The sequence below is a fragment of the Eutrigla gurnardus genome (genome assembly GCF_963514095.1).
Source record: "Eutrigla gurnardus genome assembly, chromosome: 1".
NCBI classification, from domain to species: Eukaryota; Metazoa; Chordata; class Actinopteri; order Perciformes; family Triglidae; genus Eutrigla; species Eutrigla gurnardus.
The window spans coordinates 26,512,537-26,583,008 of record NC_139915.1 but is presented as its reverse complement, the minus strand read 5'-3'; the positions used below and the strand labels follow the sequence as shown (position 1 = coordinate 26,583,008).

Sequence of the window (70,472 nt, the reverse complement as noted above, 5' to 3'; positions counted from 1 at the left end):
GGGTCCACAGATTCTGTATTTGTCAGTCTGTCTCTGCACCCATACAGGATTTCTTCTTTCTTGCCGTCATATCTGTTGCAATTAATGGGCTTTTGACTTTGATGTGGATTAACCTCGTCTGCCAGTGCTGAATCCTCTTAAAGTGAAATGCTTCAGATGCAGCTGTCTCTTATGTTTGACTGGCAGGAAACGTCCATTTTTTTATGCGTCTATTTTAGAGAGAGCCTGCTATCAGTCAGTGTTATTTATTATGTTCATAGCAGCTGTAGGAATTGCTGATGTGTTTTTTTTTTCATACTGATTTAAAGGTTGTCTAGACAATATTCAGAGCAAGCAGCAAATATTTGCTTTGTAAAGATACAGTGGAGTAATCTTCCTGAGCAGAGGATGAAGTTGCTCTCCTTCTGTGTGGGTTGTAATCCGAGCTTCTCTGTGCTACGTTTGCCAAGCCGGGCGTTTCAGTGCATATTAGTGCATGTGAGCGAGCCGTGTACAGCACTCATACGGTGTTTATAGCTAATAAAGCCGACCTGACTCTGTCAGCACTGTTGCCATTGTTTGCACTGTTAGCTGCTAGCGGCCGGCTCAGCCATCACCATGTTGAGTGCCATGTGGAGACAATAGATACGCTCTGAATTTCAGCCTTTTTTACCTTTTTAACAGAAACTTTCAGCGTTCGGAAACTAAATTGCCCTTGAAATGTTTCAGAATGAAAGGTTTTATCAAAAAGTATATCACAGAAACATGGTTTCATTTTCGGTTTCATTATTTTATAGATTGACTGTAAACATATTAGCCATGCTAGCGTCATGGCTCTGGCATCACAATGTTGGTCGGTGTCTGCAAAATCTACATCTCAGGAGCTATTGGATGGATTGCCATGAAATTTGTACATTCACATTGGAGAGATGCATTATAGACACATCACAAAGGTGCTATTATCATAGACAAAAAGGCATGGAGTAGTGTGCAGTCGTTATCCTTTTTCTCACAGACATTCATGATCCCCAGAGGATGAATCCTGTTGACTGTTGATACTCTAGTGCCACGATTTCTATCAGGTACAACATTTTAATTTCTCTAACATACACAAAACGAATCACATACACATCCGCTGTTATTTGTATTGTTAATTAGCAAATGTAAGCATGCCATCACACTAAATTACCAACATTATCAAACGTTATACCTGCTTCTCACCAGCATGTTAGCAGTGATATTGTGAGCCTGCTGACGTTAGCCTCAAAGAGCCCGTGGAAATAATGAATTCTACTTTTATGTGAATTCTTTATAGACAAACAGTCTTTTGATCAACATGGTTTCCTCCCTGTTGCAAAATGAAGTAAAATATTAGCTATTAATCCAGGAATGGGAGCCCCACCTTTAAAGTAAACATTAATTCCAATTAATTCCATTCACGGCATAACTTATTATACTATAAAGCAGCATGAATCAAAGTATAAAGAGAAGAGTAATGAAGCATCACCACTTTAAATGCATAGCTGACACTACAATGAGTTAAGCGCATAGTTCACTAACAATACACTCAGCAGCCTGAAGTCTGCAGATGAGGGATGTGTCCATAAATCTCTGGTTTTGAGTCAGAGCAGCATAAAATGTCTGGGTGTCAGCTGCTGTTTCACTTTTAGCTCTGCCAGATTCCTCTCCTCCCCACGCCCAGCTGGGGATCCTAAAGTCACTCAAGAGTTGTGTAATTAGCTGGAGTTTAATTAAAGGACAATTTGAAAAAAAAGGCAGACAAAAAGGGCAAATTAAAGAGACTCGTAAAATGGAAAATGAAATGCTTAACAAGCTGGGTATCGCCGCTCGGAGACCTTATTTGCATGGCAAACCTTCAGAGTGAGCATGTTAACAATTTTGTGGGTCCGGTGTTATGCGGCTATAAAGTTGAGATTCTATAATTGAAAATTAACAAAACAAACATTTGACAGCATGTCAAAATCTTGCTGTAGCACACTATATTTAAGCTCGTGGCCTACTCTGCGAATTGTGTCACGTTTTAAACATTTCATCTAAAACAAATGTCTCCGGTTGTTTGCATTCGTGTGTGATTTCTGCTGCTGTGGGTTTGACCCTGCGTGCATATCATGATCTTTATGGTGTGTTGTGAACTGCAAATGAAATGTATTATTTATTACAAAAAACGTGGTGAGTTATTGTAGTTTGCTTAAGTGTTGTCCAAGACGTCAACGTTTCTCAGGCTGTGACTGCAGCTCCGGCACTATACTGTTAACTCGGTGATAATTAATAGAAGTAAGAAACAGGAGCCTGTGTAGCCTCAGTGCAGCTAATTGCCCCGGAGGGAGTCCAAACAGCCACAAGCTGTTCTGCCCCTTGTCATCACCGGACCGACTGCAAACTGGTGGCTCAGTCCACATTAAACCCCAACTGTATCGAGTTGTCTTAATAAAAGGGAATAAAATAAAATGAATGCCATAGAAGCAAAAAATGTATATATAATTACATGTGTACATGAATTAACCTGAAATAACTTGATAAACTGATTTATTTTGAATTTGCAAAAAGTCTTAGATAGATAGATAGATAGATAGATAGATAGATAGATAGATAGATAGATAGATAGATAGATAGATAGATAGAAACATGATAGATCAACATATATCACATAGTAATAATAATAAAATTAAAAAGTGCACATTAGTGAAAAGATAACTGAAATGTATAATGAGCTTCAGAGAATCACCAGGGATTTAAAGTGTAATGTAAAGACGTAGGTGACATTTTGGAAAACGGAAAAAGAAAAAAAAAAGAAACTCAATGACTTTGTGATTGACGGGTTAAATGAAGACTTGTGACCGTTCACTGAAGATCCCAACGATTGTCATGCAGCTCCAGACCAGGAATCTCTCAACTCATTAAAAAAGTGGCGAAAATGTGAGACAGAACCACCCAACCATGAAAACGTGTGCCAGGGGGACAAATATCGAGCTAAAAACAACCCCAGAGTATATAATATGTGACCTGTTAAAAATCAGCTTGGCGGACGTTTAAAGTCGATTAAACAAATTTAGAGGATCACAACTTTTCAGCAAATGATAAAAACACGATTACCATCTGTGCGTTTGAGGAGCTCGTTCTCCACCGAGCCTTTTGATGAGGCTGCGGAGTTATCCAACGGCTTCAGCAGATGTTGTGGTACACTGAGTTGAAAAGCAGTTCTCAGACATTTTACCCTCCCGTTGAGGGATTTTTATTTTCATTTTTTTTTCTAACTGGTACACATTGACTCTAAGAGATGGTTAACTGGGATCTGTGGACGTTCGAGAGCACCGCTGTTCAGATCTGTTACAATCCCAGCACCTTGTTCTCTTGCTCTCTGAAACTGAACTACTGATGACAAAATAACATGTCAATATGCCAACAATTCACAAGTCACAATCAACGGCACAATTTTCCTGCTCTTTAGATTTTGTTTGAGGGAAATTATGAAACTGATTAAAGACAAAACTGAAAAAAAAAATCAATGTCATTTCCAGTAATGTGCAGCACAGTACATGTGAAAGTGACACGCACTCAGCGGGGTGCCTGCACGTTGAATGAAGCGACCCCATCAGCCTTTTCTCAAACAATGACACTTGCTTTCTTCTGTGTTAAAATAAGAGAGGGAGCCGTTGATTCGGGAACGGCTGCTCCTTCAAAGCAGCCTCCTTTTTTTTATAGAGAAGCTGGCATGACCTTGTTTCCTTGGGAGTGAAAGCTACAGAAAGCTGGAGGGGCTGGGCGAGGGAGAGGAGGGGTGGAGGAAGGAGGATGTGGGGGGGCATAGTGGAAGAGGTGGGGTAACTTCAAAACCCACATCAAAAGGAATAAATAATTGTTTCTGCTGGTTTTGTTGTTGTGATACGGATCGGCGAAGCAGCAAGTGGCGAGCAGGAAGCTTTGATTTGAGGCAGTCTTCCTGGAGAGGGCTCCTTCTGTCGGCGGCGGAGCTGAGAGAAGCAGAGCCCGCTGATTAAAGTCCTGTTTGTTTTAATCTTCTCTTTTGGCCCAGGGGAGGGCCCACGGAGAGGGAGAGATCCTGCTGGGGGGTGGGACAGCACTCTCATCTGGGGACCAATTCCTTCTCTTTCTGTGTGCTGAAACGCCGGCGACGTGTGCAGCATCCAGACGCAGGGCGAGGGGAGCTGATGAGGAGTCAGGGTGGAGTTGGGAGCGGATGGGGGGGTTCACGATGGGGGCCGAAGTGTTTTGGGAAATTGCAGATTATTGGGATGATAATGACATATTCAGTGAACCCGCAACTCAATTTTCCTTAAAACTGGATTAGTGGTTAGTTCAGGAGCATGCGTTAAATTCCATCGCTGTCGTTTTAACAGTATTCTCCATGCTTCCTTGTTTCCCCCTGAGATCGCTGTGCCTCTGGTTTATACCACAATGACCGACCCCTAATCCTATATCCGACCTCTAATTAAGTCCAATTACAAAAGCAAGGTACTTCCTCTCGACTTTAAACCTGTGTTAGTTGATTTATTTACATCATGAAACTTGCTGATGTACACATCCAACAGAAACAGAGCAACATTAGGATTCATTTGAAGTCGTGTCTCTATCAAGCTGTAGAATATGCCACTCCTTTTTTACGTTTTTAGTCGTTTCTCTTTAGCTGCTAAATGGACTCCTCCAACTGCAAACAACATCAAGCTTCAATCCGTGAAGTTTTTATGTTTTCCCCCTCAGCCGATGTAACGTCTCTGGGCTGAGCAGGAATGTGCGGATGAGAAGAAAACACTAATGCACACGTGCAGTTCAGCTCTCCGCCCTTCAGGTTTCTCCATCCTTACCCTCGTGAGCGTTGAAGTCCCCCAGCAGCACTTTATTTTCGGTCCGGTGTGTGAGCCCCTATAGAGTCCCCAGTTGGAGCCCTTCCCCAGTCTAACTCCAGAAGGGGGACCTGCTTTCCCTTTTTCCAAGCGAGTTACAACTCTTTTCTGGCCAATTCAGGCCAGTGAATCACTTTTGGTCTCCTTGGGAGACCCTACCTGGAGCTATTGCCCCTGGCAACACACCTCCCAGGGTCACCGGGGCACAGAAACCCCTCCACCACATTAGGATGGTGACTCGTTGGGTTGACTGTAATTAAAATGAAATAGTGCATGAACTAAGTGCCCACTAAAAAAAGTGATGTGTAAATCTGTGTAAGTTGAAACAGGGGAAAAACTGCCAAATACCTACATTGGTTTCTGTTCATGGCCTAGGGGCCCACTGAAAAGATTTCGATGCAAATTTAAATGTAAGATCTAATATTTAGATTTGACAGAAAGAACAGGCAGAAATGGTAAAATATTGGTTTCTGTGGCAAGAGATATAATTTCCCTAAATCCAGTCGTCATCGAGTGTTTGAACAAGGATGTGTCATGTACAGTGCAGCTCATTCTATTATTTGTAGTAGTTTGGCCACCTCAGCTGGAATTAATGAATAAAAAATATTTATTTGCAGTTTTTTCAATTTCCCTTATTTGTTTTTGCATCTTTCCACCCTCGACATCTTAGCAAAAAAATGTTTCCTTTCTAAAGATCCTGTGCTGCAGTCCAAACACAGCGGGGGTTAGCAACAACTGGGGCCGCTTATATAAAAAATGTATGCGCTCACGCTGTTATACAGCTGTTAAGATTAAAATGATAGCCACATGACATGTGATATGTTAATAGACGGCTGTTTGGAGAAAAGTAGACATCAAATGGCATACGATTGCTGTGTATTAACAGTTTGTGTAACGATGCAGGCCTGCAAACATCTCCTGTAAGGATCTCCTTATTTTTCTCGTTATTTCTCCGAGAGCTGCAGGGAGCTCATGGGGCAGTGAGGTGTAGATGGTGACCCCCCGCTGACGGCTTCTGTGGGAAATTGCAGATTTTTAAAGGTTCGCGTCGGCACGGGGTCAAAGGTCGTATAGTGTAAGACAGCAGACCGGTGGGGGGTTACATGTTAACCGTCAGAGTTCAGGGGGAACGGAGGCCGCTCATCTCATCAAATGAGCATGTGCACGCACATGCAGCCCCGAGCCGCACGAATCCTCCACTCGCACGATGGCAACGTGATGAGAGGTGACACGTGACACGAGGGGAACAGTCGCCCCACAGAGTGCACAGTAGTTTATATTTATTTTTTTGCGATCAGTTAATTGCATTCAAGTCGGAATAAAGTTGTTCTCCCTCACATTTCCATCTATTTAATAGTTACTATCTATCAAAGACTGAGTTAAAACAATGGTGATTGATCATGTGACCACTAATGAAAGTGCTTGTACTTGCTGCTTTGCCCAGAAATAGGATCTCCGTGTCTGTGGCGACATTCCTGCGCAAAATTCAAAATGAGTGAGGCTTTTTTACGTCAGTCAACAGGTTGGTCTGCCCAGGTGGAGCTACTCACGGAAGTATGCTGCGTTTACTTGTATTCGGAAATCGGTAACTTCCAACTGCTGAGTCAGGCTCCCTTCAGTCTAAAGTGAAGAAGGAAAGTGACCGCCAGCGAGGGAAAACCACGGACCTCCTTTCAGTGTGGAGCATTTGAAGGCATCAAGAAGATGAGAGACAGTCAACACTGTTGGGTGAGGGAGGCGAGGTCCCAGAGGCTCGCCTGCAGTTCCATCTACCGCCAAAGAGGCCGCTAGAAGCAACGTCATATTGCAGGAAATGGCATTAGTGTGTAAATTGCACTTTATTCCTCCAGTACGCACGCCAAGTGTTTGACTGAATTGAGATCACGCCAGACTTTTACCTTCAAGGCCTGTTTAATAATTCCCAGTTACCTGCAACGGGGTTACGTTAATCTGAATGTGGCTATGCCAACGTGGAAATATTTCCTTCCAACAGACCTCTCGCCTTGAGTAAACTGAATATTTTCTCTGTGATATAATCTGATAGGTTCCCGCTGATTTGCATCGACTTGATATACGCGACACCGACTCTTTGATTCTGACAGAAATCCAGTATTGGCAAAAGTGTCATCAGAATTGCTGAAAGAATGAAATAGACTCGCTGAAGCGCACATTGCTGGAGGCCCCCCTTTTTTTATGCAGTTATTTTAAACAAAGTCATCTCATTGGATCTTATCGACACATGACGAAACAACGGAAGGCAGCGTTTTTTCCGACCCTGACAGTAAACAGCCGCTCCGTCCACGGGCCTGTCACTGTCGCAGATGGGGCTCCTTAAGAGCTGACATCAAACGCTTATGGAAACTGATGATTTAAATATTGAATCGACTAGCGGCGGCACGCAGACAGAGGAGCGCTGGTATGTGCTGACACTAAGACAGATGTATATTTTAGCAGCCGTTTCCCAGCTAAATTGCCTAATGGCCTTGGGAATGAAGCAGATGAAAGTCAGACCTGCAGATCTGCTGGGACGTCTCTGGGGTTTGTTGTACTGTAAGTGGCAAAGACCCCCATCACCCCCCTACAACCCTCCCCTGTTCATGCGTCCCGGTCCCCCTTACATGCTGCTTGACTCTCAGTCGGATCAGAGGAGAGGTTCCCCAAACGGAGGCCCCCTCGCCGGGCCCCGGGGCAGCGGGGACACTAACGAGCTCTAATGATCTCCAGCCAGGCCCCGTCTCTCTGCTCTTCCTCCACTCACTCACTCACACCACAACCTGCAGGAACAGGCCTCTCTGAGCAGACAGACAGCCCTACTGAACCCACTGCCACCAGTACAGTACATGTGCCGTCTCCCCGTCCAGCTACTTTCGGTTTAGCATCAAGAGGAGACAACCTCTGCCGGGACTGTATGGTTTCTTTTATGGAGCGCTCCACAAGAATGTGCACTGATAAATGCATATGGATGAGGGTAAACGAATGTTTGGTATGATTAAAAAAAAACTCAATGACCCCGGTTTCTTTCTGCACTTCTGGTGTGCAGGCTTTTGTCGGTATGAAAGCTCTCCCGGGGGGGAGACCAGATGTGAGGCACAGTGAGAGATTGAAGATAATTGCAAACTTGTTTTGGCCTCCTTCCTATCTTAATGGATCCAAGTGTATCTGTCTAAGAGAGAATGAATGCCGCTCTCCCACATCAGCGTGACTGAAGGCCAGCAGCTATACGGGCAGGTTAGTGGCTGCACGGATCCGACTGTGGGCAATGCAATTGAGATGTTGTCAGGGCAGCTTTACAATAGGGCTTAATAGCTCATACGTTTTGAGTTATCTACAAAGACACGGTGAGAAATAATCAGAACTGTTAAGTTGTGGGTCGAGATGAGGAGGAGTTGTGTGATGATTCTCTGTGGGACCTTTTCCACGTTACATATAATCTTTTAAACATTTTTTTTAAGCTTTAAATATCCGTGACAACTTTAGTCAACACAAAAAATACTAGAAATATACATACATAGGTGTGAATCTTCAATGGCCTCATGATTCGATGCGTCTTACTGTATCCCATCCTCAATTTTCTACATTACTGCACACGACTACCTTTTCATCAGTTAATACAAGCTTTCAGACAAATCTCAATTCAATTTAATCTTAACAATATAATATAAAAGCACATTTTCAACACCATTATCTGTGTGACCCACCTCACTCATACATTACAAACACAACATAAACCCCTCCAGCAACGTGCTTCACAGGTGTGCTGTATCGACACAGCTGCTCAGGACAGGCTACATTTGTACACTGCATGAATTAGCCTAGCGGCTAGCAGAGCGTTCCTTAGCGTCGGAGCGGTTCATCTCTCGACAGAACAACGCCGTTGACTTTCAGGCTGCATGCAGGTTTCTTTCCAGTCCAACATTGTTGAATCAGAGCAGCTAATATCGCTAGCGAGAGCAACGTGTTAGTGTTTGAATGCTGTCTTTCTGCTCCGTATACACAGCACGTGTGTGTGTGTGTGTGTGTGCAAAGCCCCGCCCTCAGTGAATCAGGATCAAAGGAGAGGAAAAAAAGAGTGTGACAGTAAATGACAGCAAAACACAGTAAAGACTCTCAGACACTGAGCTGAAATGAAACCAAACTCCCGATTATGTTCGTTCACCGCGTGGAAATATCCACACCTCCAGTCTTGTGGGCCTCTAAGCATTTCTCCGAGATACCTTTGGACCGGTTGTGGGAAAATGTGGGAAAAACGGCAAGAGAAGGAAAAGTGGATAATAACAATATAAATCATAAAGCCGCTTTTGGATTCCACTGAACATCATAAACTGTAAAAGTGAGTGTTCGGGGCTTATGTTTTATATTTGATGTATTTGTGAAGGGCATGGCCAACGAAAGTGGAAATTATTACCATCTCCACTGCAACAAATCACCACCAGCTACGTCCTTTGTAGTCGTTTCTCTGCCGTGCGAAACGAGCTCAGCTCCTCCAGATCAGTTTCATGTTGTTCTAGAAGAAGTGGGATATTTAGTCACGAGCAGCCACTTCTGAGAGGAACTGGATTTGTAGCGTAAAAAAATGTAATTGTTGTGATTGAACTAATAACCTGGTGCCATTGAGATGTCTGTTCTCACGAGAGGAAAAAAACTATCACTTTCCTAAACGAGATCAAATCCAGTCCCTTAAAAACCATCAAAAGGACCACGCGGATGTTGGCATGCAAGTCTGGCCTGAATGGACCCACTTAAAAAAAAAAAGTTGTTCATGTGCCTCTAGCAGTCCAAGATTATAAATGAGTTTAGATTTAGTCTCTCAGGGCAGGACTGCTTCTCATCATGTCTCGTCTGTGTAGTCCGGCAGAGTTGACCTCAAGAGACAGAATGCAAAAATTGTTCTTTCTGAAACAAGTGGAAGATGACCACATTTTCTTGTAGTTTTATGAATTAAGTGTCACGATTTCATAGTTCAACAATGCGCTTGTTTCTTTTGTGTTTTTTTTAAACAAATGAGATTCAGATCTTTTACTTGTTTTAAGATTATTGTTATTTTAAGGCCCTCGGACAACAACAAAAAAACCTGACTTCTTGCAGTGTGCTGCCTGCTCCAAGTCAGCGCGCTCTTTCTGTTGTGTCGTGCATTCTCCTCGGGGAGTAATGAGTGTGAGGCGATCAGACAGCAAAGCTGCTTCTCGCTCTCTGAAGTTTGTGCCAGAAAACGCACATCCTCGTTAGACTGGTCTGCTGCTACTGGGAACAGAAAGTTCCCAACGTTGGCTTTTTTTTTTCTGAGCCATTGTGTGTTTCGCGTCGCTCTCTAACCCCCCTAAAAAACCCTTTGAGTGTATAATTGAGTGGTTACAGAATATTTTCATTAAGTCGGTGTCCGGACTCCGGCGAGCGGCGCATCTCTGCTCTCGGCTTAACGCACTTCAAAGTTTCTCTTGAAACTTAGCTCGGTGTTTATTCCTGTCAGTCTGGAAGCCCGTGTAATCAACGGGGGGAATTGACTTGAAGGTCTTAAAGGTCCACTTTGAAATAGATCAGTACCCGCTTACACCCCCCTCCCCCTCCCCCCATCACCCTGGATCTGAGAGGTGTGGACATACATTTTGCCTTGGACAGCTCCAGAAATGAATATGAATTTTCAATATTTTGATCTAAGCATCGAGAGCGGATAAAAGGCACAGTCCGAGGCGCATCTGAAAAAAGGAGCTTACATTTTCTATAATATTAAACCTAAGTCAGCCTTTGATCTTTTAATCCCGTGCTCATAAGGTTGCGAGATAAGCAGGCATGACTAACGTCTCTTTCTAATAGTCAAGAAAGAGCAGAGCCCACATAATGAGCTCTTTTACCCCTTTTGAAGACAAATTGGACTGAAATTCCATATTTAATGGATCTTACTTTCAATAGAATTCTGTTTAAAGTCGACACTGAGATGGCCGGTCCCGTTAACGGGCACTGATAAAACGCAGTGTGGGCGCCACGGCCTTGTTCCCCCCCCTCAGCCTGCCAAATGTCTATCTGAGCTGTCTGCTGCCGCCTTTGTGGTATCATCCTTGTCGTTGCTTTATTTAGCCGACGCTGTCACTTCGACTGACTCGGGGAGGTTATGTAAATACGAGAGAGGAACTGAAGTCCTGGGCGGCTCACAGGCTGCGAGTTATCCTTGTAATCGCATCCGCAGGTCGGCCGATGCCAGCTGTGGTCACCTTTCTGTCCTCAGTCGACATCCCCCCTGTTCATTAGAGCACTGAGGCTGCTGGACGAGACCCAGACCAAAATTATAGCCACACATCCGCTAATATTGGGTAATATAGAGACAAAATATGTTGCTTGGTATTGAAACTTGACTTTGGCCGACCAAAAGGGTTCAGTTGCCACATCAAAGTGGCTGGTAAGATTTACGGTACTTAGGAAGGCAACTTCCCAACTGGAGTGCCAAGATCGCCCCCTTTGGTCAGAGTTTGAACTGTTATCCATCAGGTCATCTTTTTAAAGTGCTTATTAGGAGGACCAACCCACAGGTTTGCTTTGTTCCTGCTGCCATTCAAGTGTTAAAAGGGCAGATAGAAGTCTCTTAAACGTATTAAGCTTATTTGCAGAGATTACTTAGATCCTGAATGTCTGTTTGTTGTTGCTGTCCATTGGTGTTAAACTTATTTCTTCTTTAGCATCCAGGTGTAGCGACTTCCCCTGGTTCCTGTGATGTTGCCAGGCAACAAGTGAACTGTAGGCTAGTACAGCTAGCAACTATTTCTGAAACCATAAACGGTTGGTTATACAGTTAAACAAATGAGACACAATGTGTGTACGGGAAGTAGAAAACAACTGAGAGCAATGAAGAACAATATTACAAACCACATATAAAACATGGAATAAAGAGCTTGGTATGGTGGAAAAAGTTGGCTGTGGTCAAGTTAAAAAGACTTGGGCCTAGAATTTTCACAGACGACTTGTCTCTTTCAAAATATTGGGAAAATAAAATAAAAATAATTACTTTTATGGGATTTGTGGATGAGCCGTTCAAACGGATACATCATGACATTTCTTCTTCTCGTGTTGACCCCTAATCACTCAATACAAAATAAAACAAATAATGTAAAATAATATCATATAAAGAGAGTGGTATCCATCAACTCATTAACCTCTTCACAAGAACATCGATAAGTGTAGTATTGAAATGTTGATCTATTCATTTGTTCCATTACTAATATTGCCAGCCAATTAAACCTTCTGAGTGCAGCTTGGTCAGTACTTCCTGTGGTTTATGTTGATGTCTCGAAGCGTCTCACGAGTAAAACTTGTCATCTGGCGTCCAAACTTGAATTTTATTATGCATGACACGGCACTGCCATGAAAACCAAATTGTAATTGTGATCTTTGACCTTTGAAAACACACAAATTGTAGTTGACACGATTAGCCTTCGCAGGGCATCTAATCACTTTTAAAGATTAGAGCTGTCTGCTCAGGCTTTGTAACCACAGCTGGGTAATAGTTTTTCTCTGGCTCTCCCACAGAACCTTTTAATTGGGTGACGTTCATTCCTGTTGCTCTCTCTCTCTCTCTCTCTCTCTCTCTCTCTCTCTCTGTGTGTGTGTATGTCTCTCTCTCTGTATGTCTCTCTCTCTCTCTCTCTGTATGTCTCTCTCTCTCTCTCTCTCTCTCTCTCTCTCTCTCTCTCTCTCTCTCCTCTCTCTCTCTCTCTCTCTCTTTGTTTCACAAGCAAGTTATTTGAATCGTTCTAATACTTTCATCTCATATTCTCTTTGTCCCATTGTCATGCAACCACACGGACTCAGATGTAAAAAAAGACACTAACAGAACAAAGAGAGGATTTTTTTCTTCTGATTTTTATGCATTACTTCTCCTCACATATCTCACATTCTTTCCAGACATATTACAGTCCAGATATGAAGTGGGGGGGGAGGCTGAACAAGGCCAATTTGTTTAAAGGCCGGTCTTCAGTACGAGGCGCACCACAGAGCTATATTCATAAATTACATTTGCGTTTTTTAACACTTCTGACGGGGCGCTCCATCGTGTGGCCGTTTTCATCTCCCCTTTTGATGCTGGTTAAAGGAGAAGGCAGCCATTGTCCTCCGTGGCCCTAAGGCATGTTTTGAGCTAAGCGAGAGTGAGTCAATGGAGAGTTTGGGGGCCGGCTAAATGTCAGGCGCACATGGCCACGCTCGCATAGCTTAATGCAGGCCTGTGTCTGGGCCCTTGTCCCTGTCCCCCCTCCAACTCTGTGTGTCTTTATCCCTCTGTCTCCAGCCTCTCCCTCTGTCTCAGATCTACATGCCATCTGGTCTGGCTCCACATCTGTGGATATCCTGTCTACAAAAGCCCCGGACAGCAGCGCTCTTTGTGCAGTGACTCTTTTGCGCTCTGAGGCACCTGCCACGGGCTTAAATCACTTTCCTCCCCCCCAATGCAAAACGAGGCAAGCCCCATTAATTGTGTCCACTAGCGAGACATGTTGTGTATAGCACTTGCCGGAGGATCGTTTATAGGCCCACAAGGCTGAGATGCTGCGAATAGCGAAGGAGGCTCCATGGAGGAAGGAGCATTTGCAGAGCTGTCAGCGACCTGTACGGTCACAGAACTCCCAGTCATTACGACGGCAAGCCTTTGCCAGAGAGGGAAATGTGCCAGCAGCTATAGAGAGGGAGACAAATCGTGTTTGCAGAAAAAAATAAACAGAGTTCAATCGTTATTATTATTTCTTTTTACCAAATGAGCTGAAATCCGTTTGCTTTCTTTCCCCAGCTTTTCACCTCCCCCCCTCCACCTCTCTCTCTTGCTGGCTTCAAACAATGATATGAATGCAAAGCATAATTACCCCTCTTCCCCGTGTTTGGCCTTGGTATCAGCTCCGCAGATGTGTTCAATATGGGAGCAGTCGCAGCACGTTTGCGTGCACCAGGAACCAAAAGCCACGGCTGCTTCCCACCGGGACCAGCGAGTAGACGTTTGATTCATTATACAATACATCCAACGTGGACTGTCTTATATAAGTCTGTTTATGAAATGTGTCTTAGTCAGGGTGAATGCTTTAAAACCTTTTGTCAGGATTGAAATGAATTCCACAGGAACATATTTTTAGTTTCCACGTTCCTGTTTTAAGCCGGGCATCAAAAGAAGGAGACTCTCGCGGGGATGTTTAAATCATTAAATGTGTACAAATCACCGCGGATACCGAATCCCATTGTTTTTCAAATCTCATCAAAGGCTCCAATCAGTATTTATTGTCTTGGAATTACAGCGCTGCTCGCACACATGGCGGAAGATGATCATTTCCTTGGAAACGGTGATGCAAAAAAACAAGCTAATATCATAAATTGGTTAAACAATAAGTAAGCATACTTATATAAGATGATTATTAGCCTCCATCCTTTAGCAGTGATGATGTGCTTGTCTTCCTCAAAATGACACCCGATTTCCCATAAACCCTGTTGCTTCCTGTTGCCGTTGCTTCGCGCCCCCCGGTGATGGTAATCCACATGCATGTTTTCACTTTCCCAGCAGCTTTTTGACTTCATCCATCTGCAATCGCCAGTAAAGACATTTTTGCTCTATTTCTGCTGCAGGACCGGTGCCCACCTCCTGTTTGTGCTGTAAAGCATGATGTCGATTTCCTTCTAAGTCAAACACAATAGAGGGTGCAGAGCAGAAGTCTCATGACAACAGTGTTACATTCATATCCGTATGTGTCAAAACTAGTGATTTATGAATGTTAAAAGGCTTCATGTAGCACCTTTTATACGGGTGCTGTGAGGCAGATAGTTCCACGAGATGAGCAGTAAGTGGAACATTTCAGTACCTTGAACACATAGTGTGAGGAAGGCGATACAGTGGCGGATAATCAAACCAGTGAAGAAGGTTCTGCTTGGTGAGGCCATGAAACATTCATAGCGCTCCAACTGACGTACACCAAGGCAGCCCAGAGAAAGATGAAAAGACCTTTATTAAATTGCTGGTTCATAATAGAACAATAGAAACTTTCGAAGTTTCTGGCCCCTCATTTGGGGGGTAGCTTTTCCCAGCATGCAATGCACAAAAGTCAGGAACACGCTGAAGAAAAGTCAAATATGACCCCAACCGTGTAGACGGATTTAACAGTTCAATAGTTTTGTTTCTTTTGAGATTTGTGAAGGATGTCTTGGTATCAGGCAAATCAATGAAATCAAAGGAGGATCCATTTTAAGAACTTTAGAGAGAGACAGAGAGACAGAGAGAGAGAGAGAGAGAGAGAGAGAGAGAGAGAGAGAGAGAGAGAGAGAGAGAGAGAGAGAGAGAGAGAGAGAGAGAGAGAGAGAGAGAGAGAGAGAGAGAGAGAGAGAGAGAGAGAGAGAGAGAGAGAGAGAGAGAGAGAGAGAGAGAGATGCCAGAGCAACTGACAAGCAGAGTCAGCAGAGCAGAAGGAGGAGAGTCGAGATCTCTGTCAAACACTGAGCCTGCTGGGCAGTCGCCCTGAACAACACCGGCTCAGGTCAGACCTGCCCTGTCAAAACACGAGAACCTGCCGACAGCAGCATGTCTGGTGATGGAGCGGGGTTGGCGGTCGTGTCTTTTCAACTCCAAAATATTCAAATTAAACTGGTGTCAACAGCAGAACAATAACCATACTGAAGAACAACGACCACCAACACAAAGAAAGGCTTTGAGATATGAATAATTTCCCATTTGCATATAATTGTGCTATTTTGCCGATCAATTATTGATCAGCGATGCTTGTTGCTTTTAGCGATGCCCGTCCATTCTGTCCCATTACTTTCCTCCACATGCCGTCGCCGTGGTCCAGTCCCACGTCTCTTTGAGCCTCCGCCGCCCACTCGTCTGAGTGAATCCATACTTTGGTTTACAGCTTAGCAGCTCAAACACGTCAGTAAGACAGAGTTGCCGGTTGTGAACCCATATTTCAGGGAATTAAGGGAGTGTATTAGTTGGCTGGTAATCTAAAAGCATCACCGTCCAAGCCAGCATGTTGATCTGCTTGCCTTTTTTGGTTCCCGTCTGTCTGCTTTACGGAGATATAAGTTTGCCAGGGTTTTATTCCAAAGTTGGAGTGGTGGTGGTGGTGGTGGTGGTGGTGGTGGTGTGTGTGTGTGTGTGTGTGTGTGTGTGTGTGTGTGTGTGTGTGTGTGTGTGTGTGTGTGTGTGTGTGTGTGTGTGTGTGTGTGTGTGTGTGTGGGGGGGGGGTATTTATATTATCTGCTAATATAAATACCACAGGACACACCCAACTCTTATGTGCCTTTAAAAACAAAAACTACTCCCACGTTTTCAATCAACACATCCTTTTTTGGCAGAATAATCTGCTGATGCTCACGGTTTCAACTCTCATATTATGGAGGTTACGTTTTTATCTTGTAGGTTTAGACAAACATCTTGGATCAGAGCACCAGAGAGACAGCACTGGGGCTCTTTCAATGCCCTGGTGGTGGTACTGAGGTCCCTGGGGGGGGGAGTGACAGAGTGGTAATACCACCCGGCTACAAAGCTGACATGCTGAATGTGATTGCCCAGTAAATTGGAGCTGTGAATATATATATATATATATATATATATATATATATATATATATATATATATATATATATATATATACACATACATGTATGTGTGCATTTCTTTCGCCCCTGCATCCCCATGAAACGGTCCAAGTCGGGAGAGACTCTGATCACAGTGAGCTGTGTACTCTCTGATAATGCCGTTTCAGGCCCTCTGCGGGTCTCGCATGGGCCTTTCATATGTGTTATTTATGTAATTATTATGCTCATGAATTGCGGATTGTCAACAGTAGTTTGAAGATGAAGCACTGTGTCAATTAAAGTGATCTGCATTTGAAGTTGGCATCATCCACCACTACAGAGGGAGCAGCTCCTCTGATGTGCAGGCATGAATACAAGCAAATGCATGTGATTAAATATTGTTCCCTATTATTGTTTACTTGGAGATTTCTCTGAAGTTAATTCAGAAAGTCTTTCACATTGAATCACTTTGAGCCGCACATCAGAGGCAGAACTTGAAATCAAATCCTTTTGGTTTTTCGGCTTTCTCATGGAAAGTTATTTGAGAGATTTATTTCAAACAGTTACTCTTGTCAGGCTGATCTAAAGCTTTGGAATTTCAGAAATGTGTGATTCTCTCCAGAGCCATCATCAAACCAGACTGAACCCAAACTTTTCCACAACATGTGCTCAGTCAAACACATGTTGGCTTCTCAAGATCCCTCTCCGGAGTGGACATCTAGTACTGTCTTGTTGTACTATGACTGGTTTTTCATCTAACAACACAATACACCTCTGAACCGGGGTTTATGACTGGGGGGTCTTCGACATCTTGACCCTATTTCCACCTGGTACCTGAAATCAGTATCTGAACATTTATTAAGATTATTCATCAATTCAATTATGCATGTATTAATACTCATTGTCACTATCTGGGATATGTCTGCATTGGTTGGGCATTGATGATAAAAGCAATAATTTATGTTAGTATATCGAGTGAATTGATGCTGCTGTATGGTCTCTGATTGTTTTTGTATTGCCAAGCCTTTTTTGAAAAGTAGTTAAAGGTGAAATTAAATGACCTCTCAACTGATTTGGCTGATTAATTTTTTGTTAAAGGAATGGTAGAAGGTAGATGACAATATCCCGACCGCTCTAATATCAGCTGTAGAGAAGATATCAAGATGCAGATTGCATGTAAATACAGGTCGTCAACGGGGTCCTTAACTTAAATAATGTAGTTCCTACTGGAGATCGGATCATGGTATTGTTTTGAAAGTGCCAAAGTCAATCCCAAGGTCCAAACAAGTCATACTGCACTCTTCACCGAATGCAACACCATTGACATCTACTGCATCTCATTTTTAAGCCACACATTGTACATTACCATTAGTTTTGAAGTCAACCACCATTTTTGTCCGCTAACACAAATTTTTTCCTGCAATTTGAAGTTTTAAGTGTTGACATGCTGGGAATGAATACATGTAAACATTTTAATCATTAGGTCTTTCATATCTCTCACGTCTGTTGCAAGAGACAAGTGTTTACAGTTTGCAGGCGACTCGCTGACCATGTGTTCCAACAAAACCAAGTCTCAGGCCTTAAAGAGCTCAGACACACAATGCAATCCTAGTGCAAAGCTCGCCATCCCTGCAAGCCAAAGTAATTAACAATTAACACTGTACAAATTCTCCCTGCTCGCTTGCTTTAAGTAGAAGGAGGGGAGGGGGAGTACTGAAGATCTTTGAGGTTTCAGAAAACAAACTTTGCCAGGCATTCTTTAGACTTCGTTTGGCCAAGTCTGAATCAAAGCGAGCGGACAATCTTCCCTTTCATCTCTCTGAGGCTGTGAAGGAACAGACTGTGTCCTGCCATGGCTGTGAACTTGTACAGCTTAGCACTGTGAAGGCCACGGTTTTTTTTCTTCCAGAGGGTCGTCCTTTGAGTGCATTTTTTTTCTCCTTCTCTAACCTTTTGATCTAAATCTTCTTAACTTTAAAACGAAGTGCTTCGGCCTCTTGAGGAATCCGAGCTTTCATGTCACTGTTTGTCTTGAGATGTAAATCCTCTTGGCGACATGACGACTTGACCACGTTGATCAAGTTGGAGCTGATGAATAGATATTCAGCCCGTCTGTCATTGTGGTATTTGGTAAGAATAACATGTCTGAGAAAAAGAGAATTCAACTTTACCTTTTACTGAAGATAAGATCTCCAGATGTGACATTGGTTGAATGATTTATTTGATCTTTAGTTACTGTATTAAGTGTGAATACATTCTGGGAATAAATGTAAATCCCTAATCTTGTTACTCATAATACTCAATACATTTTGAGTTATTTACAGTTTATGGTCACAAAACACTGCCATGACACTTTCTCAGTTATTGATTTCTAATGTTTTAATCTATATTGTACTGTAACAGCTGGGACTAATTCCTTTTCAATGAACTAGATCATAATGTAAGTTAAAACTAGACTTCTTATATATATTGGGTCGCCCATAAAGTTGGAAAAATGTGCAAATGTCTTTTATAGCGCCAAATGAATGTTATGAATTCACTAATTTCACCTGGGTAATTGTGACACATAATGTAATCATTGCACCTGGTCAAAAATGATTGCTGATGCATTTAAATAGGAATAAACAGAGGATTGTGTCTGAAAACAAAATATTCCAACTTTATGGGCAACAGTGTATATATATATATGACCTTGAACCACAACGTTAGCTCCGTTCGCTGTAGTTTGTATTGTGAGCCCTACTGTTAGCATGGTTAGTAACGATCCGCCGGCTCAAACGTCACCCTGTTGATTCATTGAGAGGCAATGGAAATGCTCCCAATCTCATATATGCACCTTTACCTGTATCCTGTCTTATATGGTGTTCGGTTGTTGTCCACTTACCTCTCTGTGCTATCACTTATGCTTACAAAAAGCTAATATGGTGATATAATATGGTGATATAGCTATAATATGGTGATATATCTATAATATGGCATCCACACTCAATGGGTGTCTTTCTTATATACAGTCTATAAGCTTGTAAGCTTTCTTGTTATTTTCAGGTATGCCATGATCTGCTTGATCACTCAAATCCCTCCAGACTCACAGGGTTTTGAGGGGTACAAAGCGGTGCACCTGCTCACATGGTGGTAAGGAATCTCGGAAAGGGGCCATAAGAACACACAGAACTCACCCTTCTATCTTTTCGCCGTACACGATGTACAGCACAGTGAAGAATACACATTCCTGCACCCGAGCCTACCCTGACCCAGCTGTGCCAGTGTCGGGCCAGCCGGCCAGAGGAATAAGAGGAATCCCTGGTGCTCTGTGCTTAGTGCTGCTAAACAGGCTTTTGTATGTGCTCTACACAATGCTCCATCACTGGCACTTTGGACGGCGCAAGGACTCTGCTGCCAAGGGAGCTCCTAGCTGTTGTTCTTTTCATCTAAGTTAAGCCACTTGGCCAGCAGCAGAATGGACACGGAGAAGAAAGGGCGAGCAGAGAGGCTTGTGGGAGATGGCAGGAATCCTCCCCGTCTCCCTCTGGGACACGTTTTCCCCTGCATTTCATCCTCACACCCTTGGTCTGATTCACCATGAATTCTTTGGAACACTTTGGTACCGCTTAATTTACATGTATGCCAACAGGCTTTTAATGTATTTAAAACTTGGATGATGTTCAAAGGATGCTATAATTCCTCTGAAATAGGCCTTTTGAAGGCTTTATCTTGCTCTTTCTCTTCTGGCTAATCTTGGAGGCCCTCCGTATGCCAGAGCAATTTTTCTAATGCCAATTAAGCTTGACATTAGCATAAAAAAGCTTTTAAAGTTTTTTTTTTTCTTTTTGAATGAAGGAGTGATGTTAAACGGACACTTTTTTTTAACACTCCAATCGGTCTTTGGAGCTTCAACATTGAGCAACCTTGGTAAAGGAAAGGACTCTGGTCTTTGTTCCTTTTTTTGTCTTGATATTAGCAGATGGAATTATAAAGGCCAAAAAAAGAGAGAAAATCCCATAATAACAACTCAACACTTTTTTTTTTTTTTTTTTTTTGCAAATTAGCAGTCCCTGTGGTACAACATCACACATTCTGCTTTGTGTCCAAATGAAGGTTATGCTTTTAATGCAGAACATGTTGGCAGTCTCTTTCATTTCTCCCAAGAACTGTAGTAATTGCCACAGAGTGCTAGGAATCAATTAATTACCATTAGGGCTTCCTTCCAGAGCACAGTGAAACACACAGCAAATGGTTTTGCATTAGCCACAAATGTGCAAATGTTACCCAGGGGAGAAACAAAAAGTCTTCAGCAGATTTCTTGCATTTTTTTTTTTTAGCCTTGTTCTTTCTCCACACGGAGAGCTGGGACACATTCCACTCCCAAGGAAAAAGTACAGGTCCCACTCAAGCTGTTGTTGTACTGGGTTTTTGTTTGTCAGAGCTGAGAGGACTGGGACCGAATACATCAGCACTATAACAGCTTCATTAACCAAATCTTTTGAAGTGTAATCAGTTATTTAGTCGAGTATAAGAAAGTATTCTCAGAAGAAATCGAAAGGCAGTTGTGGTGATGAGGAACTTCGAGACAGAAAACAATATTGGCTAATATACATACATGGAATAGCAACAAGCTGCAGGTTTATCTTAGAAGAGGTCATCGGAATCAGATGTATTTGCCGAGTATGTACATATCACATGTAAATCAGTTGTTTTTGAATTTGGCATACATAGCATTGGACATAGTGTGCATACGGTTGTTCTTCAAACCCCTACAGAGCTATCGTCCACACGTTTTCACTTTTATGGCCTGATTACCCCTCCCCCGACTTACTCTAAGTGTGTTTCACTCTTAATGGCGACATACAAATCTATAGCCGATCCCGGGAATCACTCCCTCGTTCACTCATTACAGACTGCAGTTGTGTTAAAAGAGCTTTTAGACACTTTAATCAAGTCTAGTGTTGCATTACTGTAATTTTTGCATCTATTCAATGTGATTTATTTGCATTGTGGGCTTGTTAGCGGAATGTGCTGTGCTTTGCATATACACAACTTTTTCAATCCTGTAGACCATTTTCACAGCAAGTGTAGTGTCACAGCAGGACAAGTACATTGGCTAAATGTCAAACTCGAATAAATGGCACTCAGTGCACTATATAATAATGAAATAAACATGGTTTGTGTCAAGATTCTCCTACTGTTGATGGCTCAGTGGTAGAGTTGGTGCCCTCACTGCAGCGGCCCCGGGTTTGAATCCCACCGGTGAGCCTTTCTGCAATGTCATCCCCATCTCTCTCTATCCCCCTTTCACTCTCACGCTCTCTCTCCATAAAAAAAATCCCCCCAAAATAACTTTAGAGATTCTCCTACTGTCGTCACTAGATTAGAAATGGAGACCAAACATTTTGTCGTGGTCTGTGGTCTGAGCTACGGTAGAACTGTAGAAACTGAATGAAACTATGAGTATAAACCAGAGACCATATGAATGGACCTAACAAACCATGACTTCAAACTTGTTATCATTAATCATCATTATGTGGTTATTCCTAATGCGCCCTTCCAGTATTTTGTTTTCTAGATAATAAACAAGTCAAAATTGCGTGATAATTCCACATATGGCTAGCAGAGCACATTTGTTTTCTTCTTCATGCTACAACATTTTTTTATACTTGGTCATTACTGTACAATTAGCTGCCTGTAATTTAAAGCACTGCATGCAATTATAAACCTTTTGAGATTAACTACTTATGGTAGATTATGGGCTGCACGTCCTGTAACTTCCCTTCCCCAGCAAACATCTCACTCCTCACTGAGGTATATGTATAGACTGGGGAAAGAAATCGTACACTTCAAACGTATAGCTGTGATATATTATTAGTATACTTCTATGTCAGATTCTTTTGGAAAAAACACCATTTTACTTGTAAAATGGTATATTGTGGTAGAGATTAAACTGGACAAAAAGTTGCTGTACCCTTGCTAAAATGTTTCCATGTAATTAGTGGGGACCAGTCACGTCATAAATAAATGTCACGTTATTTTCTGTAGAATGTTCTTTCACAAAAACCTAGGTATGTTATTAAAATGCCAATATAGTCCTTTCTTTAGGTGTGGCAAAAAAAAAAGTATTAATTTCATGGATAACAGAAGAAATGCAGCTGAAAGCGTTAAACGATTGAGCCAGAATATTAGAAATTAGTTTGTTAATTAGAAGTGAGCTTGTGACTGCAGTCTCTAACATCAGGGTTCCCACTTGAAGTCAAATGTCAAATTGACTTTCAATGATTGAAAAGCTGAATTTCCATGACCTATAATGAACAGACAAACATTTCTAAACCCATTAATTTTTGAGCTTTGAGTACAAAAGTTTTCACTGACTTGAACAGTGCACATTTATTGCGTTATTTGTTGTTGACAGGTGGTATATTGTTACTGAATAACCAAGTAACCATAACAGCCACTCACGAAATAGGTGAAATAACCAGATAAAGAAAAATACAGCGTGGGAAATATTATATTTTGATGAATGGCAACTAAAATGTAAATATGCTACAAACAAAATTCCCTGATATTCCACGACATGGCCAAATCCCATGACTTTCCCTGTCTGTAATATATATATATATTTTAATTCCCTGATATTTCAGGAATCCCCTTCTCCCGTGGCGTAACCTGTAAAATGTCCTGTTACCGTGGAGTTCGACCACCACAATGAATTCTGGGTGTGGGGGAAACCCCGCCTGTTCTGCCCATCATAAGCCTGATCTTGTAAAGTAACCTGTCTTTCAACTCCACAGTGTGCAGCCCGAACAGGTACCTGAGTGATATCGGCTAAGTGGCATCAACAATGAGCGATGACAACATACAAGCGCGTGCGGTGTGAAGCTGTACAGCTTTTTGCTCTTCTGGCGCAAAAAGCTGTTTTTCTGAGTTAAGTAAACTCAGACAGAGTGCTGCTCACACATTCCTGACGAAAAGGAAAAAAAAGTTGGATTGGAGAGCAGTGCTGACAGGGAACAGGTCTCCAAGTAAAAAAGGCTTTGAGATCACTTCAAGAGTCCGTGAACACTTTTCTCTCCGCGCTCTCTTGTGTTTCTGTCTCGTTATCTGATTCTTTAATCACATTTCTGTTCCTCGGCGACGCCGCCGCCGTGACAGTGCTTTTGCTGCTGTCACCCCCACAGCTACCGCCGAGTGCCGTCGCAAATCCGAGCCGATTCGCCGCCTCAAACAAGAACAGCCAGAATCACAGCGAGAGAGAGGGAGGCTTTTAAAAAGGAGCGCCACATATAGTCTTGACAAAAAAAAGCCAGATGAATACAAGAGCAAACAGGATCATTTGAAAACTTCATCATTTTCTTGAAGAGGAAATAAAGAACTGTTCCTGTCCCCCCCCCCCACCTTCTCCCCTCAAAAAAAAGTGGGAGTGCAACCCATTAGCAGCAAGTCACTCGCACTGATCGTCAGCATTAGAAAGTGCTTTCAACTCCACTGGCTGTCAGCAACCCTGGCAGCTTGGAAGAGCTTTAGCTTCGACTCTGAATCCTAGCAGAGAGGCTGTGGTCGGCAACGACAAAATCAGTTTGAACTCTTGCGTGGAGGATCTGTTAAAAGGGGTTTCGGATCAAAGCAGCCTAAGTGGGTCAAAATTACCTTGACCATCTGAGAACAGTCACATTTTCAAGGGGGGGTGGGATGGTGGGGGGGCGATCCGCAATGTCGAGGGGTAGATTAGCATTTTGCCGAGAAGATTCCTCTCAAAGACGTCAGATCAAAGCGAGTGCGAAGCTTTTTATTTCTTCTTCTCCTCCGACGTTCCACCGACTCAGTGTTAATTTGGTAATTTGGTTGGCGCTTGCCTTGGCGTGTAGCAATGTGAAAACCGTGTTTACCTTTTCAGTGTTTGGAGAGACGTCTGGGGGCCCTCCTCCTTCGCTTTTCATATGAATTAGGACAAAGAAGCTGGTCTTTAGGAAGATGAATGTGTCACCTTTAGAATGTGATGGTGTAAACTCTCCACCGAGATGTTTTATTGTATTGAGAAGGTCCAAAGACAGATGGGTACAGTCGATGCACTCAAAGTCTGCAATTTTATTTTTCTGTAGCCGTGGTAACTGTCTTTTATGGACAGAAACACCATTTGTTTGGTCGTTTGGTCCACTACTTTCACTGCAGTGAAGTATCGCTACTGCCAAGATATTTTATACAAACATTCATGGTGCCCAGAGGATGAACCCTAAAATACCTGTCCTCCAGTTCACATTTGGGGTTTTGAGTTAAAAGTATTGAACGTTATTCACCATTTCTTAAAATGTATAATGAATGGAGCCAAATAAATTGGTGCTACAAAACACAAGCAATTAAAAAAATGCTTGTGCAGTTTTTATTTGCGATGAGATTGAGATACAGATACACGTTTGTTGCGATCACAGGGCGGTTTGGTTTGCTTTCTGCAGCTGTGGAGTTAAAGAACCAGCAAAACTAAAGACATCTTCACATGCCTCAGCTGTACTTTATATGTAGTGCTAATTAGCAAATGTTTGCATGCTAACGTTAGCATTTAGCTCAACACACCGCTGTGTCAGCACGACTGTAGATTCTAAATCACGAGTTCCCACTTTCTTGTTTCATTTATTGCTTTTTAAAAATCGTTTCTGTCAAGATTTAACACAGATTTTAAAGCATGTAATTTTCTTCCTCTCGCCCCGCTTTTCATAAACTGGTAAAGATCGACGGCAGCCCCTCGCCTCTCTCTCCGCCACGGAGAGCTTTGTGGAGGAGAGTCGAGATGTCAGGATCCAACCTAATCCAGCCGGTCCAGGGGAAAGTTGTTTGGTAGTGAGGCAGTAATGAGCCGTGGCAGTTATTCAATGGGAGCTCTGTATGAGCGAGCGGACAAGAGGAGAGCAACCGTAATAGATTATAATCAGACAAAAAAACCTGTATCGACAAATCACTGCTGTGTGAATCGCCGGGAGGGAACAAATACCTGCTCGCTTCCTGCTCCTGCTGAGGACTTGTCTGCTCTGATAAGACAACCTTCAGCTGTACTATAGCTGCAAACACCAACAATACTGTTTTCTTATCCCTTCATGTTTGATTTTCTCTAGTCATCTGTTAAAATGTCTTTTATTCTGTGGCACCAATTTCTCCGTTCTTTATGAATGCTTTTTAATAAATTGCAATTGACAGAGGCTAAATCTTTTACCTTAATGGAGGACTTTACTGAGAGGATCTTGCCTCAGTTCATTAGCAGAGATAATTTCTGTTTTAACCTAGGCCGTGCTAATTCCAGCCTGGCCTTTCCGCACGCGCGAGGCAGTCCTTTAAAGACGGCTCGCTTTTGAAGCCTGCTGGTCGAGCTGTTCAAAGCTGCAGCTGTTTTTCGTGGTGTTTGACAGCTTTAATTGATGTTTATTTTGGCATCGAGTATCATTCCTTTCATGCAAATGTCCTGCATGCAGCGAAATGGGTCAGGGGCAGCACTAGGTGGGCACGGTTTGTGTGTACCGGGATAAGAGCAAAGTCCTTAACGAATTTACATTTTAGATCACAGAACCTCAACGAGCGGCCACGCTTAATGCTCAGAATGAAAAATGGCTTCACGAGTCTCTCTTTGATTCGATAATGGATGATGAAAACATTGTGCGGCACATTAATTTGCCTGGTGTTACAAAGAAGCCCTTTCTTCAGTTTCCAGAAGTGGATTACGAGGCTATGATATTCATTTTCACCTCCGTGTTTTGTGAAGAAAATACCCATCCCATTAACTTTTCTCTTAAGATGTTTTATGAGGGATTTTTTAATAGTTCCTCCACGTTTGATATCTGTGTGAGCTCTTTGGCTGTGTTTTGCAGTGGTGTTCCTGCCAGTCTGCCCACCTGTAGACCTGCCGAGAGTCGGCCGACTCTCAGACATTCTGGCTCACCGCATGCCCCCCTCCTCCTTCATCCCACCATGCTTTTCCCTACACCAGGTCTGACATCACCATGGAGGCATGCAGGGGCCTCTTCATCTGCTCCCAATTAAGGCCTCGCTAACTCCGCCGCAAAAAGGCTTCAAACTGTTATGAAACCGAGAGGAACAACCTGAGACCTCGAGAAAACAAACTGGCGATGAGGCTCGGCGGCGGCCCTGGCTAGGTGTGGATGTGTGTGTGTGTGTGATCGTCTGACGACACTTAATTCAGAGTTAAAGCATCAGCTGGGTTTAGAGGATATCATCAGAGGCAGTATTATGGATGTGGAAATGTAAGATATTCTGTAGGGGTGCAACGGATCACAACACTTGTGGCTCGGATCGGATCGTGGTTTTGAATCACGGATTGTATCGGCAGAAAAAAGGGCAACTTTTAAAGATGACCGTTGACGTTTTTTATACCGATTGCTGACCTGTTCCAGCTGATACAGATTGTTTTTGTTGTTTTGTTTTGTTATAGTTGGTATACAAGGCTCCAGGCAATTATTCACTTAAAGTGAGTTCAAACTGTCTAAAATTCTAAATTGTATCCCTTTAGTTTGTTATGATCATTTAGTGGTTATTTGCAACACAAAAAAACGCAAACAGATTGCATTTAAATTGCTAAAAAAATCTTGGCATTAGTAGTTTTGGTTATGTATTAAAAGCTGCGTAGAGTTATAGTGTTAGGAAGCTAAAGAGGTAATAATTCTCTCTATTATCCATTTTATATTGCTATGAAAACATTTCCTTCAAACAACTTCAAACTATTCAAGTTTCGTGCCAAAAAAGTAATTGTATAAAATTATATTTAATCACATCATAATGTTATATATTACCTTCACCCAATATTCAATACTGAAAAGGCATAAATACATCATAATGTAACGTTAGCGGTCAGCTCTTTCATCACAGATTTATTATTCACTATGTAACACTATCAGGGTATCTGCGACTAGAAAACATTAATCCAAATGGCAAATAAAGATGAATAAATGGTTAAACCGTGTACCATTAATGCTGGGGATCCGTACAGACCACAGAACAACTCTGGTGCATGAGGTCACTAATATTCTGGTCTGTATGTGTGGAAGACCCTTAAGAAGGAATGGTATTGTGATGTTAGTTGTCTTTCCATTCCCACTAGACTTAGCGTGAGAATAAAGCAGACAGTCCGACTGACTTGTGTTTGAACCTCTAGGTTTTCCTGTGCCAAGTACATCGGACGTCAGATGCATGTAAATGGTTTCATATCGGTTGCCATTTTTGGTTCGGCGTCAACATCTTTTTATCCTTGCAGATTTATCCCGAGCCATTTCTCAGCTTTTCAAAAAGCATTTCTGCTTTGATAGATGGAGGGAGATTTGTACTTTGTACTGAGAAAACATGCCTAATCTTGGATTAAGCTGCACTACCATTTTAAGGTCAGAGGTCCGCCAGCAATCATCATGAATCAAAGTCACTTACTGTAGAGTCGAAACAACACAGATACTATGGAAGGCCATTTGAAAGTCTGCCATTTTCATTCTGTATAACAGAGTCAGAAAATATAAGAGGTCACTTTGCTCAATTTGTGAAATCCTTGCTAACTTCTGCAGTATGTTCAAATATATTTGTATGAGATAGACGGAACCCCTGAAAGCTTCTGCCAGAGGTATTCAGGTTTATGTGTTTGTCTTAATATGTGGGCCTATATAGATAAATGTCTGGTAAATGTAATTATATGTGGAGATAGGCCTTCCCACAACCAAGTAGCCTAAGTTGGCATTTTGATGTTACCTTTGAAATCTACTACTGAACGGCAATTGATGGTATAAGCCCCAGTGTTTTGGACAAAATGCAAATGCATTAGAAAATAAAATACTCAATAATTGTTAAAGGTTCTCTCTAGTCGGAGCTCCTGTATATCAGGTCACATAGTGAGGAAGTTGTGTATCTATACATTGCTTTTCTATACTTAGTAAAGACCTACATTGTAGCTAAAGCTGAAAGAACAGCAAAACGATGACAGAAACAATAATAGAATAACATCATAACCACCTACTAACCACCTAAGATACTCAACTTTGGCTTGATTTTTATGTTCTTGTGCACCACTGGCCGATCCCACTATCTCTCTCTCTGTATCTATAAATCACAGTCCATTCAACTACCTGATCAACACGATGAACATCCCAGCGAGACCACCCGAGTGTTGAAAACGTGTAAACCGCAGCCAATGAGAGTGCGATACCTCAGCCTGATAAGAGGCACCGAGGTGCGTTGTATCAAGTAGCTGGCTCACACAATGTTGTAACAGCTGAGTGTGAAGGTTCTCTGACATCGGGAATCTCGCAGTGAGAGATTGTGCTGCGACCCGCACGCTCTCCAGATGTTTCCCAACATGCAATGGGGAGACGGACCTGACCCTGCTTCATCCACCAATACGAAACATCTGAGAAACTAGAAAGCACTCGGAGAGAGCACATCCCGGTACCTTCGCCAAAGGCTCACAATCCTCATTTTTTAATCTACATCAGGACCTGCATTTGCTTCAAACTGCCCAAACTTTGAATGTGTGGAAAGAGTTTTCAATCTGGTGTCACCGGTTCAAATTCAAACTTTATAGTGTTCTTAAAAATGCACTTTCTGCAAAGAGCAAAGTCAGCAAGATTTCACCTGCCAAAAAGGTTTGCCTGTTTAGCAAAAAGGTGGAGGAGAAAACAACTGTGGGCAAACACATACATATGTAGAGTTTTGTAAATGTTTCACAAGCCACATTTATGACATAGTTTCTTTAATGTGTTGTGTTTTTCAAACATAAATGCACATTTGCAGCTCATTCCGATGCTTTTTGGGCGTACTTGAATATGACGACCATTTTGTTGCTTCTAATGCTCTCCGTCATGACTGATTTATAACTTATAGCTGATCTCACAGTGCAGCTGTTGTCAATGTGTGTTTTTGTTTATTTCGCCTGATGATGTTGTGATCGTTAAAAATAGTGATTCACTGCAGCTTGGCAATGCATGCTGGTCAACATCGTAGCCAGTTTATGAGCCGCAATCAAATTTCCCACATTCACAAATATGTAAATGAGAGTTACTATATATCAGGAATTCGGCTGTGTTAAAACACAGCAGTGATCACAGTGAGCAGGAGGATACAGGAAGAGAGGTTTAGAGAGGGCGTCGGCACCCAGCTATGTTAGTGTGAAGACAAAGTCTGGAGCAAAATAAATGCATCCCTAGAAATGAATTCTAGGTCAACGTTTTTCTGTCATTACCTTGTATGTCCCTTCACTGCAGTGCACTTCCCTCTCGGCTGCTTGTATTATTTCATTTGTTCCAATTCATTTGATTTTGGAAAAGTGACAGTCATAATCACTCACAGGATGGTTAAATTTTTTTAAATGCAATTTAACGCTGTTCATGATTGTGTAGCAGCTAACAATCTCCCAGTAGGCATCAAATGGTGCAACCTCCGGCAGGATGACATCACCAGCCTCTATGTCGACCCCCCTCCCTTTACCTTCATCCCCTCCCCCACTTCCAGAGCCGTGTCGTTTGACTGCCAGCCATCCATCCAGTCGGCCTTTCTCTCTGGGAACACGACTTCATTACAGAGCTGAATTGTCTTATTGTGAAGACCCGGCCGCCCCCCTCTCACAGAAGAGGGCGGAGCCTCGCTGGACATCAGGGCATCATGCGGTGACCCGGCTTCAGGGGTCAGTTCACCCACTGTTTGAAAAGCATCTCACGTAACGCATCACTGGATGACTGCCCCCTCTTCTCAGCCAAAGGCCCTCTCGCAGCCACACCAAGCATCAATGCACAGAACATCATTGTGCATCTTTACAATACTTAATGAGTTTACACTTGGGACAGAATGACCAGTTTGTGTGCAGAATGAAAATATTTACGATGCCTATTTATATTTTTTTTGACAAAAGTAGTTTAGAATTTTATTGCACAGTGCTTGTGTAATTTTTTGGTCTTTGAATTAAAATGTGGTTTTATGTGACCCTGCAGGTTCTGCCCCCTCTCGCCAAGAAAGAGGGTGGATGGTCATTTACTGGCACAGGCAGAATTTAACGTCTTTGACGGTGGTTCCATTTGGAGACTTAACAGCTGACCTGGGTCACCATTGTGTAGGACGGAGGATATCGTCTTTGCGAGGCATGTGCACTGTCAGGTCTAGCCAGCTTTATGAACCGTGGATGGGAAAATCAGTCCGGTTTGCAAACCAGGCAGACATTTGTGAGGGGAGCTCTGAAGGGTCGGGTTGGTTGGAGAGTGTTGGATGTGTTTCACAGTCATCGTAAACCGGACACATGAACAGCCCGAACACATGCAAGGACACATGCAAGGATATTGAAACACACAACCTAGATAACGTATTATATAAAGATAATTATAGTTGGAATAATGCAAAAGTAAAAGCGGCTATAATCTATGTTTTTTATGATTACAAAATCACTTGACAATGTGAAACGTGCCGCTCGTAGCGATGAACCTGTAGAGAATTATCAACTAAATCTGCAGCTCCCCTCTGTTTTATGGAGGGTTGAAGTGAGTTTAATGCTCATTGTTGAGCTGACCGGCCCACAGCTTTACTGTTTTGGTGCACTCTACCACTCATAGTGCCATTTTTAGTGCACACAGCTGTTTTCAGCAGCGGTTTTCAGTGAAAAAGCTTTAAAAACAATGAAAAAGCTTTAAAAACCTGCTGTACACGACCTGCTCAGCACCAAACATCAGTGACATGTTTGCTTAGCAACGAGCTGGTGAACAAAGTGAAACTTTAAGCAGCTAAAGAGCCATTTTTCTCACCTCAGGAGTTGGTGGAGACCAAAAACGAGAGCTAAAAGTGGAATTTATTCATCAAATGGCCAGAAAACCAAATGAGTGATAAAAATGCTCGGTAACTGCTTGATGTGTAAACAGGCAACAGTTTGCTTATATAGTTGAAACTGAAAAGGTGATGTTATTGTTAAGTCCACAACTTGTTTCTACTGAATAGTGACTAAAAATAAAACCCCCAGACAATTTATTGCAGGCTTTAGACACACCTACTGCTTTCCATTCATTGTCCTGATTTCATCAGAGCTCAAACACCTGATTCAAGTGAAATTCAAGATTGAAATGTTGTGCTACGGCTCTTGATAACCATGATGGTCAACAGATATTAACTTGCAACCGATTTCCATATTACAAAATTCATACGGTTTATTGACACAACCCATATAAATCCCCTTTTATTCCTCTCCAAACCAAAGCAGACTTGACACTGTGGATCAGAGGGCAGTGGATTTCAGTTACACATTTTTAGTCTGGGGCACCAATTTTTTGCTAGAAAATGTTATACCAATTTAAGCGACGCTAACAGCGAGGCTCTTGGGATTGAAATGTTGGTGAGTCTATCGGTTTGCTCCAGAGTGAAATATCGACGACACACTGAATTTGCATGATCCTCAAAGGACGGATTTTGACAACCTACTCTCATCATTAGGTCAGATTTTCGCTTTGTCCAATATTTGCAAACTATGATGTGAACATGGTAAATAATACACCTGGTAAACATAATTTCAACATGATGGAAACCAAAGTCTCCTGCTTTGAGATGAAAACTTGTTCTGTTATAACAGTCGGATCGTATTTGAGTGTTGAGGCTGGCACTTGGACTAGTTTGCCTTGTGCCAGAAACGGTGCCATAAAAAGGAATCAATATGCTTTATTATTTATTTGTTCATTGTAACATACAGTCATTGAAACATTTTATAGAGGTAAAAAACAAGCCAGTAAAGAATTAGTGTTGCTTTTATTGCTTTTCTTCTGAAATGTCCTCGCTGCTTTCTTGCCAAGCGGCTACAGGCAGAATTCTGTGAGGGTGGCTACGAGCCAACTCAGAAATGTTTTATTGTTGTGGAAAAATGACTTTAAGTACTTGCTTTACAATGCTGCTTGAGGCATGCCGGTTTCTGCTGACAGCACTCTGAAGCTTTCGTCTGGTTAAATGATATGCTTTACAAGATTTTTTCTTTTTTTAAAGTAAACACATAAAAAGAACAATATCAAAACAGTATGTTGTGAAATGCTCTCTGGAATAGTTCTGTTGAGAAATGTGCTTCATATGATGTCTTTTTTTCTGTTGAGCAAGATCAGTGAATAGATGAGCCTTTAAATGCACCTGATCACCTCTCTTTGGGAATGGAGCCGCATGGCGTTCCTCATTGCAGGAATAACGCAATTCAATTCTTACTGTCTTGTAACTTTAATTTCTTGTTCCACCATGGGATGAATCTCTTAATACTGAAATATGTTGAGACACAATCACCCTCGACACATTTTAAAGCTGTATGAGCCTCCGAGGTGTCTTCCCACACTTATGGTGTTGGCCTGTTGCCGAAGTTTCCTTCTTATTTGACAGCTTCTTTAATTATAGAAGCCCCACAGTTTCTTCCATGCAGGTTATTCTAATGTGGTCTATTAGAGTAACCCTTTGGAAATTTAATTTGTGGCCATAGGATTTTTGTGTAGCTGTTGGACAATGAATCAATCTTGTGATTTCTGTTAGTGTTTAGAGCTTTTCTAAAGATCTAGACTGCAGCCGTTGAAGATGATACAGCTACGGAAGCTCTGACCTTGGTGGCTCCATTTTAAAAAAACAAACTGTATTTACGTTTCCCAACGAAGGACTAACTTTTACCTGTTTTTCAGCAATTCAGATGACTCATGACATCTTGAACGTCAATCTGACAAGGGAATTAGATATGAATTGGCTTATATCAGCAGAGCTACGTATTTAGATTTTTCTCCCCAAAAAGAGTGAAATGGTCCTGCTTGTTTTCCTGTGGATCTGTAGGTGAAAGGTCGCAGGTTTGTGGACAGGAAGTCGTTCTGCAACAAGAGCCCAGAGGCTCGCCGCGCCAAGCCATCGCCCTGTTATTCCGAAGCAGGCCTCCTCGCTGTGGAACGTGCTGCTAAATATTTGGGTATTAGCCTGCCATTGTTTTCCTGTGTGGACCTCGGCCTCGCGTCTCAAGTGGAACGCCCTGAAGATGATATAACACTTGGTGCAATTTGATCATGGCCTTCCGCGATTGAACCCAAGCAGAGAGTGCAATTTCAAAGCCTGCTGAAACTATTCAAAACACCAGGGGCCCGTTAACGGCCCAGGATAATGAATTCCATGGCGGTGTGGGCCTCTATGTGTGGGAGACTCGGAGCTTAGCTAAATAAACCTTGTCTGGCTGAGTGGCCCCACTGGTGCCCGGCCCTGTGGGGACGAGAGCGGCCCGGTCTCTCACAGGTCACTGGATGGTCTCAGTGTTAATGACAGCCTCATTTACTCTAAACTCACCATTACATCCACCAGCAGCATCCCACAAGTCACACCTCCACTCTGTCACAAAGGATAGGCTACTGTTGGCGGGGGCATTGTTAGCGGCTCAGCTTGAAATGACAAACTGCGTCTGCAGCGGGTTCATGGGAGTTGTGCTGGTTGAAGCTGATAGCAGAGATCACTAGTCTTCCCTGTGGTGGGAGTGACAGCCTCTGATTTTTTTGTTCTTTCCTCCCCTTCTCTTCTCTCTTCATTAACTATTCACATTTTGCACCTTATGTGCAGATCACCATCGCCGCTCCACGTGAGTCCGAGCGGTTCAAAGGCAGCGTTGCTTGGAAGTGTGCGGCGCCACCCCGGGAGTCGCCGGGCCTCGGACACCTGCGGGGCGCTGGGTGCTGAGAGCTTGGGCGTGTTTGGATCAGGGACTGAATTTCTCTCTGAAGATGAGGAAAAGGTTTATGGCACGCTCCCATGAGAGTGTCTCCTGCTCTTTGAAGCTCCTGTCTTGGTGGCTGCTCTTATCTTTGGGAAAGGATTATTTTATCTCCTCCTGTTCCTTTCTTTCACTTCTTCTTCTTCTTCTTCTTCTTCTTCTTCTTCTTCTTCTTCTTCTTCTTCTTCTTCTTCTTCTTCTTCTTCTTCTTCTTCTTCTTCTTCTTCTTCTTCTTCTTCTTCTTCTTCTTCTTCTTCTTCTTCTTCTTCTTCTTCTTCTTCTTCTTCTTCCTCTTCTCTTGCTTTCCATCAACTCAGGTTTTGTGCGGATCTCTTAGGAGATCTCGTTGCCCTTGCTCTTTCACTCCACTCATTTCCAATTTCCTCCATTCAGGGTACACCCATCCCTCTTTTCACCCTACCACCCCCACTCTCTCCTCTCTTCCTCTGCTACACCCCATTCTCTCTCTCTCTTTTCTCCTTCTTCTTCTTTCCCTCCCAATCTCCTCTCTTCTACCCTTCCAACACATGACAGACTGTGTAATTAATGAGCATCATAAACCTCTCTTTCTATTAGCTACCCATTAGTAAACCTGGCAAGCCTGTCATTTTGGACAAAAACACACAGCTCCTTCATTTGATCCCCACATCAAAGGGGGAACCCCACTGTTTTCGGCTGAATACACTAATTGTGTCCTCGTTCTGGATGGGGCTACACCCCCACCGCTTCAAAAAAAAAAAAAAAAGAAAAAGGCAGCTAGTGCCGAGTGCAGATAGTAAAGAGGAGTACAAAAGCAGAAAGTATTGATTCAGGCCTAAATTTGGACGTTGGAAAAAATGAAACGGCGCGCCTGAAAGTCTGCACAATTCTGTCTTTATTTACCGTACATCGCTCGCTCTGTTCAGTTTATTAACTCTGGAAACATTTTTCCGGAAAAGAAAATGTCAGTGAGCTTAAGGCCCTGCTACGAGTGTTGAGATTAAAAGGAATCTTTGAGTGGAATTCTCCTATTTTACACTACAAACTAATAATGCAATGTACATGATCAGCAATCTTGTTAAGATCTCAATTTAAATATATATATTTTTTTAAACTCTGATTTTGAAGTCATAAAGCCAAAGTTAATCTAAATTAAACTATTTTTAAAAATCACATCATTTGTATCGGTTGTGTGTGTGCATATAATTTCTCTTACACGCTGCCATATAAAATTATCGCGGTAATTGTAAAATGCTCTCACAGGAAGAACCTGCTACCTCTTAGTTAGTTTCTATAAATACATCAAAGGTGTTAGCGGCATACAGTTGCATCTGCTTTGACATTGAAATTTACTCCACTTAGCAACTATAGAGAGTGTTCGTATAAAGCAAGCTGTAAAAGCCTAAAATACACCAGTGTGACCAGGAATATTGTGAATCCAGGTCACTTCCACCAGTGTGCAGAATGGGGAAACGCATGCCAGGCTGTCTGTCCCTCCTCGCCTGACACATCACACGCTGGGCCACCACAATGGGCTGAGTCACTGCCGCTGCAGGAATCAACACTGTACTTCAGTCACGATTGTCTTCTGCCCTTTATAACATCTATGCCCTTTTGTTCCTCAAGATAAAGGCAACAGTCACATGTTTGAGCTTTAAGCGCCCGGCAGCTGCTCTTCTCTCCAGCTACATGCTTCACATCCCCCCACCTCACCGCCAGGCACCATTCCCTCCGGTGGGCTCTCCAGGCATCAGGCCCCCTAACATTGTTACAAGGACATAAACACAGACAAACCATTAGATCCCCCCGAATCTGGCTCACTGAATGCCCCCCATTATGCCTGTTTCCAGGGAGAATGGCGAGTTTTATGGTGGAATGAGCTCGAGGTTGGCCACCAAGGTAGGAGCTCCCCCAGGTCAATAAATACCTACATCAATCAGGCAGGTGTCTAAAGAATTTAGCTTTTGTTCTGTTGAGATTTTCTTCCAACCATCAAAGAAGCAACACAACAGAAATCTGGAGACAGATTTCCACTGGATTTGACAAACGCCTTTAATAAGAGCCAAATACTTCATTTTTTTTTTATCTCTCTCTGATTTGATTGAGGTGTCAAGCTAAAATAAATGCATCCCTTGATAATGATAATGATTGGAGGGTTTAGGGGTCCACGTCCATGAGATGGAACTCTAGCTTTAAACCCCCGCCACCTCCCTCTTGCAGGCATCAAAGGCGAAAGCTTGGAAATAGGGCCCGCAAAGCCATCTCTCCGTTGGCCTCTTCAAAGGACAGGAAGTGTGTCAGAGGGACAGGCCTTCTTTTCCCAGCAAATTCAGGCGAGTTCCTATAATAACAAGCTCATCTGTGTGTCTGCGACCGACTAGTTCAAAGGGGGGAGCCTGATTCCTCCTGGTATGACATGTGATGATAGAGTCAGGATGCGGAAACCACTGTTTAGTAGAAATGCAACTAGAGGGCTGCATTGGAGACATGCGTCCAGTGTATAGTCACATCCCTAAAGATGTAAAAAAAAAAAAAAAAAAAAAAAAATGGGGCCAGATTACATTTTTGATCTTGACTCAGTTATATTTGCATATGTCACCCCCAGCTATTTGCTGCTTAACTCTGTGCAGGAATTTATAGGACTTCATTTAGAGGTCGTACCACCCAACCATGTGGTAGCCATCTACTAAAATGATGACATATTTTGCCATTTAAGTAGCTCTTCAACAACTCCCTTTGCTTTTACAGATGGTGAGTTTAAAAAAACAATCTGTCCTAAAATTGAACAAAGCCTCTAGAAGAATTTAATCTGCTGTTTTTAGACATGAAAAGAAAAATATGCCATGCCACAGAAATGACAAGAGGAGAGTTTTGATCTAAAATTAGTTACACAGCATTTGAAAAACATGACATGTTTTTTTCCCCAACAAAAACAACCTTTTCAGCAATACCCACCTGCAATGGCTGACAGCCCTCAGAAAATTATTTTGATCGAAATTTGTTACTAAGTGTATTATTTTAATGTATGCTACTGTAATCTCAAACAAACATGTGTATTGGAGTATTTTTTCCCTTGTTTCCAGTACAGAAATCTACTTTTTTTATATACATTTTCCCCTAACCACGGCACAAAGAACAGTGTAGCTAATCTGGGATAATTCAACAGTCACAGATTGAAGATTGCAAATAAAGTGCATGCACAACTCCCCAACTCTATTCATGCTTGATAACTATAAAACATTGATGTGGAATATCTGAACCAACCTCAGCTTTCTCACAGGATGTGTGCGTCTGTATTAATGTCGCTTTGAGCCACGAGCAGCATGGTATAACACATGGCACAGTGACATCTCTGTCTTTTATTATATAACAGAAGACTTCAAGACTTCAAAAGAATCTTGGACTGTTTTTCATCTGCTGCCTGAGACCAATAAGACTCCCGAACACACAGACACATGCTGACCACTGAAGAGACCCCGTTGTTAATGGCCTAGTTGATGTGAGATAGAGAAAAATCATCAGTTATGCCATGTCTTACTAGAAGCCTATCTGATTTTTCTCTCACTTAAAATGTTACACGATGCATGTTGTGATTTGGACTCATTGGAGCCGAGATGTTTGCTCCTGCTCTTTATATCCTGGGAGGAAGCAGTGGTAAAAATCTGACTGATTGGCTTGGAAGCCCCAAGGCCTCAGTTTTTGGGAGCCAGTGACAATAATGAGTGTGTATCTATTATGATTGCATTGTTAGACTTAAGGATGTCTTGACATCTCATCTGCCCTTTGAAGAAACAAGCGTCAAGTGAGCAAAAAAAAATTACCATCACCGGAAGTAGTTCTATTAATTTTCACAATAAAAATGCGAAATGTAAATATGAAATTGATACGATACATGCTGATGAGGTGATGCCTGGAGTGGTTGGTACAAACCATTGAGCAGGGGTTTCACTAGGACTAAACGTTACACGCAAGTTATAATTTTCATTTAAGTGTCCATCATATCTAATACCATAGTGGGTTAAACACTATTAAATAGACATGCTCTAGGCGGCTGCATCTTTTTTTTTTTTTTTTCTCGCTTCGCTAATCATTATTGCGTGAACCCAGTGTCTCGTCAATGGGGTGTTTTATTGTGAAAGCGTTGACAGGAAGTCGCCCTGCGTCCTGTGTGTGTGTGAGTGTGTGTGCTCGCGCGCGTGTTATGAGCGGCGGCGCTCCGGATCAAAGGCTCGTTTGGCTCTCCAGTCACACGGTCCTGTACCGAGCACAGCGCAGTCTGCTCCCCCCGGTCTCCACGGACGCTCCTCCGTCTGGATATCTTTTCTTCTTCTTCCTCCTCTGGATTATATTCTTCTGATGGTGTTCAACTCCAACTCGATGCATAGAAATGGGTAAACTGCACTCTAAACATGGTAAGGATTCTTTTCCGCCCCCCGAGAGAGAGAAATCACAGCTATTAAGTTCTCCCGATACTTTCCGAGTAACACTATTCATTGTCTTCTGACTTTCTTTCCCTCAAGCCGCTATTTGTAAACCGAGGGAGAGCCCAGAAGGTAAGCGCTCTTTATTTATGTCCCTATCATATAGATAAAAGTCTCATATTTCGGTTTGTGAACAGCATATTTAAAAATATTGTTTTTGCTCTCAGCTCATTAGCGCAGCATTTACAGCGAAAGACTCTTTGAAGATGAACCGCTTTGTGTGAAGAAAAAAAAAATCATGTAGTCCATATAGTTCGTAGCGCCCGTTAATAATGCGCTTCTTTGTTTTACCAGGCGACAGTTTCGTAGTCAATGCCTGTTTGGCGAGAAAGGGAATCGACGACTGGCTCGTGAAGCAGAAATACTATTGCACGAGCTCTCGCCTCGAGCAGCGGGACTGTCACCACAAGAACAACTGCGGTTTGACTACGCGGGTGAGTACAGACGACTCTCCTCCACGAGGGTTCGCGTGTTTGTTTTTTTAACGTTGGAAATATGGTTAAATTGGTGATGCTCGCGCGCACTTCACATAATTAGGACGAGGTTTTGTGGCGTTTTTTTCAACTGTGCGCTTCAAGGCTTTTCGCCGCATCAGTAGTTTTGCATGAGGTAACAGTCAGTCTGCAGTTTATGTCTAAGTCCTGCTCTTCTAAAAGTCTTGTCAAACTTTCTCAGAGCTTTTGTTGGTGGACAAACTTTTTTTATTTTTATAACAATGGTCTTTTCTTGTTGGCTGCACACAGTCAGTTGGATGACAATGAATACTTTGCCATCTGCCAATCAGTGGTGTTCTCTAATTGGAAAATAACTGCACCCTTGAAGGGGAACCACAACAATTTTTTTTCTTGTTCTGTGATAAAATGACTCCCTTTGGTAGACCTCTCCTCCTTAACGTGGGGAACAAATGTCGGTGCCATCCTATGCACTGATCTGACGGAGGTTTTCTTTTTTTTAAGGGAACAATAGATCAAGCTGGAGTTGAAAGCATTGCCAATGTGACAGTGTGGTGACAAGTGTGGATTGTAAAAAGGGCTTGGGAGAAATGTTGGGAGGTCATGCTTGTTTTGTATTTTGGCATTGCCGTAAACACTGTGCTGTTGTTGTCAAGTGGGGAAATCCTTTGGAATTGCTTCAGAGGAGTCTTAAGCCTCTTTGGATAGCGAGGCCTTCCTCAAAGGCAACATGTTTGAGGAATTGGAGCCCGTTGAGTAGTGAAAAAAAAAGAAGGATAATCAGTTCCTTCACCCACGATCCAGACACTTGGAGCAGAAAAGCACCTATCCATTTCATTCAGCACAGATCCAGGATCACTTGCATTTTAACACATCAGGAGCGCCAATTGTTGTATTCTGTTTTCCTTTTTGGAAATACTTGACAGTTGCTTTTTAGTGGCTCACTAAATCATTTGTGTGTAGCTGCTTGTTGAAATAGCCAATTCCCTCCTCCTTCCCCCTGTCATTTGCTTTTTTTATGACTTTTGCTCGTACGGCATGCAGCGGTTCTCGTGTAAAGGTCACGTCAAACCGAGCATTAGAAGTGATTATCGTGCACGCGAGACACAGCTACACACGGATTCTTTAGTCGCATGAAGGCGAGGAGAACGAATCAAACTTGAGGAAGTTTTTAGGCAACGTAAATATCTACTGATTCCTGCCCCCAAGTCGAAGGGCAAAGTCCACTGTTGTTTTGTCTTCTGTAGTGAGGTGTTCTTGATAGCTTTGCAGCCACGCTGTTGCACGGCGGGTTTCGTGATGAGAGAGGTAGTGGTCATTTTAATGAATGCCAATTAAATCTGACGCGCGAGCAATAGAGTGCAGTGCATGCGGTTGGGGAGGTGGAACTGGCTTTACACGTTGCACCTGACATGTGCCCAATGCCCACAATAAACATCTTCATATGATCCTATTAACTCTGTGCCTTCAGGTCATTCTTTGGCAGTTGGCTCTATGAGAAACACCTAAACTATTGTTTATTTTCCAGAGCTGCTGCAGCAGAAATGCCAATGCGATTTACATGGTTGCTTACTTGTTAAGTGGCCAATTATACCATTTAAAACGACATTATTACCATGCAATTACAATAAATCATTACCACATAAACAAACATTCATTATTTTGTTCTTGGAAATATCCCTTGTGCTGCATCCCCCCCAAACAACAGTGATGTGGGAAGTTTTGGCCCGGGATGGAACAGGAGCCCCTGCTGTATTTTTTTAAAAAATTGGAGTTAGCGGAGCTTAGTTTCTATAAATAATTCAAGTCTAGGCTGCCTAATGGCTTTCATAGCTCAGAGGGAAAATGAATAAAAGAAGAAAGGTGTTTCCACCATCATTATGTATTTGGGTGCTTTTCTCTTTTTGTTTTGTGAATATAAAGTGAATCCTACATATTTAATGTTTCATTTTTAAAGTTTAAACCATTTGTTTGCTTCCTGCTGCATTTTGAGTTTTACAGAACTTATTTTAAACACATTTATGAAGTTCTGGTGAATGAGCGATACATAAAGGGGAGAAGAATTGTGGTTCACATATTGGGCTTTTGACATCGCTTCAGTCAAATAATCAGGACTTTAGACTTAGATTTTCTGAATGGGATGATGCCATGTGTGGCATGAGAATTTAGGAATAATTTGCAATGCCACCACTGTTTTAGGGAAGTGTTGAATTGTAAAATAATGACAACAAAATTTGTTCTGCTGCATGTTCTTGCACATGTTCCGCATTTAACCCATCCTAAGATTTACAGTTTTAGTTGGTCGACGCAAAATAGTTCTAACTTTCTGGTATTTTTTTACATTTGTCTACAACAATTATATGGTTAGAAAATTGCAAGTTTTATATGTTAATTTTGCTGCTTTTTTTCTCCACATTAACACAGCTGAAGAAGCGCCACACAAATGTTATGACGTCCCAAAGTTTGCCGGAGCATTTATGGATTAAATTCCACGCGTGAAAGTCATTTTTTTTTTTCATTTATTCTTTATCAATGATCAACATTTGAGTATCCTCCTTTAAATAAAGCCTCATCTAATGAACATAAACATAATATCATGTGTTTAGAAGCCTAGATGCTCTGTGAGAAGAAGTTTGAAAAACTTGACCCCACGTTGCTCTCAGATAAAAACAGAAGCTAACCTCTTAGGTGAGAGAATGTGAGTCAACTCTCTTAGCTTTAGAAGTTGTCTACATTGTATAGAATACCTGGTGAGACAGTTATTTATAGCTGCTGTTCTTTGAGCCCCCCCTCCCAGCTGAACCAGGGTCCAGGAGAATGTGGGTCGGGTGTCAACAGTGGGGAGTCCACGCTTGGAATTCTTTTGATCTGATCTTTTCCCAAACCATATCCCTGTGGAAACCACACCGGTTTTAATAAAAGTCATTATTTAGAAGAGCTGCATTCATGGTTTTAAACATTAAATTGTGGATGAGCATGCACAGATAGATTGAGACATAAAAGGTGCACTTGAGAACTTTGCAGCCTCCATGCTCATTCATGAGTCCAGCAGTCTGATGTAGTGAGTCTGAGCTTTTGGCAGACAGTGAGTGAGTGGTGTGGGCAGGTGGATTTGTGGTCTCGACACATGGCGTCCAGGTCATGTGCCGGCTCAGCACACTTTCTCCCCCCCGTGTGCAGCGTGGTGTCCGCACCTACCTATAAATTTGATATGTTATGTGCGCCCCGCGGAGTTAAGTCGCTGACAGAGGCATTGATGGAGTTCTCACAGCTCATGACTTGAAAGTTCAAATTTCTGTTGGCCGGTTTATAAGGTTGCTTCTCTTGGCATCGGATGAAAGAACGGTCCACTTCGAGAGCGACTGAAAAGATAAATCTATTTTAACGGTTATTCCTGCCATGGTTACCCCCTTTTTTTTTTCTTCTATTCTTAAAATTCCCCTCCCCCCTCTGCTGGTTCTCCCCTCTCCTCCTCTTTCCCCTGCGAGCCTCCATCTGTTTCTTGCGTTTACCCTGTGGCCTTGTGTTGGTTGTGGCTGATGAAATGAGACTGCATTTAAAGTGGGCCACGCAGGGAGGCATTTGTTGTGACACCGATGGCTCCTCCTCTGCCGGGAAGCCGTACCCTCTGTGTAGTAAAATCCACCTCTAATCTTCCACAAGCTGCAGATCTTACAATTCCAAAGCTAATTATATATATATATATATATATATATTTTCCCAAACTGAGCTTCCATCAAATTGCATGGAAGCGTAAGCCCCTTTCACACAGCCTATTCAAGACGGGACTGTTGCGTTGTTATTCCTCCTCGCTGTTCTGCATGAAAGATATGGAGGCGGGAATAAAGAGGGCGTAGTTATGAAGAACGCTGTTGCGTTAAACGAGTCGCCTCTTTTGCTCGTGTGCATACCGGCGTGCTATCTGCTATGCTGTGGTAGCCGGCTACACGATGGCTCTTCTTGGCAGCAGCATTGCAGAATCGTTGTGAAAGTGGCTGCAGATTAAAAGCTAAGGTACATTATACGTCAGAATGCAACTCAAAAGTGAATCGCAGTTCAAATTCTGCCCTACCTATAGTCTCACAGTTGGTCGCCGGCCCTTTGATTTTTCTTTTTTTAAAAGTAGAAAGCTTTTTTTTTTTTTGGAAGTAGGCCTAAAGCTTTTAAAACGCATTCCCTCAGCCTCCAAGTCTGATAAAAGACATGGCAGGTTTCGCGCCCCCTTGGTCTTTTTGCTTCTGCCGTTGTGCTTTTTCTCTCTCCTTGTCGTTTTCACAAAGCGAGGGCCCTTGTCTAGAAGCTGAAAGCACCTTTCAAATGCAGACTCCTCTTCCTCCTTCTCTCCTTCTTTCTGTCCTCTCCCTGTGCGTTTTCCTTTCCCACCGGCTGGCCTCTTGTGCGTGCTGTGTGACGTATGCCTCTCTCCCACCAGGCTCTACCCCCTCTGCGCTCCCGAGGGACCGAAGGCCCGTTGTTGCTCTTTGAAGAGGCTGGGAGAAAAAGTTTTGGAGCCACACTCTAAAGAGAAGAAAAGCCTTAGCCTATGGGGAGGAGGGGTAGCACCTGGCCACAGAGGGGTTCTGTGATTGTTTTTGAGTTTCCCATGAGAAGATGGCGTGAACGTCTCGGGCTGACATCAGCGTAGCTGGGGGACTGGGAGGTTTCGAGGATGTGTAGGTGGCTTTAATGTCACATCCGGCATCGTATGTCACACAGATTACTAAACGCTGGAGGAGACTCTCCTGTGTGACAAAGCAAAGCGGATAACTCTCGGTTTCTGTAGATGGTGCCTTCCGGAAAAGGTTTCCTGTGAAAATAATGACAGTGGTTTAGAGTAAGGTAAAGCCCTGCTGGCATGTAGACATTTGATCAGGTTTATCCACTGTTTTTTCTTGTTGTGGTAAATCATCCCTGCTTCATCTTTCTCACTGATTTTATTTTGGAACACAGCATCAAATGTGTTCAGTCTAGTTGAAGAGATCTCTGAATTAATTATAGTCGCATTAAAGAAAAACAGTTTGGCATCTTAATGGTATGGATGAAATGAGGCTCATGTATGTGGAAATGTGTTCATGCATGTGTGAGTGTGCAGTCTGGAGTCAGCTGTCCGGATGCACTCCAGAGATCAAAGGATTCTGGGGGAATGTGCTCTAAATCTCAGGGGATTAGCGGCTGAGATTGTGCTTTGTTTCCCCAAATATATGCTCAGTATACGGATAGCTGTTGATCAAAGTGTCTCTCACCACCCTTTCAAGGATACATTTATGTATCGGGCGAGTTTTGCGCCACACTTGAGGGTGGCATTTATTTCACAATTCTAAAAAACAAAATGGTTGGATTTTGAGGATGTTTGGCTTAGCGTTGCTTTATTTTTGAAAGCGGACTCTGATTGATAAGCATGTGTTATCCAGATAATCCAACTACTATAAAGGAAGAAATAGCATTTGACTTGAAATATTAAGGTAGAAAGGAGAGCAATTCATTGTTGAATATTTAAGTTGATAGATAATGGCTAATTTCATTCAGCCAATGCGGTAGATCATAGACTTTTACAAGAAGGCACTTGCTTTCTATATAATTCCTTAGATAGATTAAGGCTGATTTTGATGTTAGATTTTTATTATCACACAAAAATTCAGGACTTCAAGAATAAAAACTTCGAAAGAAGAATTACACTGAATCTACGCACAAGAAAAAGCTAAATAAAGGTTAGAATCTGATGGTGCCATGTGAGGGTCTGGGACAAACTTAAGGGGACTCGGGCTCCGATGGTGGTGCTGAGCTCCTCTCCCCATTTTAATCACCCACTTGAAAGGCTCTGCTGAAGTGAGTGTTTAAGTGTTTAAACCCTGAATAATTGTCTCTTGTTTGTTTATAAGGCTTCCCTGCGGGTTGCGCTCTGGCCCATATTGTAAGTGCTGAATAATTTGACTGAGCACTCCAAAGTGCCTCTCGAATAGGATGTGATCAACATCTGCATAAAACTGCTGTCAAGCTCTCAGGAGAGTACGCACATGCACGGGATTGTGCCACGAAGCACACGGGCGCATTACCCATTTGTCTACGCTAATGTGTGAATCCATTTATCATTGCTAACAGACGCAAGGACCCAGCGTGATTCCTTTCCACTTGTTTTTGTTGTAAACAGGTCGTAGGGCAACGCCATTGATGGACTACACAGCTTCCATGAGCCGCTCTGTTGTATTTATCCTCCGTGTGGCGGAGAGCTTTAGTGACCAGGCCTCTGAAGCCACCTGAGGAAGAGTGGGTGGAGGAAGTGTACTTAGGTAAACATAGAGTTGGGAGAGCATTGTGCCTCTCGCAGACAGCGGTTCCAGGGCACTTCAGCTCTTCCTGTGGCGCCAGGAGCTGGAGGAGGTCTGGATTGTCTGTTAGGGGATGTTTTTGGTGGAAGGAAAGCTAAACAGAGGAGCGGTCCTGCTGAAAGAAAAGCTTTCCCCCCCTGGTGTGTTTATGCTCCACAGGTGCTGCAACCTAAAGAGGACCTCACCCTGTTGATTCTCAACGGAGCAGGCCAATCCGGCCATTTGCCCTGTTTTGTCAAACCCCAACATTCCCCCTATTTCTTGCTGAAGTTTGAAAAAACAGCATCCTTGGACAAAGGTTTTGTAAATTGTTAGGGTAGTGGTTCTGGAGGAACAACCAGAGAAAAATACGAAATAGCATATAACAAATAAAGAAACATGCTTTAGACTGGGGAGTGTAGCTTATAGTACGTTGCCTGTACCGATGATATCATATCACAGGTCAGCGGGAGGGAAAACGTCACAGAACGCTATCAATCAATCAGTCATTAAATCATCCACACCTGGAGCACTTTGGACAACGCCTAGGTTCACAATAATCACTCAAGATGTGAACCCCAAGCCCCAGAATATTCTGCAAGTTCGCAACTCGAAGTGGTTTTGTACAAATCCTTTCTTTTTAGCATCCAATCTATCTGCACTGTAGTCTTTACTTTACTTTCCGTAAGTTTTCTTTTGTCCATTTCAGAGGCTCACACCAGTCACATGATTCCTCTCTCTCTCTCTCTCTCTCTCTCTCTCTCTCTCTCTCTCTCTCTGCTGGTCGTTACTTTTGTTGATATGACTTAACTTTTTATTAGTCATAAAGGATGTTTCATATCAGTGCTGCTCAGGTAAGCGTGATATGTTTACTTCACTTATATTTCATACACAATGGAGCTGTGAAACCAATAAAAGTCATGTGCCATAGCTTTGTGTGTGTGTGTGTGTGTGTGTGTGATGATAGTAGAATTGGGTTGCAGATCGCAACTGAGTAACTCACAACGCTGCAACTTCATTATGGCGAGCAGTGACACTAGCCACTAATTCCAGTCGGCTATGAATAGAAACCGGCCCCTTGGCACCAGCACACTCGTATATAGTAGTTGAAGTGTCTATTTCTGCTGCTATGTTTACTTGCAAAGTTGAAACACTCCGGGTAATTACAGAGATTTTGGGTCCACACAGTTAAAAGGTCAGATGTGATGTTTAGAGGTAGTGGCTTGTGGCTGGCAGGATGTCTGCTCCAAACATGGTGTGCGTGTGCGAGTGTACCGAGATATGTGTGTGTCTGTGTGTGTGTGTGTGTGTGTGCTGACGGAGCGGAAGAACGGCCTCCTTGGTGTTGAGGTCGGTTACATCTGGTCGACATGCACACGTCAGAGGTTTTCATAACCGCCACCTACCACATAGCGGCTGGTAGTTACAGATGTTACCGATAACTGTCACGTGGAGCAGTTGTAGAGATTGGATTATAAAGAGCAGCTTCCATGACATCTCCTCATCTACAGTTGTTTTATTTATTGTGTGTAGTGACTGGATCGCATCCAAAACGGCAGAATTGCACTCACAATATAACCCTAACAACTTACATAACCGGTTCAGTAGATCAGATAGGAATATGGAGAAAAACATTATCTATTTTTGTGCATTCCAGCTTGTATCTAAAATGTCCTGGCTGGATCAGAATGAAAAACGACATTCAAAGGAAAGACTTTGATTCTAAACGTAGCTGTTTTTTTTTATTAAAAAGCACACGTATAAGTCTACCGTCTTCTCTCTTAGGTAACTTGTGAGTTTTTAATTTTTAATTGACATTTTGAATATAACAACGATCTCAGCATGAAAAAATATGTCCCATTTTATAATTTTCTTGTAGCTTCTGATATGACAAGTCGCAGAGGCGTTTCTCCTCGCTATTGGCTGTGGTTAAAGATTTAAGTGCCTGTCACTTTCTTGCTGCCCTCGAGGTAGACTTCCTGGCTAAAACCTTGTTCCTCCCACACTTTGCAGCACTTGAGACTGGCGTCTGAAGCCACCCAGACAACTGAAGTACTGTCTCTCCTCAAAGAGAGCTTTGACTAATTACTCCAGACACAGTGTGGCACACTCGCTGTTAAACACAACTAGCATTGAAGCATGCATGTTGCCAACTCGTTGTCTTAAACGTATTATTATCCATCCTATTTTCTAAAATAATGATAAGACACACACACACACACACACACACTGTAGGCTCATGTCACCTCAGAAAGACGGCTCTGTCCTTTTTTTTATGCCGAGGAAGTTAAAGGTTCCAGAGCGAACTAATTTCCTTCATGAAGGGTGAGAAATCCTGTTGCTGAATTAACCACACACACTTTAGGAGATGAAGTGTGTCATTTTGGATACAGCTCCCGCTCTCTTCTCTCTCTCTCTCACGTCTTTTTCCTCATTCTTCGGACCTTCACTCTGAATTCGGAGGGCTATAATGTTGTGACTTGTTACTCTTGGCAGGCGGAGACCACCTGTAAATCAAGGCCAAGCGACAAGCCGTCTCCATTCCCTTCCAAACCATAGCTTCCTCCTGGGAATGCGAGGTCCCAGAGTGGAGTTCATTGGCTGGGGGAGAATGTGTTTTAAGGATTCACCTCTAGCTCAGATTCCCCCGTTAACTCTCTGACTCCCGAGGAAACTTGAGGATAAAAACAGAAGCGGCTTTGTCGGCTCATATTTTACCATGACGCGTCATGTGTTGTGTGAATTGGTTTTTATGACAATAATAACAAGTGGTAGCTGTAGTATTGGTCTCATTTGTCTTAAGATTACAGCAGTCTGCACAGATACAGGGTATTGCCTGCGCATCGATTTTGTGCATGATAGGTATAGAAAGTGAGGGAGCATTTATGAGTGAGGCCCAATGTTGTTTCTTGTAGAAAATGAAAGCCCTCTCGGCTACTGGTGCCTCTAAACTGCTGGAGGTGTGATCATACAATAGACTGTTGATCTTGATACCTTGTATCTTCTCCCTCTCTGCCTCCCCGAGAGAAACGGTGTGATAAACGTTGATTACCGTGGTTACATATTTTGCAAAAGCTAATAAAAGCTGTTACCTTGAGGTAACAGGTAGGTTTTTAGTGCCCTGAGGGGCTGGCCGAGTTGTAAAAGCTTATCTTTGCAGGTGTAAAAGTTTTGTAAATGGGTCATTAAAGTGTTGGCCAACTTCACACATAAAACACAAAAAAGGGAGAGGGGGGAGGGAGATTACTTCAGATCAGCATGTTTCTGAAGCGAAGAGATGAAGGCTGTAAATCTTTGCTAATATTCCACTGAGCCTTTCAGGAGGCAGCCTTTGATGTGGGTGAGGTAATGTGACCAACAGTGTTTGCAATGTTAATCTGACGCGGAGAGATGACTGGTGGCTGTGCGGTATCGCTCGACAAAAGGAAGGCATCAAATCACAGCACTTGAAAGAATTTAGATAGCAAACAACACGTGCAAATATTTCACAAATGTACACACACACATGCTCACACGCGTCTTTGCAACCTCTTGTCCAGCAAGAGTTGATTTACACCGACGTACAGTATAATTTGACTTAATATATGGCACACAAAGAATAACTCTGAACTGAACCGCACCTCCTCCGTATGCAGGGACCTCACTAATGTGTGTGTGTGTGTGTGTGTGTGTGTGTATGTGTGAAGAATCGCTGCATGACCTGTGTGGTGAACTACAGCTAACACGGTAAGCCCTCTGGCATGCGCTGTCTCTCCTCAAACCCCTCCAGTCTCGGCGTTGCTGACCACGCACACTTTAATCATAGAGCAGCTTCCTCCAACCTGCCCGGTGATGGATTCTAACTCCGTGGCTATAATTTCCTTCCTGGGGTGTGGGTGGGGGGGAGAAGAGGGTGTGCCGTGACTGAGGGGTGTCAGGCGTGGGGCCGTACTGTCTGGAGAGAAGGTGTCTGTCTTTGATGTTCCCTCTGAGACGTCAAATTACATGTTGGCCCTCTTTTGTCGGCGTCGTTAAAGGACTTACTTATCCAATTATTTATCCAGTCTGTTGTCTAAACTCGAGTATTGCCTTTTTTTCCACTTGAGATGGTGAAAAGTCGAGTTGAGACGCAGAAGAGAAAGCTTTCGTAGTCATTTGGTTTTTAAAGTCAGGGGTTTCAACCACTTGATGACCACTTGATATACCAAATTTGTCCATTTTTTGTTGTTGTATAGTTAACTAATGTTGCTCAGCTGTGTCATAGATGCTCTAGATGTACTGCATGGTGCTTCAGACTAAAAGCATCCATCAGATAGCTTATGTTTGGTTAATAGTCCATGTGAAGGGCTCAACATCAAACGATTTACAGTCTACGACCTCTGGAAAGACATTGAGTTTCTTATCAAAGTCATAAAATTGCATCGTAAAAACACACACAGCAGATATGAGTTCCTCTTGGCACTGCGAACGGCTCATGAGATCAGTTTTACACATTCACTTGGTTCGTTGCAAAGCTCTGACACTTTAGGAGATCCAAGCATCTGTTCCACCAAACTCACAATACTTCCTCAATGCATCATTTGATGATGAGACTGATCGTCTTCTTTGGCTAGAGAGAAATGCAGAAAGATTCATTTGCCGTGGACTTCTCTGTCTGTTAGTGAAAATTGGCCTCGTCTCTCCCTCCATAAATGGGACCGTCTCGCGTCAGCTTTGCTATGCTATATGATTATCTGAGATCTTTATTTCATGTGTGAAAACTGATCCCCTTTGAAGCCTCACTCAGAGGCAGTGCAGCGCCTCACTACCTCACATCAACACTCTATCTTGGCTCCATCTCAGGGCGTCATGTTTAACTGCTACGTGGGGCTTTGAATGAGGTTGTTTAATGCTGCCGGAAGGTGAAGAGCACTCGAGCCTAAAGAACTGCAAAAAAAAAAAACAGGTTTAAACTGCTGTCCGATAATGACCGGTGGTCCGTTTAGTTTGTGTTTGTTTTTTTCCCCTCCTGCAGCACCGCCACACGTAACACTGGATAGGCAATGCTCCAGATTCCAAGAGTTGGGCTCGGTCCTTTGAAACTGCCTCCAGTGTATCTCAGTTTACTCTTTGGGATGGCGGAGAGGGATGAGTGCTTCCTCCCTCGGGGTCCTCCGCGAGTAACACTACACCTATAAGCTAATTTGCAGCTTTAAAAACGAATACTTTTTTTTGTTGTTGTTTTTACTTCTTGGTTTTCAACATCAGGGTTGCGTGTACACTCGAGATTTTGAAAATTCCCATGCTTATACGGCTGTTTTCTCCATTAGTAATTCATAAACTTTATCTAATGGCTGCTTTCCAGGCTAGATGAGTCAGTCAAAATTATTTTATTTAAGTGCGTTTACTTTATGGGGCAAAGTACAAAGACTTGATGACAAGTTAAGTGTATCTTAACCAATCTGGTGCAAGGACAGGACCTTTTGTATTTTATGATACTGCCCCACCACGCAGTCTACCACACCTGTCAATCTGCACACACATACAGATATTGGACATGATGTGGCTGCGATGAATATGGCACCAGTTAGAATGATCCCGTATTACTTTCTGTAATGCTCTGTTTCACAATCTGCAGTGCTGGGTGGCTTTTATGCGAGTGTCAGCGACCTCAACGCGTCTCCCCATCTGAAAGGCCCAGGGGAAGCAGACACGTATTTGGAGAGGCACCGCCGCTATTCCCACATTCTCCCTCGTCTCCGTCACTCTGCCTGTCTGGCCCACTTTGCTAAATGGCCTTTTCATGTGTGTCGCTCCCCCACTTCATGTCGGCACCGCTTCTCCAAACGTTTTGCGATCCTGAAGGTGTTTTCTTGTGACGGTTGGGGGGGGGGGACAGAGCAGCAGGCATCCCGCGCAGTCCTAATGAGATTTTTCCTGGGTTTTGATGGAGTGCCAGGAGCGCTGCCGTTGCTCTAGAGGCCTGCCTCCTCTGAGCCCTGGCGCACGATCAGGGAGCGCTGTCGTTGGCCGCATAAATTGTCAGCCGTTGTGGTGGGTCGTGGAGGCAGACAGCGTAGAGACCAAGAGGCCTTGTGGGGCTTTCCCACAATCACATACAAGTACATATTACTTGCACTTTAATGTACCCTTTTGCTTTCAAACACACTAACGGCAGGGAAAAAAACTTGGCCCAGTGGGTCCATGGCTGCAGTGCCAGGGTAAGGATGACGCTGAAGGCAACTTTCTGCCTTAACTCAGTCGAGTCTGTGCCAGCATGCGCTCACTGTCATTTTCACTTTCTCTCTCGCTCTCTCATCACCATAAAAATATGGACCTTTAAATGCAAAATTAAATGGCAAAAGCTCTTTTCAAATTAGGCTCGCGGAGTGGAGTGGTCTTTTTCAGCTACACCTTCTAAATTAGTTCAGGGTACAGTCAATCAATGATGCCATCGTTCATATTAATGCTCCGAGGTTAGGAGCCAAGCAACAAGTTGGGTGGTTTAACATCATCACACTATTTTAAAGAAAAAGTAGCTGCTGACAAGATGGAGCTTTTTTATAAGTCAGTAAGGTTAGCTGTCATATTCGACTTGTGAGCCAAAATTAAAATGAACTGTGTTAACAGCAAAGTGGCATTTTCATTTAATTTCCTAAAGAATGTGTCCTCAAACTGACTTGGCCTATGTGGACATAAAGTCATGGATTTGGCTTTTCCCATCCACATCGCATGTCGGCGTGTTACATTTACCAGATCTAGGCGTGTTAGACTGGGTTAACACCAACACCAGAAAGAAGAGTTGGTTGCTTCGGTCCCTTTCATCTAAATGTAAAAGCTATCCAAACATGTTGTTCTGTGCTCTAATGGTGTTGTAAATACTTTAGTTGAATGCCTTTTTGAAAGGTCGTGTGTGTTCTGGAGTATTACTATTCAAGTGCCACCTCATAATTTACTCTTATTTAAATTGTTGCACTTTAAACTGAACTACTATTAATTATGAATTGGCTGTACGAGCATCCCTCGCTACGATGTTTCAGAGACGTCATCCCTTTTCGGAAAAGGAAAAAACATTTGGAGTTTGGGGACTAGAGTGGTTCTGAAATAAATTACTTTAATATAGAGTTTGTTCAGTAAATGGTATTATTCTTACATATGCTAATCTGTTTTTGGTATATCCAAATTAATTTTCATTAAGTGTGCCACTGATGAGGTTTGCCAACTAGTTCCTATGGCCAAACCAAACAGGCCTTCAGGTCGGCGAGCAATGCAGAGGGGATGTTGTAATGCGGCTGGCACACTGTGTTCTGTGTTAAAGCCCGGCAATAAATCACTTTTTTCGTGGACACGTTTAAAAACACACAGGAGGCAGCACAATCCCTTGTCCTGAACACCCCGAAGAAGCTCTGAAGGAGCTGGCTGCTGTTAAAGCAGAATGTTTCATGCAGTGGTCTCCACAGAATGTTTAACATCATGTCTGGGAAATAGTTGCAGCTGGTCCCGAGTGCAATAGAAAGATGCCTGAAGCCAACACCTCCGACCAAATCCTGCAGAGATGCCGGGAAAGTGACACCTTGTTGTAGATGTTTATAAAACTGTTTGAACCCCAAGCTAGAGAGACGAGCACCTACAAAACATACAGCAGCCCTCAATGTGCAACTCTCAAGGAGGAATCAGCAATGCCTTTCAGTCAAAGTGTTGTATTGAAGGTTACCGGGTTATTGTTTAAGCTGTGGTTGATCCAGCAGGGTGGGAGAGAGGTGGGATGCCTCAAGAGAATCCCCTCACTGCAGGCTTCTTTTGTGGTTACTGTTATCACCGGCCACTGTGCCTGCTTACCATGTGTGCTAGAATTTGATGAGGCCAGGATTTCATATTCACTAACTGTTTGCAAATGTTGCATCAGTTGAAGCCTCGTCTTTACTCATTAGTGCAGAAATCACTTTGGAGGAGGATGACCAGCATTGCAGTTTTTCTGTGAAATCCACTTTGAGTGCTTTCATTTCAAATCAAACCAAAGGAAGTGAGTTCAAGCTTTTATCCTCTGTGGCTTAACAACCGGACTGCCTTGCTTTCTTGTCCAAAGCCAGCTTTAACATGCAGTTACTATTCTGTTCCTGCTACTGTCACTGCTGCCTCTGTTACTTCCTCTGCAGTGTGTAAGAATATAATTCTGCACAAAAGATAATCAGTCTTTTGATGTCTGTTTAGCATTGTCTTCCAATTTGCTGCCTTCACACGCTTTCTCGAAACATACATTTTGTGTCTTTAAAAAATATGGATGCTTTATTGCATTTTTGAAGAAAGAGCTGAATTGGTTTTGGTAAAAAAAATTCTTTCTGACACGCTGTAGTATATTTTGGTGGCGTCTGTAAGACAAAAGAGAAGCCAGAAGGCATCAGCAAAATGGAAGATCTAGATCTGCCATTCAAATTCACCTCATTGTTCCTGTGACAAATTGGTTGGTGGGAACACAGGAAACTTAGACGTAAACACTCCTTATTTTTAGAACTCCCACATGTTGTTTTTTTGGGCAGGGGATGATGTCATCAATCACTGCCCACAGCCAGAATCGAGAGTGCTAAGCTGGAAAGTGGTGGTGTCATCAGGTCAGTCAGTCAGGAGGTGATCTTTAGAGGCGGAATCAGAGCAGACTGTGAGGATGAGTGTTTTAGATCAACCACCACCAAGGCGATTATCTGGGGAAATGGATGCAAACTATGGTTCAGAGCTGCATCACCATGATCTTACAATAATAATCGCCAAATATTCAGATTTATTTTTACTGTAAAAATAATAATTGGCATGTCGCAAGGACAAGAAAATAATTGAAAGATTTGTCTTTTTCTGTTTCCTTTTCATGAGAAAAGGAGGGCGTGCGTGTGTGAGAAAACCAAAAAATGGGGCATTTTTGTTCTTACACTGACCAGAACAAATCCCAGAGTAACCTAATAATACGACTCCCATCCATCACCACAGATGACAACCAATTAGCACATTCCTCTTCCCCCTTTTTCTCATGTTCTTGGTTAACCCCTCAACCATTTTTGCATCATTCATCAAAACAAACATTCAAAATGCTGTATCTGTGGCTGTAAGGATGTGCCTTTATGTGTCTTTGTGTGTGAGGAATTGAAGGAATGTTGATTGTTGAGTGATTTTTATTTTTCCGTGAGTCTACTTGGATTCGGAGGCCAGTGTTAATGTTACCCGAGTCTGATGCTCTTTTCAGATAGACACATACCCATGTCTGTGATCTGTTTGAATGGCTGAACACAGCAACCAACCGCCATCCTGACTGGGTTTGAAATGTGAGATGGAGAAGACGAGTGTGTGTATGGATGGGACAAATTTATCTAGAATTTATGTAATATCATTCTGTATAATTCTATGGTGAAGTTTGTGTATTTGTGCAGCAGACTCAAGCTACAACTTAATTGCACATCTCACAATCTTCCAACAGCTGAACTGAGACTTAAACATCCACCAGAGCACAGTACAAGAATATTTCAAGACTATATTTGTCAGTGAATATTTACTGTGTGATTAAATTCAACCATATCAACATTTAAGTGAGTAAATCCTCAGAAAAACTAATATTGTTTTAGACTTTATTTTCCAGTTTACATATCAAATGTGACAGGAAAGCCAAAGCATCTGATCAAAGGTATTTTTACACAGAAAGCAGGAATGACAAACCACTAGACTTCCCCTTCATCATACCAAAGCTAAGCAGACCACATGAAAACCAACTTAGGACCGGGGTCATGAAGCCAGATCGGAAACGCGTGTTGACCCATTCATACCAACAACAAACACCCGGTTTATCCTGGCTCCCTGCTTTGGGGTATCAGTCTGCCAGCCAGCCAGTCAGTCCTGTGGTTTGCCGTATTCTCCTCCCGAGGCCACCCACAGCGCTGCAGCCTGGCCTGCGCTGGTCTGAGGAGGGTAGGATCACATCTGACCTTCCAACTCTCTGGATTACACAGAAACCCCCACTCATGCTGTCGCAGCCTCACCTCTGAGACACACACATGAACACACCAGCGTGTGCACAATAAACGCTGGGTGTGCACAATAAACACACATGCTCCATATCCAAGGATTGTATGTAGTTAATTATTAATTATTACGGTTAATCATCACCTAGGATAGGAATGCCGTTAATATGTGCTCTCTCAGCAGAGTCTGTTGGCAATTAATCTTCATGACTGACAGAATTTTCTTTTTGTGGTAGTACTGTGCCGTGGACATTTTCTGTGTGTATGTGAATGCTTTTGGCTGTGCGTGCAGATGTGTGCATGTTTATGCATTTGTCAGCCCCTGAGTAATGGTTTTCTGGCTAGATGACTGTAATGCCACATGGATACCTGAGCCAGACTTTTCCATAGTAAAGCCTGGGATCACATGTCCCTCCAGCCTCTGTGGTATGCACTGACAGAGCTGCCAGAAGAGGGGGCCTGGGTAAAAAAAAAAAAAAAAGTCCTGGATAAAAACAAGCCTCTAAACGCATCGTTGCAATGATAGCCCCGCCACCAAAATAGCACTACTACCAGCCCTCTTTCTCAGAATTCCCTGCAGGGCCGACGGCAGCGATTTAGATGCTTCTTTCATAGTCTCAATCCTGTCTGCCAGTCTTATGCTCAGTTTGTTTCAGTCCTGCAATTACCATCCTCTTAAACTTTCCGCTGCTGTCTAAGCTCAGTGTACAGTTGTCAAACTTTGTTTATATATAGATAGAAACACTGTAATTTTGTGAATCGGGCATGACACTCCGCGTTGGAAACCTGTGCTGTGGATTTGCATCGTTAAAGATGTTTGTTTTTATGTGAAAAAAAAATAGGATACTTCTCCACTTTATGACTTGAAACATTGATTTATGTGTCTTGTTCTTTCTTTTTCTCGTTCCAGAACTCCATGGATGAAGCATGTGCGGAGAGGATTGGAGATGAGCACTACCGTCTAGAAGGTAGGCTCAGCTCATTTCACTGATTTTGAGACCCTTTATTTTTATTTGAATGAAAACCTGCAATACTGTTCGCACTAGCCTTCCAGGTACTCGTTGTGGTTCTTTTTTTCTGCAGTTATTTCTCCCCTCCGTTCCACACCCATTCTCTAAGCCCCAGCAATGTGCTGATGGTCCCCTTTACTTTTCCTCCGCCGTCTTTCATCCGCACCTCCCCCTGCAGTGCTCTGCAAAGTGCCTCCATTCCTCCATGTTTTCACCCTGATGTGATCCTGGATTAAGAGCTCCGGGAGGGAGAAAGTCTCCCTCCCATTTAAAGACAGGATTGGACGTGAGTCGGAGGCAGAAATGAAGAGTTGAGTGAGACCGGCCTAGGATTTGGAAGCGTGGCAAAAAAAAAAAAAAAAATAGTTGTAATTTCAGCTGTGCTTCACTGGATAATAAAGCAAGTGGATAAACGAGAGATAACGGGACTGATAAATGGAGTATGAAGTGATCTAATTCACTTTTTATTATTTAGGCAAACTCATTCATTGACAGCTTGAGGCAACTATGACATTTGTAGGTGGAGAAATGTCACAGTGGGCTAAATTAAGATTCAGGGAAAATCTGACACGGTTTTGTTTCCCTTCTCTGCTGCGTAGATAAAGTTGTCAACATTTTTGTTTTACTTTCAAGCTTTAGACTTTTGAAAAATGGTGTCAGAGTTTCGATGTTTACTTTATTAGCCGGAGGTGGACACGTCGATGCCCCCTTGCGTTGTATTTAGTGCATCCATCCATCCATCGTCTACCGCTTATCCTGTATTCAGGGTCGCTGGGGGGCTGGAGCCGATCCCAGCTGTCATTGGGCGAAGGCAGGGTACACCCTGGACAGGACGCCAGTCTATCACAGGGCCAACATATAGAGACAAACAACCATTCACTCTCACATTCACACCTTTTAGAGTCATCAATTAACCTATCCCCATCAGCTTACACGGGGAGAACATGCAAACTCAACACAGAAGGATCCCGAACTCGAACCCGACCCGTGAATCGAACCCGGGACCCTCTCGCTGTGAGGCAACAGTGCTACCCACAACACCACCGTGCAACCCGTATTAAGTACAGTGATCTGATTTATTGTCCATATATGCAAGGACGGGTTAAGTAAAAAAGATAAGAGAGAAAACAGTGAGATGCAGCAGAGATGGTCGGAAAACCGAACACACATGAAAGCCTTAAACCTAGAGGCTTTAAGGAAGCACTTGGTATTAAAAAAAGAACTTGCTGGCAAAAAAAATGCAAAAGGATGGAAGAAGGGCTCAACGATGAAAGTGTCTTCAGGATACTTAACATTGGTAATGCAAGCATGCAAGACGAAAAGCCTACATAGGCTTTTTATTAAGTTTTTTTTTTTTAACCTTTTGTGAACAACATAAAAGTTTGCACTCTCCATCGGCACCTTATTTCAGATTGTAATGTTGGGGGGGCAGTCTAGTACCTTTGGTCATGAAACAGTGGAACAAGATTAAATGCCTTGCTCATGAGTACTTCAGTGGTGGTTTCTAAAAGGAAGAACAAATGTTCTGATCACAGAAAAAGGCTTCCCCATCCTGGCTGCCAGTATTGGGCTTCCCCAACGTACGAGGGGCAGGACGGGGCCTGTTTTGTGTATTACAGTAGCCTAGCTAAGCTGGGAGGGATTGTTCACAGTGTGTGGCAGATTTCCCGACCCTACCTGTGTTGCGTGGCTGCTCGAAAAACAGACTTGGCTTGGAGGGTGCCGGCCTCGGCTGCCCTCGTCTTGCCCCTCAGATCCAATGTACAGCCAATCCCCTGGCTCAGCTCCTCTCATAAAGAGTCGGCTTATGTCTGTGGTTGGGGGTGGCAGAGAGGGTGGATGGGTGGGGGGGTGATAGCAGATTACTGTTACTCCTCCCGGCATTTCATTAGCCCGTGAGATAAGCATCTCACCACCATATTGAGCCTGCTACAGAACAGATTTGCCCTCGCACACAATGTTCCCTTTGAGCACCTCAGATGATCAAACAGCGGGACCCCAAATGCTGCTCCTCTCCAAAAAGTTGGTAAAAGCTCCCTGGGATGATGCCTTTCATTTCTGGCATTTTCTCCTACCCAGGGATGAGACAGGTCTGCTTTGATCTCCCTTGGATCAGGAGGAAAGAAATTGGGCTGTTGTGTCTGCTCCGTTGGCGAGCAAACAAACAGTGTTTCAGATTTGACTTGGCTTAATTAATTAGTGATTCTATTTTACAGCCGGTCTGATCTTCTTCCAAAAGGTTTGAAAAATGGAACTTCAAAGTGTGGCAGAGGGGAGAGGAGCAGGGGGGGAGGGAGGAGAGAGAGAGGGGTGTGGTCTGTGTAGGTTTATGGGTGTGTGTGTGGGGACTGATTGGATGATGCTCATACAAAGCTAACTAGAGGCGAAACATACAGGAGTAGAGGCTGAGTAAAAATGCACATAAACAGATATGAGGATGAAGCAGAGAGGATTGTGGATTACTGTTACTCATGGAGGCTCACAAAGAAGCCGAAATGTTGGATTTCAAAGTGGAGATGGATATCCGGGAGCATTAGGGCCGGGCCAGCATCCAGCGCTGAAACCAATATATCGAAGCAGACAGGGACAGTAGTTTTATGTGTCCACCAGGGTGGACTTAACTGTGGTCACAGACATTAACATAATGTTGAATCGGATGACAAAAATAAATGTAATGGATTCTCTTACCCTCACTTATTTTATAACCCAGTGTTTCCTGGGCACGTAGATTTGGTTTTAAAGGAGTATTAAATTCTCAAATCAGGTCCTGTCTGGATAATCTGTGTTGAAAGTAGGGCTGGGTATCGTTTAAAAATACCAATTCTAACACCAATCCCCTGAATTCGACACCGATACAACTTTTACTACTACTTTTTCGGTACTTCGTGAATGAAAACCTCAATGAGTCGACCAACTATGTTTCTATGAATGACTACAGCTCATTTCGTTGACTAAATGTAAAATAGTTCATTATGTAAACATTCCGTTTCCTTGAAATGACAGCTCATTCATCCAAAACTGTGTCACTGTCACTGTGAATGACAAGAGGTATTCATTCATTCCAATGCCAAGATGTTGACAACATCAAAATAAATTAATTAAACACGCATCCCCACCCCCACCACATTCTGTTCTCAGATTTAACACTTTAAAGTGTCTTTAAATATTTATCAGCTGCCTTTCCAAATATTTATTAGCAGTCACTTTTTTTTAAATCCACACGAACCACTCTTCTCTTCACATCGGCATTAATTAGTTCCACCTATTTAAAAAAGAAAATCCATCATTTTTAAAGTTTGCTGACAAGCAATGTAGCATGTAAAAGTCTATTTTTTTAAATGGAGTCCGGGGTAGTGCTCACGCCACATTAAAAGCCTCACTACCAGCAAGAGGAGGCATCACCGGTCTGTTTTAACCGAATATTGTCTTGTCCAGTTCAGCTAAAAACACAGAATCTGTACATCAGCGTGTACCGATTACGTTTGCTTCCCTTTTCTGTCCTCTGCTCTGCTTACGATACCCATAGCTTAGCTGTAAGATGTGGGAATCTCACGTTGACTTCTATGGTATAGGATTTTTTTTTTTACCTCAACGCCGGTGGATCTGGCTCAGTTTGGATTTGGATCAGTTTAAGTGCATGTGACAGATTAGAGCTCTCGTTGGAGTGTCTGCCTTGACTGTATGTCTGGATGCTCATTTATGGTGAACGTCATCCCATAAAGTGACGAGCTCCCATGCGGTCTCCCACAGGCCTTTTGATGTTCACATGCTGTTTCCGATCCACCATTTATACCCAAATGCCACCTGTTATTCCGTCACACGTCGAGACGTGTTGTTTCATTCAGTTTCATGTCTGAACCCATTGGGCATATATGTATATACCGTAGCTAAGAGCTTAAAAACTGTTATTGTTTGTGTGGCTGATGGAAGAGCTTGTATTGGATTGACATTTTGGATCCACTCTACTGTTTTGATTTAACAGTACTTCAGCTCTCTGGAATGATGCAATAATAAGCTTGTTACCTGACATGAAACTGCAAAAGGAGGTTCTCGTTCAAAAGTTACATTTGAGGACTGTTTCTCTATGAATCTGTTGCTACTTGTGTATTTTCAGCACTGGTAGAAGCAACTTGAAATGTTGAAAAAGAAAGAAAGTATCAGATTTGTGGATTTTTCAATCAACAAACGCTCTTTGGAACACAATATTTGTTCCAAAGAGCACTTTTAGATTGTAAATGGCTTCAATTTTCTGTCGCCTTTTGAGTATTATCACAAATACCCTAAATACACGCTTCAAGCTCAGTGAATTTGTGCAGCTGAACAAAATGTAATTATGAGCTCTGATTTGCAAGTTGCAAATAAAGCTGCTGATTGTGTTGTATGCATCACTTATGCACAACCCAACATTACTAATATACAGTCTATGTTAATATTAATCTGAGAAATAAGACAAAAGCTGAGGGATTTTGTGCTCTGTAGGTTTATTTACAACCAGAAGCACTTGAATTTCTGACACATCTTAATTGCGGCTGCCAAACTCGGAAGTGGGAGCTTACAAGGAACACTTGAAGGCGACGACATATCCTCAGGTTATGACTGCACCCAACGTTTCCATCCTCAGGCTCTCTCTTTTATCTTTGTGTGTGTGTGTGTCTCTCTGTGTGTGTGTGTGTGTGTGTGTGTGTGTGTGTGTGTGTGTGTGTGTGCATGTGTGTCGCTGCAGTGGCTTTACCCCCAGAGAAGACAGACAGCTGCTGCGTGGAGGAGAAGATGCAGGAGAGGGACAGCCAATCTCCCGCAGGGCCACAGAAACAGCTCCAGTTTGAAGTGAGTGTCAACACCGAACAGGACGTTTATTACCTCCCCTCTGGATGAAACTAGGGCAATGGCAGCATGCACATGAATGCACACTCTCGTACACACTGGATGATGCAGATGGTTCAACCCTGTGCTCTTTCAGGAGTTGGAGTGTGCCGTCTCCGTGGAGGAGGATAACCGACAGGAGTGGACCTTCACCCTCTACGACTTTGACAACAACGGCAAAGTCACCAGAGAGGTAATAATCTGGATTTTTGTTTCATGAAAGAATTGTGATGTAAATAAATATAATAAACAGACAAACACTACACCGTAGCGGGAATAGGAATTCCTTTAAAAAAAGATTGTAGTGTTGTGTTTATCATGTAAAATGAGGCCTTTAAGACAAGTTTTATTGCGTTAACAGAATGAAACATTATGAATCAAACATGTCAGATTTTAAATGTCAGCAGATCGCAGCTGTAAAACATCCTCCTTTTGGGTATGAGAATAAGTCAATGACTTTAAGTTTTGCCCCTTTCTGGTACCGCCACACCCTTAAAAAGACAGTGAGGATAGAAGTCACAAGCCCTTTAACCCAATCTCACTCCTAAGAACCAAATCCAACGACATCTGCGTGTCTCCGCTGCTGCGAGGTACCTCGTGGCTTGCATCTACCTGGTACAGATCTGAGAGAACATCCAGAAAAAGGCTCGTGTTTTTTGAGAACAACTTGAAATGGCGCAAAGAGACTGGAGCTCTCCTCTGTGCAGTTGGTTGTGCAGTTTTTTTGGCATTGCCTGTGGCTCCATGGCTCATGAGACAGCAGGCGGCGGCTTGGAGGGGGGGAAAGAAAGGCTTTCTTCTGCAACTTTTTTCTCTCCTTCACACAAATAACAAAAAAAGAGAAGGAAACAAAAAATGACACAGGAAGCTTTTATTTTATTTCATTTAACTTTTTTCTCCCTGGTTTCAGACATAGACGCACTGTATGTGGAACCGGTCCCTGGAGAATTCACAGTAGTCCTTTATTCTTATGAGTCAGAATACTATAGTAAGTGAAAATGATGCCGTTGGAGCCTTTGTGCGGCGTTGGCTTAATTCTCAGCAGTTCTGTCAGAGGAGCTATTATGCTGAAGCTTCTAAAGAAAAAACACTAATACGATTTGAGATACTATATGAGTCATTTCATGTGGCATCCATACTAGGTGGCATTTTTAAAGGACAATTAGATTTTTGATTCACTATGAAAAGATCCAGCGCAATTGCCAACACCCGTGAGGAGTCATTATCTCAGTATGGCGCACAAAAACACTCAGCAGAACAGAAATATAGCTTCTAAACGGCCACAAGAGACTGCATTTCTCTGTGTGCAAATGAAGCAGCCCAAATATGCCAGTTACCTTGTCCTGAATTGAGCGTGGTGTCACTTTTTTGCATGTGAATGTGCACTTATGTGATATGATATATCAGTATATATATTTGAAAGTGTACACAGGGATGTTGCTTCCTATGCAGTTGTAATTCCAGTCATGTTAGAGACATTGAGAGATTAAATAGAGAAAGAACACAACTCCTATCAGGCCTGACATCTCTGTCAGCCTCTCCTGCCTCCGCCGAGACGTCTCTATTCATGAATTTATAACCTGTCTTTACTCCGCGTCTGATCGCTTCAACTTGGAAAGCCAAACTAAAACAACTGACATCACTGTGTTTCTCTGTTCTCTGAGTCACTTCTTTAAATTCCTAGCGAGCGTGACGCTTAAGATACAGAGTTTTAACGTGCAAATGCTAGTAGCATAGTGATAATAATAGTGTTTACGTATGTTTTGCTCCCTTAAATAGATGCTGCGTATCAAAAAAAGCCCTGATTAAACTCACCTTCGCCTCTTCTGTCTATCAGGATATCACCAGCTTGCTCCACACCATCTACGAGGTCGTGGACGCCTCCGTCAACCATTCTCCCAGCAGCAGCAAGACGCTGCGGGTCAAGCTGTCCGTGGCGCCCGACTCCAGCCAGCGGTGGAGGAGTTGTACGCAGGGTGCGGCAGGTAAAGCTCACATTAACAGAGTAGTGCGGGGGCGGGTGGGGGGAAGAGGAGAGGGCGTTTTGGGGTCCCGCTTGTGTTGCCTGCTGTCAGCTCACCCAGCGATGTGTTTGTTGTCATGCAGAAAGGCGGCTGCTTCAGGCCCGTCAAAGCTTTGTTCCTCGCAGTCTAGGCGTCGCTCCATCTCTCCCACTCAATGGGGTTCATTTTTAATGATGGGGGGGAGTGACAGAGCTAAGAGAGGGCCCCCCTCCCTCAGCGCCTTCAAATACTCTGAAAGAAACCTTAAGAGATGTGCCGAGTCCTTTTGATAACCGCAGCCATTTTTCTTTTCTCTAAAGTTCCCTTTTTTCCCCTCTTCCTCCTCCCTTCTCAGAGCTGCCGGGAAAATATAGCTACGTTCGACTTAACTTTTCTCACTGAGGGCTTGGTAAACAAGTAGTCAGGGAAAAAATATCTCAAAAAGTATATATTCCTGTGTGTTTGCATCCTATTGTTTTGGCTATAAATATCCATCAAGAGATTCAAACGGAGCAAGCTTTGAAAATATCGCCGGTTGCCTTCATGCTAATTTGAAACTGTATCAGATCTCGCGTCCTTAATAAACAATTTCTGAAGTCTGCTTGTTTTGTTTTTTTTTCATTCCATGCCTTATAAGATGCTGAGAGTTGAAAATAGAATAAATGAAGCGTGGTTGTTTTTCCTTTTCTATAGATCTTCAAAGTAAAACCCCAAAACAAAGGTTGCTTTCTTCTGAAGCTTGTGTGACTGTTGTCGTGTGCTTGTGTGTGTGTATGCGTATGCGTGTGTGTAGCTCTCTTTGATAATAGCCTCGTGTCTTTCACACATTCACAGACATGTCCCACCCCAGAGAGAAAATTGACAAGTGCATAGACGACCCCAAGAGTGCGGACAAGAAGACTCGAGCGCTCATAAGGTAAACCCACCTCCCCCTGTACTCGTCAGTCCCCATTGTTGAAGCTTGTGGTGTCTACAAGGATGAAAATAATAATATGCAATTCGTATATTACCATATTTTTTATAATATTGTCACTTTTTGAAATGGAAAACGTTCAAAGCAGCTAGGGGCAGTGGTTGTTTGAGGAAGGATTCACACTTGGGGCGCCGCAGCAGTCCTCTGCTTTTTAATTATTTTTGCCCAAATGTACCTCCACTGTAATGAGGAGGAGTGGATGGTGGCAGCAGCGAGAGTCAGCCATCCTACTGCACAGTTCACATCCTCCCAGCCGAGATTCAAACCTGTGATTTTCCATCTCACAATCTCACTTCTCTAACAATTACTGTGCCGCTGCCTGATCATAAGGACCACTTGTTATACTTTCTCCAAACACTACCACACTGAACCTCTCTGGCCCAAGCTGCTACCTAATGAGAGGTGCCGCTTGTGTCCACAGGCGCCACCACAGTGACCACCACACCCAGCCGGGCTGCCAGCGCCACTGTGTGGATGAGAACCTGGAACGCAGGAACCACTACTTGGACCTGGCAGGCATCGAGAACTACACATCCCGCTTCGGAGCCGGTGAGTGGACCGGGGCCAAGGGGGGGAGGGAGAAACAGCAGACCCGTGGGCCCTTTGAAGCTGCATCCAGGGGCCCTCATTACTGCGGCACCTGCTTGGAGCCATTAGGTGGAACTCCAAGCCAGTACAAACATCTGGGCTCAGGCAAGCACAATACATCAAGTGTTCAAGGCTACAGCCCATCAAGGTAACGGGGCTGTTGTGAAGTGAAATATTAGGTCTAATAAGCAGCAGCCTTGATCTGATGGTCAGTGATGACATGTGATTATTTTAATGTTGGTTCTGTTAGGGAAGTGCTAACAGAAATCTGCTCTCTGTCACATTGAATCGGGGTTATATGCATGAAGAAAGAACTTGATGTAGAGCTGCCAGAATCTTATCGTAGAGCTTTATTTTACTAAATCTCTATTTGTGAACCGTTGGCACCATAATTGGCAGACAATGGGTTATTTTTTTCCCTGTTTTTTTCCAGGGCATTGAGTGCCCATGTAGCACATTTTGACTGTTGCTATTGTTTCTCTGCAACCTTGAAGTTTTCCGTTGACTCTGCTTTCTCAGTTAAAATGAATACCCGTGTTCTTTACAGCGCCCACTGCAGAGCCGACGAAGGCCGAGCCTCAGACCCGCTCGTCCAACCAGACTCGCTCTCGCTCCCACGAACCAGAAAATGGCCACTACCATTCCCACCACCGCCGCTTGCAGACAGTCGTGGACACCGTTGTGGCTCCAGACGGCCTCCACCCCGCCCGCACGCGAGGCCAAGACTCGGGGAAACACGCCCTTCGCTCTCCCAAGACCCACAGCCGCACACCTCCTGCCCAGATCAGCAGCAGGGTGATGAGAAGCCGAGGTGTCCCCCCTCCCCCGGCGCTGCCCAGCCAGACCCCCCCTCACCAGTCCGCAGCCCCCTACCGCAAGCACAAGCAGCGGTCCAAGGAAAGCTACAGGGCCTTAGGCTCGGTGGCTCCGGGACAAGTGGTGGAGAAGGAGCAGGTGAGGGACCTGCCCAGTGTCCTGCTGTACGATGGGGGTCTGGCACAAGTGGTACAGCGGCATGAGCATCACCACCACCACGAACACCATCACCATTACCACCACTTTTACCAATCTTGAATTTCCACCCTGCCCTGGGACAGCTCAGCACTCTTTAACGTCCCAACAACCAGGCAAGCAAGCAGTGAGCTTCCTCCTCAGCGGCCAGGCTACCCTACAGTACTGCAGTGCCTTTGTAGTAGACACAGGAAGTGGGTAGGAGAAGAGGATCATGGGAGGGCTGTCCCAGTGCTGGGAGGTTATTAATCAGTGTTATAAAGAAGTTGGTCAGACGTACAAAAGCTCGGGTGTGTGCAGCAGGACAGTGATTCAGGGCCACAGTAGGACCAGGACCGAGGATCACAGCTGGGGCTACAGAGGTGGGACAAAGGGGAGATATTTTATAAACAACCCCGACGTTCCTCTCGCCCCCCCCCCCCCTCTCCCTGTAATCCAAACCTGATGAACTCGACAGCTCCAAACCAGCACCATAAACCCTTCCGGACCGCTAAGCCAAAAGGTTTTAAGGAAAAGGAGGGACGAAAGGAAGAAAGACTGTGATGTAAAGATATATGAAAGAATATAGGTGATAGGAGAGCAGGGCATAGTGTGTGTGTGTGTGTGTGTGTGTGTGTGTGTGTGTGTGTGTGTTTGTGTGTGTGTGTGTGTGTGTGTGTGTGTGTGTGTGTGTGTGTGTGCGCGCGTGCGCGTGCGTGTGTGTGTGTGTGTGTGTGTGTGAGAGTGTCACGACACTGGTGTCTGTTGAAAACCACTTGAAGTGCGCTCGTGGGTGCGTGAGTATTTAAAGCAGGCTGTCAGGCAGGTTTTTTTGAAGATGAAAATGAAGATTCTGATTCAAGCACACAATACCCCGTAAGCAAAACTGGGAAGGAAAAACTATTGAAATGTTATAAAGTCAAAAAAAGAAAAGAAAAAAAGAACAGAGATCCCAAATCCGCTGCTACCTCTAATTTTATCCTAATTGTTGTTGTAATGGTGACTTTGACTAAGCATTCAGAGGTTATTTTCAAATTGCGTAGAAACTTTTTTCAAAGAACAGAAATCGTGTCGTGATCTGCATAACTGAAGTGTGAAAAAAGCTCCTTACTTTTATTAACTAATGTTGACTGTACATAAGGTATATATTGTTATCAATTTTATAAGCCTTTATTGATAATGTGATATCTTTGTATTCACTATCTGAAGCTTTTTATGTTCGTTTTCCTTCACAACTGCATTTGAAGACCACTAGGAGCCTCATTTTGACTAGAAAATGTACAACTGTGTCATTCACTCTGTGTTTCGACTCTCTCACCGTGTGATTAGACACGTCGAGGGCGATCTGGTAATCATGTCTGAATAACTCAAATCCCAACTCTCAACAGTGCTGTTCAGTCGCTCACAACACATACATGTGTTTTATACCAAGCATTCGTGATGGAAACGTATAAAAACAAGGAATCCTTTTATGGCTGCAGTGTAGAACACACATCAAGCTTAGCTCATGTACATTTGAATGGACATCACGCTGTTCGCAAAGACTATTATGCATTAGTGTGTGGGTTCTGCATAAAGATTAATTGAAAAGCTACAGAACACTTGTTGAAAGAGCCAGACTAGTTCACCTCAAACAGCCCTTGAACTTGCCCTTAAACGCTTATCAGACAGTGTTCTTCACAAAAAGCTCTCTTTTTCACATTTAAAATCAGTTGATCTAAGTCTCATGATGCATTAGACCAAATTTGAGATGGTGTTATCTTGACATCAGTGCAGTAGAACTCTTCAGATGTGGGCACAGGCCTTATTTTTGCATATTTGCAAGAACTGAAACCAAGTTACATGGAGCCAGCTGGTAGTTGTGAATGAATGCTGGTGTATTAATTCATCAGTATGACGTTTGGCCTTTAACAGAGAGATTTATGCAGGGAGATATAATGCTGAGCGTGCATGTCATTTTTCACCCTGCTTCAGGTACAAGCAGTTACACATATTCACACCTGGGAGTTGCACAGCACCGTGATTCTCTAATTGGACGTCCCCGACTTCTAGGCTAGTGATTTCCCCTAACTCGTTATCCGGCCCTCGGCCTGGCACAGGGTCATGCGGCTGCTCCCTCTGTTTCCACGGCATCTTCCTGGTCCCCCCCCCCCCCCCCTCCAGCTGTCAGCGGGTCTTTCACCGTGCCGCCATGTGGCCTCAGAGCTCAGCCAACAAGGCTCTGTTTGTGTTGTTGTGGCGGGGCGAGGGCTCTTTCAGCTGTCTCATTCCTCTGGTGCCGGATAACACTGGGCCCAGCCCGCAGTCTCCACCAGACCCATAACTCACCCCTGCTCTCCTGCCAGCACCAAGGGACTGTCTGTTCATCCTGTCCCATGATACCCTATGGGCTGCCGTTAAAAAAATGCAGATGTTAATGCTACCAACATGCGAGCTGCAAACGTAAGGGGTATTGATCACCTTGTTGTTTCTCCAGCATCACATCTAGAAATTGATCTCAAATGCCATACAGAGAAAATTAGCTAATGATGGATTATGTTAACCAGACCCCGGGGCCCGCTAGTGTCAAATCCACTATGCTGGATGGGTTAGTCCACCATAAGCGTGTGCATGTGTTTGTGATAAGCAAGAATGCGGTGAATGCCAGTCTTGCCCTCATTCCCTGTGGTGTCCCGTCACAGCTGCAGGCTGTCTTTTTGGCGGAGGCACCAGTCAGACGGGTCATCCCACCGGACCCAGCAGTGGGAAAACACTGTCATCCCCCCTCCCAGGGGGATCACAGCTGTGCTCCATACCGCCGCTTCCTCACCTCACACTGCTGTTCCTGGACAACAAGTCCTTGCTGCCGGAGCTCCCCATAAAACTGTAACTCCTTTGTCATTGGTTTCCCCCCCTCAGCCGAAACGGTGTTGATACCAGCGTGACTTTCCAAATATGAGTAGTGTGGAAATGGTCGTCTGGTTCTGTGAACAGGCAGCACGCGGGCGGAGCGTTCCTGCCGCAGGGGTGGTCCCATTCGTCGCGGAGAGCGAGGCCTTCTGAAGGAATTTTGGTGAAAAGGCTTAGACAGACCCACAGCCAGGTTGCAATTTTTAAACTTCTTTCACCCCCAAAGAGGTTTACTGAACAGACAGAACACTTTTTTTTTCAATGCCCTAGTTCACATTGGTACTATTACATGAACTCCCATCAGAAAGCTGGCCACTACAAACGCACTTCCAATACTCCCGACTTCAAAGCAGCATCACTGGAGCAACTCGGGGCGATATGCCTTGCTCAAGAGCACCTCTACAGTACTTGTTGAGAGTTGAGAAAGTAGGTTTTTCTTCTCAGTTTTGTCACACAGAACGCTGAAAGCATTTTAAACCTTCAGGCAAAAATCCTTCTTCTGTCTTTTACCCGACAATATATCTATATTTGGGATCAAAATAATAATATTTAGGTTTTCAGTCATCAGCTATTCCTGTAAATCTACCAGAATGTTTTTTTTTTTTTAATTATTATTATTATATGCATTTTTTAAATTTCAAGCTATCAATGCTTCTGTTCGGAACAAACCTTTTCAAATAGTGCGACAAGACCTTCCACATCCACTATCCACTGACCTGTTGTACAGCTCGTCAGTATTCAGAGCCACTCCTCCATGTTAATACAACATGTATTGCACCACTAATTTGCTCTGTAAGGTCCATGTATCAACATTTTTTAAAAACCCGATGTATATAGTGGACTGCAGAAAGGATAAACCAGCATTGTGTAGAAAGAATATAAGGCTTATTTATGATTTCACTCACCTAATGTCAGTTGGTACTCCGATATCTGCCACGCCGATCCCACTTAGCGGGGAGGAGTAGCTAGCTGTCTGTCTCTCCCTCTCCACATGCAGACACACTTTCCACTTGGTGTTTGTCGTAAAGGAAAGTTGTTTAGCACTAGCTGTTTTTTTTCTCTCCTGCCCCCTCCCTCCTCATGTTTTTCCATGACTTTGTTTAGTTTATATAGATTGTATTTGATTAATTGCTTTATTTATTTGATAGCAGATCTGTGCCAAGGGAAAATACCCTTTTATTAAAGTATGAACCCGTTCCTTATAATCAGACTGACTTCTGGGCTCATTTCATTACTGTGGATGTCCGTATCTATCGTGCACATTTGAACAGCCTTATTGATAATGTGATATCTTTCCTTCACAGCTTTATTTAAATACCACTGGGAGCCTCATTTCGACTAGAACATGTACAAGTGTATCATTCGCTCGGTCTCCATTTCTCACCATGTGATTGTATCATAAGTGCGATCTGGTAGTTATGCCCGATTTTATTTAAATGTCCAAAATCAGATGACCCTGGTCTCATGATACATGAGGCAAAAGTCAAGATGGTGTTATCTTGACATCAGTGCAGAAGAACTCTTCAGTTGTGGGCACAGGCCTTATTTATGCATATTTGCATGAACTGAAACCGAGTTACATGGAGCCAGTTAGTGGTTGGTGTTCATTCATCAGTATGATGTTTGGCCTTTTACAGAGAAAAAAAACACACTTTAATTAAGGTCTAAACCTGTATAACCAGACTGACTTCTGGGGTTGATTTATTTTTGCTCTCAGTGCTGCACAATCTACCTGTAATTTTTTTCCAAAAATAATGTATTACATGGTCCATGACAGTATGAATAGTGAAGAATCTTTTAGCAATAAGACCCTGTTGTGACGTGGTATATGAAAGGAGGTAGTGATGAGAAATCATAAATACAGTATATCCCCCAATAGAGAATAAAT

The 70,472-nt window shown here is 43.2% G+C and overlaps 1 protein-coding gene across 1 annotated transcript; it reads left to right on the top strand.

Annotated features, from left to right (window-relative positions):
* The first annotated feature begins 38,338 nt into the window (after positions 1 to 38,338).
* Positions 38,339 to 69,781, top strand: nkd1 (NKD inhibitor of WNT signaling pathway 1). Its single transcript, XM_084013985.1, has 10 exons — positions 38,339 to 38,483; positions 38,592 to 38,624; positions 38,847 to 38,986; positions 56,179 to 56,236; positions 61,002 to 61,105; positions 61,239 to 61,334; positions 62,979 to 63,126; positions 63,979 to 64,060; positions 64,539 to 64,666; positions 65,253 to 69,781. The coding sequence occupies exons 1-10, from the start codon at positions 38,459 to 38,461 to the stop codon at positions 65,777 to 65,779; spliced, it is 1,341 nt and encodes a 446-aa protein (XP_083870111.1). The 5' UTR covers positions 38,339 to 38,458; the 3' UTR covers positions 65,780 to 69,781.
* The last annotated feature ends 691 nt before the right edge of the window (positions 69,782 to 70,472 follow it).

Coding starts and splice junctions, on each gene's coding strand:
- nkd1 (XM_084013985.1), top strand. CDS start 38,459: ATGGGTAAACTGCACTCTAAACATG. Junction 64,061..64,538: donor AAGACTCGAGCGCTCATAAG/GTAAACCCACCT, acceptor TTGTGTCCACAG/GCGCCACCACAGTGACCACC. Junction 64,667..65,252: donor CACATCCCGCTTCGGAGCCG/GTGAGTGGACCG, acceptor TGTTCTTTACAG/CGCCCACTGCAGAGCCGACG.